This window comes from Pinus tabuliformis, chromosome 1_1 (genome assembly GCF_031772625.1).
Source record: "Pinus tabuliformis cultivar Carrire ecotype Pingquan chromosome 1_1, CPIR1, whole genome shotgun sequence".
NCBI lineage: Eukaryota > Viridiplantae > Streptophyta > Pinopsida > Pinales > Pinaceae > Pinus > Pinus tabuliformis.
Genome location: NC_142297.1, coordinates 29,983,509 through 30,055,597, shown reverse-complemented (window position 1 = coordinate 30,055,597; position 72,089 = coordinate 29,983,509). Strand labels below are relative to the sequence as shown.

Sequence of the window (72,089 nt, the reverse complement as noted above, 5' to 3'; positions counted from 1 at the left end):
GATTTTATATACAGAAGCAACTCAACACATGACTTTTCGACAATACTTCTTTTGGAACTTCCAACCATGCCACCTTATTTCAATATTTCTTCATGATGATACAAAACATACTCCTTATGGAAAAGGTGTCGTTAAAGTTTATCTTCTTGAAATTGGAGAAATATTTATTTCAAATGTATGGTATGTACCCACCTTTAAAAATAATGTGTTATCTTTAGTCTCGATCCAACAAGCTAGACATTGGGTGGTTTTGGAGGATGGCCTAGTTAAAATTAATTCAATCAAACAAAACATGAAAACAGTGATGACAGGATATGAAGATGGAAAACTATTACGAATGAAAGGAATAGTTATTCCAAGGAATTCTAACTTTGCAGGGGTAGCCAGCACAAACATTTCACCTATCAAATTATGGCATGCGAGATATGGACATCTAAACTCTGACAGTCTCTCTCAACTGCAAAAACAGGGAATGGTTAAGGGACTTCCTACCTTCAAGAAAGAAAATGCAAGATGTGAAGCTTGCATTTATGGAAAACAAAGTCAAGAAACTTTCCTGACAAGTTCATGGCGAGCAAACATGCGTTTACAATTAGTAAAAAGTGAGATTTGTGGACCCTTGCAAGCTTCTCTAGGAGGTTGCAAATATTTATTAATCTTTATTGATGATTTCAGTAGAATGACATGGGTTTGCTTCTTGAAGCATAAGTGAGAGGCATTTTAAAAGTTTAAAATTTCTCGTCAACTTGTTGAAAATGAAGTCGAAGAAAAGATTGGTACTCTTAGACCTGACAATGGAGGAGAATTCACTTCAAATGAATTTAAAAGTTATTGTAGAGACAATGGGATCAAAAAAAATCTTACAAATGTCTACACTCCACAACAAAATGGAGTAGTAGAAAGAATGAATCGCACTTTGTTAGGAATGGCGAGATCTATGTTAACTTTTAAAAAGTTAAGTCCTATTTATTGGGCAGAAACAATCCATACAGCTATTTACTTAAGGAACATGTCTCCCACTGCTTCTTTGGATGGAATCACACCTTATGAAGCATGGTTTGGTTTCACACCTAAAGTTAAACACCTTAGAGTTTTTGGTTCTGTGTGTTATGCCTTAGTTCCAAAAGAAAAATGAACTAAGCTTGACTCACGAAGTTTGAAATGCACAATGATTGGATATTCGGATGAGAAGAAAGGGTACAGGCTTCTGTCAAATGGGAAATTTATTGTCAGCAGAGATGTAATTTTTTATGAAACTGAGAGTAAGAGTGCTGAAGAAATAGAACATCTTCTTCAAAATATTGAAACCAAAGGAGATAAAAGGAAAGGAAACATTCAAAGTCAACCAAATTCAAAAAATCGTTATGAACTTGATTTTCCTTCCTCTGAAGATGATTCATCTAGTCCATCTACTTCACCAACATAGTATGGGTCTTCTGGCAGTTCATCAAAATCTCCTAGTAGCAGTATTTCATCTGTTTACATTAATCCTCTTTATAATGATGGTGACTTTTCAGAATCTCAAACAAGTGAACATCAATTGCCAAAATGGGTCATTCAACTTTTGAAAGATTTAAGGCTCGATGAGAAAAATAAAAATAGGAACAAGGGGGTCCACCAGGAATGAAGGAAATTTTGCCTTGATCATGAATGATTTTACTAAACCCTCCACGTACAAAGAGGCAGTAAAATATAAATAATGGCAACAAGCTATGATTGAAGAATATAAGGCAATTCAAGACAACAACACTTGGAAACTTGTTGATTGTCCTCAAAATGTTAAACCCATCAGATGCAAATGGGTTTAGAGAATTAAGTACAACCAAAATGGATAAATCGACAAGTATAAAGTTAGACTTGTGGCTAAGGGTTTTGCGCAGCAGGAAGGCATTGATTATGAGGAGACATTTTCTCCTATAGCAAAATGGAACACCATCCGCTTAACACTTGCATTAGCAGCACAAAAAGGATGGAAAGTGCATCAGATGGATCTAAAGAGTGTTTTCCTCAATGAAGATTTACAAGAAGATGTATATGTGACACAACCTCCAGGTTTTGAAATTGAAGGGAAAGAACATAAAGTCTGTAAACTGATTAAGGCTTTATATGGGTTAAAACAAGCTCCACGAGCTTGGTATGCCAAAATGGATGAATACCTTCGAAAAGTTGGCTTTCAACGAAGTGAATCTAATGATACTTTGTATGTACGTCAACAGGGTCAAAATCTGGTGATTCTTGTTATGTATGTAGATGATTTGATCATTACTGGAAACAATGATGATCATATTGTACAGGTGAAAAAGGAGTTACATGCAGGTTTTAAGATGACAGACTTGGGACTACTTCACTACTATCTTGGAGTTGAAGTATTCCAACGTCCACATCATATTTTCATTTCTCAGAGTAAGTATGCAACAAAAGTTCTTCAGTGCTTTGGAATGCAGGATTGCAAGCCCGTTCTTACCCCCATGGAACAAAACTTGAAACTTTCAAAATTTGAAGGGGGGGAAGGTGGACAACACTACTTATAGACAGTTGATTGGCAACCTGATTTATTTGACAACGACTCGACCAGATCTATCTTATGCAGTTAGTATTCTTTCACACTTTATGTAGGAACCATGAGATAGTCACTGGAATGCAACCAAAAGGGTTCTACGATATATCCGAGGAACAAAAGATTTTGGTCTTCTTTACAAAAAGACTAAAAACTTTGTACTTGGCGGATTTTCAGATGTCGAATTTATTGGTAGTATTGATGATCAAGCATCAACCTCCAATTATTTAATGAACATGGGGTTAGCTGCAATATCTTGGAGTTGCAAGAAACAAGCTACAGTGGCCACTTCTTCAGCCGGAGTAGAATACATATCAGCATGGGAAGCAGCATGTGAAATTGTTTGGTTGCATAGAGTTTTACAGGATTTAGGGATTCCTCAAGTAGAAGCTACATCATTATTCATCAACAAGCAGCCAGCCATAAAGCTTGCCAAGAATCTAGTTTTTCATTCCAAAACAAAACATGTGGACACCAAGTATCATCACATTAGATCGCTCATTGCCAAGGATGTCATCAAGCTAGTTTATTGTCCTTTAGAAGATCAGGTCTCCGATATTTTCACAAAACCACTTGGAAGGATCAAACTCACTAACTTCAAAGATGAAATTGGTATCTGTTGTAAGGTATATTTGGATAATAGGGGGTAATGTTAGATGATCGAACATACAAAATACATAGTTCACAAAGTTAGGATAGAATATTTAATTAAATATTGGAGACACTTAGAAATAGAATATTGTTGTAAAAGATATGACATCTAGAATAATGTCGTATCTTAGGCTCTAACTTAGGAGAGAGTTAGTAGATTGATTAGAATTGCATTTATTGTAAATGGACACTTGTTAATTTAATAAGTAGTCCATAACTAGAATAGGTTAGGAAATTAAGCTTATATATAGTTCATTCTCCTAAATGCAAGAGTGTTGGAGTGTGTGTGTAAACTCTTGCAAAAATATTATGTAATTTCTTTTTTGATTAATAAAATTGTGAGTCTAAGGAAACTTCTGCCATTATCCCCTTCCCTTTTTAACCAATTTCTCCTCTCCCTGCAAAAGAATATTCTTGAGGGATGGATCATTGACTTTCCGGTTGAACCATCGCTTTCCTTCAATTTGAAGTGTTGTCACTCGGGCGACTACTTCCTCTGTAACTTCCAGCTTCAAACCTCTAACATATGTAAGATTTCTTTCTAGATTCCGAGCAAATTCCAGCACAATTCTTTCCTCTAACCCTTTTAGTCGCTCGAAAAATTCGAAACGCCTAGCTTCTCTAAAAAATTGACAAGCCTCAAGGAAATTCTCTAAAACCTCCGTGGAGTTAAAGTCATGCCTAACCACTACTCCACCCATCATGCACTATTACAACTGATCTTTTCCACACTTCTTGTCTTCTCACTGTCGTAATCCTTGAGAAATTCATGCAATGCAGGTGCGGAACCTCATTGGGGTGGATTGATATCAGGGAAGTAGACAGGGGTGTCATGAACAAGGGTTTCAAATCAGGAGATCTTGCAATGTGAGTTATTGATTCATTATTTAACCCAAAGGTATGGAGATCTGGCTCAGGTACAATTCGCACTTAATGGAGTGATTTCTCATAAAAAAGGTAATAATAATTGCGAGGTTTGTCACTTCAAACCAGATTAAATTACAGATCACCAAATGATTCACATTAAATTACATATCATCAAATGATTCACAGCCTCAGGACATAAATGCAAAGTTCGTCCCTTGCTACCAAGATATAATGACATATTAGTCACCATAATTGCTAAGAAAAGAAAAAGAAATATTCTTTTTTAATGACTTACTCGTGGGTGATGTAATCGGACTAACGATGACCACTAATGATGAGGATGTTTATGCAACAAGTTGTAACTGATTCCTATTGCAATTGTCTCTGACTCGATTGGTTGTAACATATGTAACAACAAATAGATCTTCTTTTAATTACTAAATATCCACAGAATAACTTTTTATTACAATAAAATATGCCTTGGAGAGTACTATGCTCTCAAAGGGATTATTAAAAATAAAACAATAAAATGAATAGAACTGGTGTTGTAACAACAAAATATATGTGTGTAAAAACATGGTGCTACAAGACTTATTTAAAAAGAAAAGTATGTACCAACTGCCACAAAGTGGTTTTCAACTGCTAAAATTATCTACATGTGCCTCACAGGAGGTTTTTGCAGGCATATTTTTTTGTTATTATTATTATTATATTATTTATTTATTTATTGTACGATGTATCAGATGTGAACAAAAGTTGGTTTTTAGTCCCTACACTTATTGAATTTTAAAAATTTGACAGCACAAGAGAATTTTCCCATACTTCCAAAACTTGGAGATCAGATCTTGTGACAATGTTAACAAACGAATCCTTCGAGGTAGGTTTATGATACAACAAAGACGATGCCCATTGGAAAAAAATGGCACCTTGCCATTGTGTATGGTAACTAATTTTACATTCATATTGTCAAATATTGTATCTACCTCGTACGGACCTAGCCACCTACTACAGAGATTTCCTTTGAAATATTTGAATCGTGAATCGTACAATAAAGCCCAACCACCTTTTTGAAACACCTTCTTTTTATGAATTTGTCATGCCACTTAGCCCTCTATTGTTGGATGATATATGTTTGCTGAATGGCAGCCAACCTCTTCTCATCAAGTTCATTTAGCTGATTTAACCAATGTTTCTGAGCTGTAGTTAAATCTAGGTTCACTTGCAATGTTGTTCTGAGTGTTTTTACTTCGAACTCAATGGGAAATAATGGGTTTTTACCATATACCAATTCATATGGTGAAAATCCAGTAGTATTTCTCCATGTAGTCCTATATGCCCATAGTGCTTCTAGAAGTTTGTCAGCCCATTTTCTTCGGTGGTTGGCTTCAATTTTGGTGAGAATTACTTCAATAACTTTATTTGTGCTTTCCACTTGACCATTTTCCTGTGGATGATATGGAAAAGTAATCCTGTGATAGATCTTGTATTTCTCAACTAACTTTAGGACCAAGTGGGATGTGAATTGTGCTCCACTATTTGTCACTATTTCCTGAGGCACCCCAAAGTGAACAAAAATGTCTTCAAACAAAAAGTTTGAAACAACCTGCTTGGTTGCCCTAGTTAATGCCTTTGCTTCAACCCAGTTTGTGACATAGTCTGTGCAGACTAGAATGTAGGAATTTTGCTGACAACTGACACATCCTTTTACAAATTTCTTCGCATCCTGAAATATAGTAGGTCAATAATATCTAGTTCAAAGCCTTTTATACCCTATCATTTTGTCAACAAAGTGTCCTCCACAAGGTTCCTCATGGTAGGCATTGAGGATATCAAATATCTCATCTTCTCTCACACATCGCCTGATCTATTGATGTGGCCCTGTGTAGTAAAGGTATCCCTCTACCCAGGAATACTTTCCACTATGCTAAGCAATCCTCTTCCTTTCCCTTGAGGACAGATATTGTGGAAATCTCCCTATAGCAACATTATTATCTATGTCTGCATATCATGGGGAGTAGGTTGAAATAGAAAAAGGATACTCATTTAGAAAATAATCCTCAACGAGTATGCAATCATCATCAACAGTCAACCTAGAATGAAAATCAACCACTACATTATCCTTCCCAAGTTTATCTAAAATTGTTACATCAAACTCCTGTAACATGAACAACCAATGTGTAACAAGCCGAGAGTGAGGAGTAGCTTGGAATAATCTGATTCAAGCTCAAATTCATCCCGTAAGGGGTTTTCCAAACCTTCACTTGGTTTTGCTAGGGGGTAAAGGCTGAGCTTCTTCATGGTATGTCCATCTGAAATTGTCATATGCCTAGGCCTGCATCCTATAAATTCATCTGCAGTAGCCAACCAAGGCCTTCCTAGAACCAATGGATGCCCCCCCAGGTTTGATTTGGTTTGTAAAATAAGAAAGTTTGTTGGATATCTCTAGGAATCCACCATGATCAATATGCCTTCTAACATTTCTTCAAGTTTAACATGTGACACATTTGCCAATTCTAGCATTGTAGGTGTTTGTCTTAGTCTATGTAATCCTAAAGTAGTGAAGACCTCCTTGGTCATTACATTGATTTCTACCCCTAAATAAATTATTGTATTGAGAATGGGCTTGTCATCAATGTAAATAGTGACTGTAGGATTCCCTCGATCATTATATTTAGTCAAAAGTGGTTGACCAATCATCAATTTTTATAGTTTCCCATCACATGGATGGTATCAGGGTCTTTGGGCTTCCTTCTAGGTTTCTTAACATATAGGTCTCTGACTGTCTTCATATAGATAGGGACATCTTTAATGGCTTGCATTAAAGGAATCCATATGTGCAAGTTTTTTAACTCCTTGAGAAAACCATATTCAGGTTGTGAAATCATCCTAGTTTCAGCTAGTGTTTGTGGATATGGAGGATCCTTAGTTACCACAACAGCTGGATTGGTTGTTATAGGTGTATCAACTTTATTCGAATTGGTTTTTATAGGTGTAACAACCTCTTCAAGGTCCATAGTATCTTCTCTGGGTGATTCGAATTCCTCTTCAGTAATAACAGGGGAGGTTTTTGGATTTACTACTTTCCTTGACAGAAGATGAATTTCATTACATTCAACAGGAGTAATGTAGTAAGTATAGAAAGAAGTGGAGGACTCTATGTTTTGGGCTGCTTTATTATTTGGGTTAGGGTTAGACTGTACAAGTAATTGTGGTTGTATGGGAGGAGTAGCAGTAGGTGTTGAGAGAGGTGGTAGTTGCAATTGTTGTTGCATCAATAGTGCAGGAGGGGCTGGACCTAAGGAATTTCCTCTCCAATTTTGAGGCCAAGAATATGGATGAGATGGAGGGTATTGCAAAGGTGGAGAGGGAGACCATTGGTTCCATAGTGAAGGAAATTGTTGAGCATTATATACAATATTCCATGGATTAAAATAAAAATCTTGAGACATACCTGATGGTCATGGCTGCCAAGGCTTCCTAGACCCAATAAAGTATGAGGATTGAACTTCCTCACTTGATTCCTTGAGCACTAATTTCAGTCTAAGAAGCTCTGGACAGTAGCCTATAGAATTCTCCAGAACATAAATACTACACAAGATGATGTTGTTGACTCTACATTCCTTCAATGAATGTTTCTCTTTACATTTCAGGCAGAACATAGCCAAAGCTTTATCGGCTTCATCCTATGCCTTTTTCACTTTTTTTGTTGTTAGTTCGAAATATAAGGTACTGAGGAGATCAATCTTAAGATTTTCCAACGGGTTTTTGATCTTAGCTCTGGTCACACCTCCATTTGCATATTTTTTGTATTTTAACGAAGGCATCCTATGCCATACTTCTCCCTCGTGACGATCCTCTCGAGCATCTTAAGCTGATAGGTCCCTATAATACTAGTGATTACCCCATTACTATTGTAGCTGTATCCCTTATTAACATTGTTGTGCCCCTATTGCCCCCATATTTTTATTATTGTGCCCCATAGAATCCCTCTATTGTTATTTTTGTGGTTTTATATTATTATTGTTAGGTCGGCTCGGTTATATTGTGACTCCTTAGACTCCTATATATAGAAAGGAGGTTTTGTCATTTGAATCATCTAAGAATTGTTCATTTATGTAATGTAAAGGAGGTTTCCCCCTCGAAGAGGCTGAATTCTAAGGCATGGATTTATCTTTTCTTGAGCTGGTTTCATAACATTTGGTATCAGAGTTTTGGATTCTAGGGTTTCGCTGCTCCCAACAGGTCATCGTGGCATTTTTGCTATAACCTTTTTTCTATGACGTTTCAGAAGCTAAAACAAAAACCCATTTGAGAAGACATCGCGCTGAATCGCGAATCCGAATTTCAGAACTTTTCGCACTATATTTGCGGAGATATGATCTGAGGAAGCTGGTCTTCTTGCAAACTCCTGAATTACATTCCAAACAGGTGACCTGGGGAAAATCGTCATAACTTTATTTCTGAGCATCGGATTGAAATTTCGTAAGAAGGTACAAAAAGAGGACGGACTGTAGTTTAGTGTATATATTTTTTCAAATCCAAAGGTTGAAACAGTGACTCGTGGCACGTTGTACAAGTTTTCTCTACTGAACTAGTCTATAAGCAGGTCACTGTGGGAGATTTTGCATAACTCTTCCTTGGAGAATCCAATTTGGATCAGACTGGTGACATTGGAAAGAGGACGCGGAAGGCTACTACAGATCGCAATTTCAGAACTGGATGATCTGAAATTCAAAGGGCATAGTAAAGCATTATTATCGGTAACTGATGCCCCGAGGAAAGAAAATGCAAACACCTAGTAAGGAACCTGAAAGCTCTAGCATGACTCATGAAGAAGAGGAAGAAATGCTACATGATATATCAAAATTACAAGAACAAGTGCAACAAATGTCACGCTCACAAAAGCTAACAAAAGCTAAGATAAATGGTGTGGAATCTAAGATAAATGGTGTGGAATCTAAGATAAAGGGCATGGAAGCTAAGATGGATGATTCGAAGACAGATTTAAAGACAGACATGGCAGATTTGAAGACAGATTTGACAAATTTTCTACAAGAAATACTTACTAATGGTGAAAATGTTGTAAAGGAAACTCATGATGCGAACAAAAGAAATGTTAATCATGATTCCATAGACTCTAATGTTGGATCGAAGACCCACCATATTCCAAAAATCGATATGAGGAAGTTTGATGGCAAGGATCCCGCAACATGGATATTACAGATGGAGCAATTTTTCGATCTCAATAATGTGCAAAACACACAAAAGGTACGTATTGCAACTTTATATTTGGAACCAAATCAATTTGTATGGTATCAATGGCTTTGCTCTCATAAACAAATTATCACTTGGGAAATTTTTCCGGAAGAATTGACAGCACATTATGAGGATACAAAAAGCAACACTTTTTTTAGCCAATTGATAAGTCTCAAACAAAAGGGTTTAATAATGGAGCACATTGAGGAGTTCCAAAAATTGAACATAAGGGTAAAAAATATTCCAAACGAGCATAGGATTGATGTGTTCATAGGGACTTTAAAGGAAAATATCCAACATGATGTTCGCCTTTGGGAACCTGATTCCTTAGGAGGGCATTCAGGATTTTTAAAAACTTACCACAGGGTTAAGAAGGATTTTTTTTGGGATGGCCTTAAATCAGATATTCAAAAGTTTGTGGCAGAATGTTTGGTTTGCCAACAAAATAAAGTTGAAACAATTAAGACCCCGGGTCTATTACAACCTTTATCCATTCCAAGCCAACGTTGGGAGGAGGTTTCAATGGATTTTATCACAGGTTTACCCAAGTATGAGGGAAAGAGTGTCATCATGGTGGTAGTTGACAGACTTACCAAGTATGCACACTTTTGTTCATTATCACATCCATTGAAAGCCAGTATAGTTTCTACTGCATTTATGGAAACAATTCAAAAGCTACATGGAAACCCAAAGATTATTGTAAGTGACAGAGATCCCATTTTCACTGGAAATTTTTGGACAGAATTACTTTCTTATCTTGGTACTCAGTTAGCTCATAGCTCATCTTATCATCCTCAATCTGATGGGCAAACTAAGATAGTAAACAAATGTTTGGAAGGATATCTTTGTTGCTTTGTATCTGATAAACAGACACAATGGGTCAAATGGTTGCCTCTGGCTGAATGGTGGTATAACACTTCCTTCCATACAGCAACAAAAATGACCCCATTTATGGCATTTTATGGATATCAGCCACCATCCATCACATCATATTTAAGAGAAAATTCTAAGGTTCAACCAGTGGAACATCACATTGAACATCAACAACAGGTCCTCCAACTCTTAAAGGATAACCTCGTGTTGGCACAAAACAGAATGAAACAACAGGCAGATCAACATCGCAGCGAAAGAAGTTTTGATGTAGGCGATTGGGTATTCCTACGGCTACAACCATATAAACAAATCTCCCTCAAGCAAGCTAAGAAGGATAATAAATTATCACCAAAGTATTATGGTCCGTACAAGGTGTTGCAAAAGATTGGTACTATGGCATACAAATTGGCACTTCCTGCAGCGTCTCGAGTGCACCCAGTTTTCCATGTTTCATGTTTAAAGAAGGTTATAGGCGACAAGCTCCCAGTTCAAACAATATTTCCAGAACTTGACGAGGAAGGAAAAATTATATTGGAACCGGAAGCAGTCATAGAAACAAGAACTCGACAGCTACGGAATCGATCAATTTCGGAGTATCTCATCAAGTGGAAGAACTTATCTGTTGAAGATTCCAAATGGGAGGATGAGAATTTTATACAGAAGCATCCAGATCTACTCAAGCGTTGAGGACAACACTTTTTTTTAAGGAGAGGGGCATGATAGGTCCCTATAATACTAGTGATTACCCCATTACTATTGTAGTTGTATCCCTTATTAACATTGTTGTGCCCCTATTGCCCCCATATTTTTATTACTGTGCCCCATAGAATCCCTCTATTGTTATTTTTGTGGCTTTATATTATTATTGTTAGGTTGGCTGGGTTATATTGTGACTCCTTAGACTCCTATATATAGAAAGGAGGCTTTGTCATTTGAATCATCCAAGAATTTTTCATTTATGTAATGTAAAGGAGGTTGCCCCCTCGAAGAGGCTGAATTCTAAGGCGTGGATTTATCTTTTCTATCTTTTCTTGAGCTAGTTTCATAACATAAGTGGAGTTTTATTATCTCTTCAAATGATTCCTAAGATATATCTCATTTTCCCAATAGGTTTAACATATCGAGGCAATCATCTATCGTTCCCTGTATGAATATAATTTTCAAGTTTTTTGGATCTAGATCACTATGTTAGATCTCGATAAATTATAGTGGAATCGTTCCACATAATATTCCAATTTTTCTTCTTCCTTTTGTGTCATTCTAAATATTTCTTCCCACAAGTCTCTGGTCTAACAATAACCCTAATATTTTGATAGAAATGTGGTTTTAATATCTCCCCATGTCTGAATAGTCACAGAACCTAGTCCCACGAACCATATTAATGATGCTCCTTTCAGATTAGCAGGGAACAACTTCAACGTTTGAGCATCAAAATATAATGATAGCTCCTTCACAAAACATCAAATTCAAACAAAAAAAGTATCCTTGAAAATATGGAAGGGCTGATAGAGGGATGTTTTTAATGGGATCTTCGCCCCTTATATCACTTGTTGGAAATTCAAAAGTGGTAATAGTGGCATTTGTCATGTCATTGTTATTATTGTCTCCCATTGTGGATTCTCTTGATTCTTGTTTTGGTGAGTCTCTTCCCAAAGATTGTTCGGGTGAATGTTCTATGGATGAAGATTCTTGTGATGATTGTTCATGTTGCTTTGGGGCTGGTTGTTTTACTGCACTGCCTGAATTTGGGTATTGACAAGTAAAAGAATGTTCTTCTGATTCTCACTCTTGGTGCTTCCCACTCATTTCCCCTTGGGCTTCTAATCCAAAATCCTGGCCACTAGTCTCTCCCTACTGTTCTTGAATTAAATCTACAATTTTGGGAGCATGTAGGCTAGTTTGAGGAAGGTGGGGTCCTAAGACAGGGGAACCATATTCTTCTGATCTTGATATGGGAGTAACAGCTTTCTATAGGCCTATTTTTCTTGTGTCCTTCTACAAAGTTGACTGCTCTCTCTCTACTTTTGAGATTAATTCCTGAATAAATGTTTTCTTCCCTAAATCTATATTTTTTCTTGTTCCTTTTATGACCTGTTTTACATGTAGATTTATTAGAGTTTCTATTTTTCGTGTCTTCTTATTCATACACCCTACACATGGACCCTATTTTTAATTATTTCACACTCTAAGTGTCTCAATTACTACAGTGGTGAGCTCGCTGAGTTATGTTAGAGTGATGTGCAGGTTCTTACCTCTCGTCTTACTGCCTAGTGTCTGTAAAACTGAGGACACTTCTAAAAGGAAATTTCAAAAAAAATTACAAACCCTAAGTGTTCTAATGATCACAGTGGTGAGCCCACTTAGGTAAGTTAGAACGATGCGTAGGTTCTTACCTCTCATCTTATCACCCAGCACCTGTGCACTTAGAAACACTATCCTAAGAAGAAACACACAGGTTGACTGTATCGTCAACTACCTTCCTTGGCAACGATGCTAAAATGTTTGGTCTATTTTATCATGCTAAAAAAACATTTGAACCACAAACATTAATTTTCGACTAGGGTAGGTCTTTTATTTCAAAGGAGTTAGCATTGTCTATGTGGATACATGTTCAACCAGGTAAAAAAAATATGTTGTTGAACACATATGCAGAATTCTGAAAACACTCTTGCAAAAATGAAATTCACACTTGCAGAAATCGAAAAACACAATGCGTAATTGAAATTCATTTAGCAAGGAAGAAGTTCACACTTCATAAGTTCCAGAAAATAAATAGGCGCACCATATGTTTATTGATTGACTCGCGGCAATAACATAAAACAACATACCATAAATCCAAACACATAAATGCGTTTGTTCCCCAATATATGCAACGACAATATAAAATTCACATAAACATCTAAGAAAATATATATACTACTAATATTGTGATCCTTGCTAAAGAGGAGGGCTCTTCCCCCTTAGTAGGGTGTAGGAATGGAATTGGACTACTTATCAACACAATAATACTAAAACCAGCACCAAGTACTTATTGTATTAAAATGGTTGAAGGTTACAAGATCAAAATATCAGTGTTGTTTCAAAAATTGTTGTCCCCTTCTCATAGGGCTAGATCTCCTTATAAATTCTTATAGAGCTCCAAAATTAAGGAATAAATCAATCATGAGAATCTCACGATTATCATGCTTACCATTTTAACAGAAATGAAATAAAATAGAAATTGTTACAGCCAGTTTCCAATTAAGGATCCATTATAGTTACACCACCTTTAATATCTATAACTTCTCAAATCTTCTCAACGTTGCACATAAATTTATAGCTCACAATCTTTGCAAATATCTCGAGAATAACTACCTCGGTATTTGACAGTTTGCAGCAGCATCACGGTGTAGAAGCCATATTTGAGGTGTAACAACATCAATTGTCTGACCAAAATTCTTGATAATTACAGCATCACCTAAAAGAAAAACATCCAAAAAACATCTTCTACAATTTCCCTAGTTAGTCATTTCAAAAAGACATTGTTTCTTTTGATGCTGAACAAAAATGGCATAATAATATGTCATAGAAAAATATTTATTTTCGACCAGGGAGAGTGTCATTGTGTCAAGGACTGATGGATTCAGTGGAGCGAAATAGCCAAAAGTATGGAAAAAGGTGCCTAAAATACCCTTAAATACTACACCCAACACAAATATTTCAAATCATGCCCGGTGGCAGCTCTATGTGAGTGAAGTAGCTTAATCATGAATTTATTTAGGTTCTATGCACATCACATATATACAGATGGTTGTTCAAAAATAGAATCAATAATACTTCAATCAATTGCCGGGCGCCATGCCGAGTTCAAAACATCTTTGAACTTCAAATCATAGTATCAAGGATTTACAAAAACATTTTCCAATAGCTTTTCAATATGAAATTTCTTTCCAATCTCCAGAAATCAATTCATCATGCCATGATACATCATTTTGGTCTTTAGAAACCATCTCCCTCTGATTTAGATCATCAGAGGCTCATCACCTATCACAAGTAGATCATCAAGATATAAAATCATAACCATAATCAATATCAAAGCCATATCTTGTAACTCATCATCATGACTTCATCAAAAAACTATCAAATATAGACATATCTAGATTGAAATGCTCTAAGCATAATGCCTTGCTAAGCCATCATAGTCATCCTTACATAAATCATTTTTGTATCATCGTATCTGCAAAATTATCTCATCAGAGTTTAGAATCCAGATCACGACCATTATCAAAGTCATCATTATCATAGTATCAATACTTTCAACCAGGGGATGGGTAGAGCTCACATCAAGACTGAATTCGATTATTATCATGTCAAAAAGTTGTAATCAACGATGCTATTTAAGTCTGAGGCTTCATCAAGTCATTCTCATAATCATAACATAATCCATTCTCATAATCACAACTATCATTATTTCAACCATTGTGCTAAGAACAAGGAGGCCAATTTCTGAATACCCACATGAGCCATAGTGTCCACATATAATTGACATTAGGGTAAATCAGCAATCAGCAAATTGAATTCTTAGACATCAAGTCAAGTCAAAATTTTCTATCGTAGTGAGATCTATATTCAAAGTATATCTCAATCATCAAATTTAATTTCAAGCATCATGACAAAACATTGTTCATCTGTATCAATCAGTCAAATCGTTCCAATACATCATAGAACAAACATATTGACATATCTGTATGTATGTTCCGGTCACCTGCAAACACAATTTCAATTTGCATGTTCATGTTATGGAAAATATTCAATCTTTTTTTGCTAGCAGATCTTGTTGTTATTTGCAATACATCTATCGTATTGACATCTTCCTGACGACCATCTAATTTCATGCACAATACTTCATTATGATTAGAAATTCAACTCAACAATTTTAGAAATCAGTTAACAGTGGCAAAATATTTCAGGGACATCATGATTAAAAGTTCAGATAGTTTCAGAAAGATTTAGATGATGGTTAACTATAGTCAAACCTCTGGCCACTCCCTTCAGGTTAGCATGAGAGTGACTTTAGCTACTTGGATGATGTATAGGCCTTAACATGCGTGCGTCCAGGGATGAGATCTCCTAAACCTATGACTGCATCCAGCGAAGAAACCCTAATTTATATATGGGCTTCAGATCTAAGACTTTGTTGCAGATCAATATTGTCATATGCACATAAATCATACTTCAGCAGCATAGAATACAAATAGTAATAAGGGTAAGAATATTGAGAAGAGATTCTCCCTCTGACTTGGGATTTGCATCACTCATCTTCGTTCATGTAAGCAACCTGTCTCTACTTGATTCTATTGGGATCACCATTGCCATTACACCAAAACCCATAGGTGTTAGTAAACGGACGCATCGCCAGAGTTAACGGATCCTCGAGAGGCGGTTATTCCATGTCACGAAACACACGGAGAGCGCTGGATTATCCAATGCCCAACAATCTCCCCCCAGTGCGAGCCAGGTGTGATTCAAACTCGAGACCTTTGGCTTTGATACCACTTGTTGGGATCATGATTGTCGTTACACCAAAACCCGTAGGTGTTAGTAAACGGACGCATCACCAGAGTTAACGCATCCTCGAGAGGCGATTTTTCCATGTCACGAAACACACGGAGAGTGCTAGATTATCCAACGCCCAACAGATTCATGAAACAGTAGATATGTTAGATCATAAACATATGCCTATCAACATCATGATATCAATATTTCATCAAAGGTTTAGAATCAAAGCAACATATAGATCTCAAATATTATGAACACAATAGCACTTTCTATCAAGTCACTCTATTAAGTTAGGACATTTGGTTTAACCATATGTTATCAAGACAAGACCACAGGTAATAAGAGATATAGAATATCAATCTTACTACTTATACCTCTCACATCAAGTTTACCATGCACTTCATGACCAACAAGATCAAATTAGTTCATTCAATAAAGATTTATCAAAACAAAAAGAGTGTCAATCACTCTTTCCACATGCTTTCATCATGTTTATTACAAGCATGACTAGCAGACTCATGTATATGAGTCAATGAACTATCCTTCTATATGAAATCCATCATGACAAGCATCAAGAGTATCATTTTCTAGAGCCAAGGTTCTATCCTTCTTTATAAGATCAAGATATCCAACAGATAGATCATAGTTGTTATCCAAACATCAAGTGTACCAATGTATCAACATTAGATAGCCTCATATAATTCAAATCAAAATGTTCAACACCAAGTGCATTATTTCATCACAGGAAACATAGATCCAAGTCAGTTTCATGTGTGTGTATGAGACATTAAAGAAAGAGACATTCTCATCATACCTTAGGACTTACCGATCCAGTAGCTGAAACATACTATGCATACCTTGTGGTATTACCTGTGCACCTTTTCATTAGACATAGACCACTTGAAGCACTTTGTCATATTTTCATCAAGTACCTCTTTATCTCTTTCTAGATCTGCATCTCAAAATGATCCTCAAGAAGGATCTACTCTTCTTGATCTACTCAACACATCTCGTTAATGAGGTTAGAAACATCCATATACTCAAATACATATACAAGAATTACAAGCAATAAACATAATCATCATATCTATAAGTTTAACAAGTAGGAAGCATCATAAGTCAAGAAATATTTATCTTTAATGAGAGGTGATCCTCTCCCTCTTGAACCAATCTTCAAGAGCCATCAATGTCCATGGTCCATATAACAATGTCGCTTTCAAGTATCCAACCAAGTCTGCTAGGGATTATCCCTCTAGGGGTTCATCGAATCTCGCACAAGTGCTTGACATAGACCATGCTAGAGTTTCATACATCAAATCTCAAGTCTTTGCCATGAAACATGGTTTCTCTCCACCCTAACCTCATATAATCCATCAAACCCTAATCATCAAGATGCCTAGCGTTTTCTTCAAACCCTAGAATTATTTTAGGTCTCCACTGTCCTATTCATACTTCCATCAAAGGTGTCCTTATTAGGGTGATCTCCATTACTTCTCTTCAACCCAGCTATGATACCATGTTAATTTTGCATAGGGAAACATTGTTCTTTGCTTTGATAATTGCATTTCATCATTAATACATTAAGTTTGCCCCATATCATCATTACATTATTCAAATCTACTCCATTATACATTAGCATATGCAATTACATAAAAATAAACAGCATCACCATCATCATCAATGTAGCAAAACATAAAAGGAAAAGTAGAAGAAGGAATGCACACATATGGAGACACCAGGATTGGTCTGAGACCAGGGAAAAACCCACTATGGGGAAAACCCTTACAAATCTTCTTCTTCTTAGTTTGTCATCAAATAATGCAACAAAAGAGAGTACAATGATCCATAAATTTATCTATGAAGCAAAAAAATAGCGATATCTATGAAACAGATATAATCATGCTAGGAATCAAAACCCTCATACTGATGGTTGTAATGTGATGTCACAAACTGATGTCAATTGTTGTATATTGTTGTCACTGTTTCGAACACTCCTGAGCACTGTTGTCATTGTCGGTGAGCCCAATACAATTTGTATAACAGAAGAGAGAAAACCAAATCTACCAGATCCCTGAAGTCAACTGAAGCCAAGATGTCAAACCCTAGATCTGAACTTTGGTTGCTTTCATCAGAATTGTTTGTGTGCAACCGAAACTCCTTGGTCGCTCTTTCGGATACTGTGTGAGGGCGAGTGTGACTTCTCAGTCACTCTCTAGAATACTTTGTGTGTGTGACTAGGGTGAAACACACCTAAAACCCTTGGTCGCTCCCGTGAAGTTACTATGCATGTGTTCGGGACAACTTGGTCGCTCTCAGGACCACTATGGGCGAGCGACCGAGGACTGATACCTCTAGATCTTCCTCTGAAGTGATAGTCGCTCCCATAAGCCTTTGTGCTAGCATCCAAGGGTCTCTAGTCACTCTCATAGGCTTATGTGCCAGCGTCTAGGGACCAGAATGCCCTATTCTATGCCAGTGTCAGATATCCATAAAACCCTAACCCAGATCGAACCTTTCGCCTGTGATTTCGGACCATTGTGTGAACTTCTTCGATCGAACGTGTGCGAACCAAGACAGAAGAGAAGAGAAGATGCGTCCAAATGATCTTGACGTCCCTTCTATCTATACAATTTCTTGAGGGTTCACTCAGGGTTAAGATTGACCCAAGCATTTACTCATGTGGTTAGGGCTGACCCATTCCATAATACATGTATGAATAAAATAATTCATAACTCAACTTCCGCTTGACCAAATTGGGTGATCTTTAGGTCGATTTTGGTCTTCTCCAAAAGAGGAATCTAATGCAATCATTATCTCATTCATTTGAGTTGTCCAAGGTGGAATTTTACTGCAGTTGAAAAAATTAACACGAGTCATGCACAGGAAGGAACTCGAATTTGACTTCTTGAATTAAGGTACAAATCAAGGAATCAATTTCTCATTATTATTTTTAACATGCACTTTGTGCTCTTGGAGGGTGCATTGCGCACTTTCAAAAAAGGAAGGATTTTTGCTTGAGGCTTGAGAGTGTGCTTTTGTGCTCCCAACCTTGACAGATTTATTTTACAATCAATATTTGTCTATGTCCAAAACATAAAACAAGGAACGAACAAGATGAGGTCATGCATAAAACCATTTGTGACACATGTCAACTCATCGAGAAAACTTAGACAAGCTTGAACAAGGATAAGTATGCATCAAAAAGCCACCTCACTTCCATTCCCCAAGTACAATAGATGAAGTGTGTGTGCGTGCGACCAAAAGTATCGTTTGATAACAACAAAGATGTACGACCATGAAATGCACTAACGATGTTCTAATCAATGTGATGACACTTGAAAAAGCTCAAGAACACTTGAATCATATAAAATGACATGAAATAACATTTGACAACCAAGGCGACACTAGATACGATGGTAAAGTAATATCCCAAGTTTGAATGTAGTGAAATTTTTGGAGGGTGTTGTAGCAGTGACAAGAAGATCCAACTTTATCAGGTTGTCAAAGCCAACGAGCTCTTGCACCAAGGTAAGTGGTTCATCAAGGACTAAGTCTAGCAAAAGTTTCCCCATCTCATTAAGGCACTCAATGCAATGGGGACCATTGCTTACTAAGTGGGGAGGACTGATCCAGGTGGATATTAGTGGCCACCTACCTATTCCACTTGGACTCCGAACATTGTATCTTTTTAGTTTCCTTAATTCTAGCACAACTTTCTATTTTTGGTAGTTTTTCGAGTCCTACACTTCTGAAGTTGTTTTAAGGTCCTAAAATACTTTTTTTTGGGAAAACAAAGAGAACACAAAAGTGCTAAAAACTAATTCATAGTTTCTTTTTTTGCCTCCTCATGGAGGTCTTCAGAACGAGGTATTATGATAGTCAAATAGAATTTGTATGCCAAAGTTACGACCCCGATAAGTTGGCAGTCCAACTTACCCCAACAAGGCCCAAAATCGTTGGTGCTTCATCTCCTAGGGTTAGGGTTTCACACTTCTTCTTTATGATAAAAAGGCCTCAGAACCTCAGTGTAACACAGTTTAGAAGGCATGTAGACGTCACATCTCTTCTCATAAATATGCTACTATCACCCAAGCTAGTTTGTTCCATTCTACATGTAAACAATTTTCAGTATTTGTTATTAATTAATTGAAGTTTTGTTCTTTCGTTGTATCTTTGTGTTTTGTTTAAATTTGTATTTCATTTCGTTCCTTCATAAATCGAGATCGTTGTGACTATCACCCTTGTGTTATGAGATATGTTAATACAATATGAGAAATATTCACAGTTCATGCTTCAAGAATGACATGCCAACACTACCAACTCTCTTTTGCATCAAGAAAATTAATTGGGAAGGTAAGAAGAGGTTCAAAGTAGCATTTGGTAGCAATGGTCATAGTGGATAGTTCCACTATGTTTTTGTAGCAAGTATAATGACACTGTAGAATTTATTGGTCTTGTATCACAAGAAAACATGTGCTAGAAATAAGTGTTTCTTGCATCAACCACTAGTTATATTTGTAATTCAGAAATTGTTTTATGAAGAATTGATGGGTCCAATTTTCCATCTTCTCCACATTCTCTCCACCCTTTGGGGTGAATTGAGTTTGTGTGGTAAAATTGGGGGCCTGGGTTTGACAATAATGTCTCTCTCGTACATATTCAGAGTGTGTGGGAGCCAACTAACATTCGAGTGTATGAGCAACAAATTATCTTTAGAATGGCTAGTCAAGCTGAGGCAATTCAATGACATATTAAACAATAGCTACATCAAAAACAAATTGAGATTTTTGATCTTCAACTAAGACATAATCAACTAGCCTCTAGTCTTATGACAACTATGGGCATGCTCATTGCCCACAAAACCATCATCTAAAGGACTAAGGATGAATTAGCAAGCTTTTTCCAGCAATAATTATGTTAATCTTTGTTTCATTGAAATTCCAAATCTCAATGTAGTAAATCTTATTTGGTAAAGGGACATTGTTTGTGATGATTGCATCCTCTTACTCTTGTGAGTTAGTATGCACATATAATATTGTAAAATTTTAGGTGTTAGTATGCACATATAATATTGCAAAATTTTATGTGTTAGTATGCACATATAATATTGTAAAATTTTAGATGTTTTCTAGTAAGAGATTTACTTCTACTTATTATAAGACATAAGAATTGATTGTAATAGCCTATCATTTTTATCTTTACCCAATTTTAATGTAAAGTTTCAACCCAAATATAAATTTTATATAAATACAAATCCTCGTTTGTAATTAAAATTTAATAAAATCATAATTATAATAAAATACACCATCGTATATCACAATTATAATAAAATTTATTTAAATTTCAATTTAAACATAAAGAAATGAAAATTAAAATATAAATTTTTTTATTAAAAAAAATTACTTGTTAATATATAAAAAACAATATTAAAACTACTTGTTAAAATTCAATTTTCAAAATTAAAATTCAATATTAATACAAACTTAAGATTATTAAAATCTTGAAAATTGGAACGCAAATTTTTAACAACTTGACTCAAACTTATTAAACTACGCATTTTGTGATCAAACAGATGTCTATGACGGAGATATTTTTTTGTCATTGGACAGATGTCGAGTATAGAGAGATGAGCAAACTTATTACCCTAAACTTTTTGTAGTTGGTCAAATGTCTAAGATAGTGCCACGAACATGTAGAAATGGAAAGTAACCTGTCACAAGCACCGTTCATTAATAAGTGGACATGTTAATCTTTTGAAACCAAATTTATTGGTTTTGTATGTATCAGAAAATATATAATAATAATAATGAATATATAACATTAATGTATTTATATAAATGAAATGATAACTGAATTTTGATTACCATCTATTTACGATAAACATTAAAAAGAACTTATCTTATATTAATTCTTATGTTATTAAAATTAATAAAAAATATTAATTAATAATAATAATAATATAAAATAAAATTATAATTTTTATAATTTCAATATATATTTTAAATTTTGATAATATAAATTAAATATATATATAGTTTGAAAAACATGTAAATATTTTTTTAATGACAGAAATTTATTTTTTTATAATAAGACAATGCTAGGCCTATGTATCAATAAAGAATAAGACATCGAGAGTATAAAACAATGTTGTTTAAGTAAGATGATAATGTTAGATGACAAATTTTACATGTTAGTATGACATTTTTTTTTCTTTGAATTAGTTAATTTAAATTAAATTAAAATAAATCTCGATTTTTTATATGTGATTGCTATTAAGATATTTTTGTAAAATATTATGTTTTGAGTGGGTCTAATGGTTAAGAACATGTTTTTCTTATTAAAAAGTAAGAGGTTCAAAATGAGAGGAGATAGAATATGCATACCTTGGTACGCTGTGACCTTAAAATTATATAATAATAAAATAATATGTATCTCTACTATAAAATTAATAAACATGCCTATAGACATTATTAATGTAAAAATAAAATGAATTAACAAGAAAATAAATGTGTTAAATAAAATAATGCATTACATGGCTGAGCAGTTTAGGCATCCATCAATGAATGACCCAACCTACCCTAATGAGCAGAGATTTATAACTAGCATTTGCACCATTTGCACCACATGTTACAAAGGAAACGCAAAGGCATAAGGAATGATAGCATATAAGAAAGAAGTAAATTTTATGCAATTTTTTTTTTACTGGAGATTCCAACCAGAGTATGATCAAAGTGAAGGTAATGTTCAAAGAGAGATTTATGAAAATGCTCTTTATTAATATTATGGAACCTTTATAAGTAAATGATTAAAATAAAACATTTTATAACAAAGTAATCTAATATCACCTTAATTCACAATGTTTCACCTCCAACATGGGGAGCTAAAGGTTTTGATCATTTTATTCCAGGAGGAATAGCTTCTCATCATATAGCGGGGAGCTGAAGGTTTTGATCTTTTTGTTCCAAGAGGAATAGCTTCTCATCATATAGCAGCGGGTTTTTGGGTATATTAGCAGGTATATTCCATCTTAGTGCAACGGATATTTTGGGTATATTAGCAGGTCTATTCCATCTTAGTGCAACGGATATTTTGGGTATATTAGCAGGTCTATTCCATCTTAATGCAGCAGAAAAGCAAGCAACAATAAATCCAGAAGCAGAGATGGAGGCAGTGGTTTCACCCGCAACAAAACAAAAAGCAGCACAAGCAAAACTTGCAGTCCCACCCGTTCATCTTAGTGCAGCAGAAAAGCAAGCAGCAATAAAGCCAGAAGCAGAGATGGAGGCAGTGGTTTCACCAGCAACAAAACAAGAAGCAGCACAGGCAAAGGTTGCAGTCCCACCCGTTGGAGTCAGCTTCACCCGAAGAGGCGAGAACGGAGGTAAAGGTGGTAATGGATAATGCAAAAATGAATTAAGAAAATGAGAAGATAATTATCTTAAATTTTAAGTGTGAAAAAAAATCTGTCAATTCAATGTTCAAATGAGTGGATAATTCAGTCTTCAAATCAATGGATACTTTATTTAAATAGTAGATACTTTATTTAAATATAAGAAGATGATTTCCTATATGTTGCTATAATAATATGCTATAGCAATACATTTAACTCCGGATCAGAGTGGATACTTTATTTAAATATAAGTAGATTATTTACTATATATTGCTATAATAATTAGGCCGATAGGCCTTCCTTTGAAAGGGACTTTCGTCGTCCTTTTGATTCTCACGCTGACACCTGGCGGACTGGGCAATTTGCTTAGTATTTGTTCAGGCTTGATTGTCATGCTGACACCTGGTCGATCGCCTCTTCTCGCTCCATCGTTTCAATTCCCTCTGCAACGGCTTCGTTCGCATAAGCAGCATGAATTCCCGTAATTTTTCCGATGTTTTCGTTGTGGCTAAGGGGAGTGGGCGGCGGTGGACAGTGGAAAGGGATATGGCACAGCTGGAACAATGCAATACCCCTGAAAGCGATCGGCATACCGTTATTAAATTGGAGGGTAAACACCCTTTTCTTTGGCACGACCATTGGCCTGTTCTTGATTATGCCAGAGTCTTTGAATGCCTCGTTCTTGTTGATAATTTGTCCGCCGAAGTCTCCAGAGTTGTATCCAAGCTAAAGAGCTTAAGCTCTCGAACTGGAATTGATCAGAATAAAATCAGAATGAGCCCATTCATATTTCAACCCAAATATGTGGCGGTTCATATGAGAATTGAGAAAGACTGGATGATCCATTGCAAGAAGCTTGAGATGAGGTCCAGAGCTAGAAATGGCAAGGACTTGAAAATTTGCAGTAGTAAGGAGGAAATAATGAAGAGGGTTGCTCACATTCCTGGACTGGAGAAGCCCTCTGTTGTTTATCTGGCTGTTGCCGACGATCTTTTAGAGGACAGGGTGCTGTTAGAGGGATGGAGTGACTTCTTAGCCCCTTACGAAAAGAAGAAACTGGGTGTGCTGGATATCTACTCAAAGTATCCCTATCTCATTCAATCTGCAATTGATTATGAAGTATGCCTGCAGGCTGATACATTTGAGGGGAATAGCTTTTCTACATTTTCGAGTCTCATAGTGTTGCAGAGGACCATGAGAATGGATAGGGCGCAGGATTGTGAAGGTTCAACTGTGGCTTCTTATGCTTACAACATTGAAGGCCCAGCAGGAGGACCTAAAAGATGGGCAACCAACATGTCGGATTTGAGCCTTGCTGCTATTAGCTATGGATCTAATGAGGTCTCTTGCCAGTGAAAGACTAGAACCAGATTGTTCAATTTTAAGTAGATTCAGGCTTGAATCTCAACAAGGTGATTTTCTGTAACATTATTTTGTAAGTTGTATGCTACAAAGAAATTGCCTGGTCAATACCTCTTGCAGAAGCTACATTTTATGTGCATTTTGTATGATTCTTCCTCACGCTCATGCTCTTCAAATATGATCTAATAGCTTTTTAACGGAGAATGGGAGATTAATGGTGCCTCAATACCAATTGGTGTTGTTCAAAACAAATTGTTATATACTATTGTTAAATTGGGTCTATATTTATTTCAGAATTAATGAAGTTTGTTCTTGGTGGTTTATGTACATTGCAAACACAGCCGGTATTTAGCCATCTCCATTCCCTCTTAGGGTTTTATTGCACATCTCACGCTCTGTATCTCTGTTTTCTCGAATAGATGAATATATAATAAAGAAATAAGAGAATCACAAGTCTGATTGTTGACATTTTTTATTATTACCAAATCTTACATTAGTATTTTGCGTTAAACATAGATGTTTGTGTGAGGTCCTGGGCCTCAAATATACTTGACGAAGATGACACAGGCTGGGTTTTTTTGTTTCCTCTACAGTGCAAGATATTCAAGAGGGCAGTCTTTAATCAAATGGCTTGTCATTTGCTACAATTGCAAACGCAGTTGGTATTTAGCCATAGGAATTCTCACTGAGGGTGTTGTTGCACATGTCATGTGATGTACATCTTTGTGTTTTGAACTTGTTATCAGCCATTAACAATTATATTCACAAATTGATGAATGTAAAGAAATACAAGAAACACGACTCTGGTTGTTGACTTTTCTTTCTTTATACACCAACCCATAGATTTGTATTGAATATAAATGTCTGTCTAAATGGATGCTTTCATGGGTTGCATATAGGTACAAGATGGCAGAGGATTGCGCATATGATGACGATGATAATCAGTGAGCTACGAAAAGCGACTGAGGAGGAGCTCAATCTGCACAATTCCTTGGCTGAGGTACAATTACATACTATGTTTTGCTAAGTTGTGCTTTTCTCTAAGATCAAATCATTATGTGTAGTTTCTGTTACATAAGCTTCCATATATCTAGTGCGATGCCTTGTATCTGAAGTTAAATGTGACTTTATGAGTTAATTGGTATTTGGATTATGTGCTAGCTCAATGTGGTTTCCAGCAGGCAAAACGTTTTTAAACTAATTCCCCTCTCTTTAGGGTCGGTAGTCAGCCAGAAAAAATAATCTGAATTGTATTCCATGCTTAAGACTACTTTAAGAACAGAGATTTGTGTTTTATTTTCGTGTCAACCCTTTCTTTAATATATATCTATATGTGCCCTCTTCCACGAAGCAATGTTTTAACTTTCGCCCAATTATTAGTAATGAAATTAGTTTTGTGAGTTTAAAAAAAAATATGTTCTGGACTTGCATGTTTTGTAATGTTATGTTGTTTAATTTGAAAGATGGAATTTTCTCTGAAGCTTAGAGTCTTCATGCTTTGGCTTGATAAACGTGACAAAAATTGTTCGCAAAATCTTTTTAGATTATTGTCTGAAACTTACACTCTTCATGTTTTGGCACGATGAAAGTGACAAGAAGTTTGTCTAGATTGCAGCATGCAAAAGCACATCTGAATGAAAGGGTTCTGCTAGAAGGAAAAAACAAAATTTCATTGATAGTTTAAGAAAAACCTGATTCCCTTAAGTGTAGTTGGCAACCTTTATTGGATGTTGAGAGTTTTCCCACAGAAACTGGGATCACAGGGAAATTGGGAAAGAGACCACAACTTCTTCAGCAATCTCCCATCCACCAACCCTCTAATAAATCCAGTGCTCTCATATATATGTGTGTGTGTTGTGCCCAAAACTTGTCTAACCTCCCTGAAATGTTACCATGATCATCTCTAAACACCCCCTGCCCCGCAAGGCCTATATTTCCTTTGGATCTCCTATCAAAACAGAATTTACTCAATGCAGAGGGACTCCAAGTCTGGATGCAGCGTGCCATTAATGCGAAAACTACTTTCCTGAATAGTAGAAGATTTTACAAGTTATCTCTGCTTACCTGTTAGGTATTCTATTCCAAAACTTGTCTAACCTCCCTGGAATGTTACCATGCTCATCTCTAAACACCCCCTGCCCCGCAAGGCCTATATTGCCCTTGGATCTCCTATCAAAACAGAATTTACTCAATGCAGAGCGACTCCAAGTCTGGATGCAGCCTGCCATTTATGCAAAAACTACTTTCCTGAATTGTAGAAGATTTTATAAGTAATTTTGAGATGATAATATATTAAGTTTGACTGAAGAAATGAAATAATTGACCTCGTTGACAATGTATAGTGTTTTACAAAGTGGGCATGTCAATTGCGAGGACTTTTGCTCGCTGTACTGTTAATAGTTATAAAATCATTCATAATGGTTTCTTTGACTGGAATTGTTGTGTAAAATTCTTCTCTGTTGTGGAATCAGGGATGGGTGCTACTTTGAATGCAGGCAAACCCAAGAAGGGTTCGATAGTAGCAGTATTTGGCCTGGGGGCTGTTGGGCTTGCTGTAAGTACTAATAACAAGTGCCCTCTTTATGTTCCACTGTATGCATATTAGTATATGTTGTAGTTTTAAAGTCCTCAAACCTTTTTCTAGGGACTATTCTGTTCACTTCCCCTACCTGCATTTTCATTGGGACCAATATGATGAGGGTAGAGTTTAATTATATGTTAGCCTTCTGACCCGAGTTTAACTACGCAGGCTTGTGAAGGTGCAAGAATTGCAGGAGCTGCTCGAATAATTGGAATCGATTTCAATAATGAGAGATATGAACGAGGTAATTGTATATTTCCCACTTCCATTATTGGAAAATCTGTGTACATATGTTGATATGTTGACTTGTAGAATTGCCTTTTTAACCCTTTCTTGTAATCTTTCCTTTCTCAGCAAAACAATTTGGAGTAACGGAATTTATAAACCCTAAAGAGTACGAAAAACCTATTCAGCAGGTACGTTGAGCTGCCCAAAATGATCATCAAACTCTCTCCCAGATCAGAGTATTGGTTGCTTTTGACTAGTGTGGTACTTTAGTACTTAGGTGGGGGAGATTTTAAGTTTTCGCATGGAGTGCACTCATTCACCATCCATTCAAAGCAGTGTAGACTCTTAATTTCCAAACACTTATAAAAAATGTTTACAGGTAATTGCGGAAAAAACTGATGGAGGGGTGGACTGCAGCGTCGAATGCACAGGGAGTATTGAGGCCATGGTTCAAGCTTTGGAATGCTGCCATGATGTACTAGCTCTTGGTTTCCTTTGGTTTAAGATACATCAATCATTTCAATTCTAAGCTGTAGCTTTAAAGTTTAAACTGATTGCTTCGATTTAATTAAGAAAATGCAGGCAATGCATATGTTTGATATCAGAGTTCTGTTTTTGCAGGGTTGGGGTGTAGCCGTTTTAACAGGGGTCCCTCGTTCAGACGCAGTCTTTAAAACGAATCTTGTAAACTTTCTGAGCGAGAAAACGTTGAAAGGAACCTTCTTTGGAAATTATAAGCCTCGTACTGATTTGCCAGGCCTTGTAGAGATGTATTTGAATGGGGTAAGACTTCATAACATAGTTGTAACAGCTTATTCAAACCATAATTGTAGATAATACTGTGTGGTCATATTTCCCAGTTGTTTTTTTTTTGTCCGTACCATGATGGGAGCAATCTATGCTTATCATATCTAATTAGAGTTATACTTACGGTTTTAATCTTTCCTTCCTTGATTGTTAAATTTGCAGGAGCTTGAACTGGATAAATTTGTTACAGACAAGGTTTCTTTTGCTGACATCAACAAGGCATTTGATCACATGCTTAAAGGAGAGGGTCTGAGAACTGTAATTAAAGTCATCCAGGATTAGTGACAAATATGAACACAGTTGGAATATCTCCAATGTTATGAAGGCATGCTGAACTATTTCAAACTGTTATGTGATTAATGTCGTGGCTTTTATGTGTAACTATGGTATGCAATTAAAGTCCTGGAAAGCATGTAAACAATTATAATAATTTTAGGGTAAGTATGATGTTTAAGTTTTGACACTGCTTCCAAAACAGCCATCTAAAAGGTCATTACTATAATAGCTTGATTAGAAATAGATTGAATGAGAAGGTCCAGATGGGGTATTCAATCATCTCCATCCATCTGTTCTGCATCCTCAGTGCTTACTTGAACAACATATCAGCCTTCATATTTATCCCTTGCAGACATGCTGAAAAGATAATGACATGGAATTTTTCCTTGCTTCTCTGATTCCGTCCAATGATGGGCCAGCTGCAAATTTTCCTGATTGAAATTTCCATTTGACCTCTCTGCAATGTGTTTGGAATCTCTTATCACCTGTAGACAATTTAAACCTTTCTCTATTGCTATTTTCAGAATCTACCAAAAAGCATAAAGTTCTGTCTGTTGTTTAATCCATCTCCTACAGCTCTGCTTTGAAACTGATCTCGTAATTGTCTCTTAAAGTAATGCCTCATGATCCACAATAGCTGGGATTACCTTGACAAGCCTCGTTGAAATAACTCCACACTATTGTTATATATATATCTGGGGATCTTAGTATTATTTGTTTCTTTTCCTTTAAAGGTGGCTGTGTCCCTTAATATGCATATCTATTCTTGTGTCAAACTTGATTAGTAATAACATCTTTGTTTTGAATTCTTTTCATTTCTTGCTAGCCAAATAGCTTAAGTCACTGTACAAGGACAGTCTGATGCCCACATGTAGTTAATACAGAATGTATTTTGAAAACTAGGATTTAGCTTTGTAGTGCTTGAATCATCATTTCATGTTGATTTTCATTTGTTAGTAGCTAGATCATTTCTCTTACAATATGATTGTAATATCTTTTGTTTCTCTTACAATATGATTGTAATATTTTTTGTTTCTCTTCTGTGGGAAATTTTGTACAGGAGTTCAAACAATGTATATAAATAGAAAGATGCAAAAAATGACAGTCAAATTTTGTACTCAGAATTATGACAAGAAAGCCCCTGCTGGGTTTGTGAGGAAAGAGAGCTTCAACACCAGTTCTGTCTCCAACCGCCAAGATGATCAGTACGCTACTAACATGTTTAGTGAAGAATTTCTGCTATTCTCTTGTAATCTATAGGCCCCCAAAGCTCCTCATAGATGAGAATATTTGTAGGATGTTAATATTGTTGTAAGTTTGTAGTAGTTGTGGAATGACTTACTTTTGTGCTGCTTCCCATCTTCAACAACAAGAGTTTCTGTGGTGAATAAGCAGAATCCATGTCCTGCCTTGTGAAGCAGCTCTCCACTGTGATAGCGTTCTTTGTAATGTCTTTGATAAATCCTTTAGACTTCTATTTCATTCTGTAATATGATGGGATTCACTCTACAAGATTAGGGGATTCACTCTACAGAGTCCATGTCATACCTTCTGAATCAGCTCTCCACTTATGTTAATTTTCTCTGTAATGACCCTAATAAATCCTATATAATGAGATTTCATTTTGTAATATGATGGGATTTCACTCTACAAGATTGGTTTCAGTTTTACTTGTAATAGGATGGGATTTCATTCTGTAATATCATGGGATTTCCCTCTGCAATATTTGCTACTAAATTTTACAATTCCAAATTAATAATCCTATCGGCCTCTCTTTGTACCTTTTGGGACAATTGCTAGTATGCTATAACAATGAATTTAATTAACTCCGGATCAGATATTCTAGTTCACTATTAGTAAATAAACTAATAGAACAGTATTGAAGCGCATGCTAATAACTTAGACTTCAAAGTTTAATAACTTAGACTTCCAAGAAAACTTTGAAAAATCAAAGGATCCAAATAATAAACAAATAATAGACAAAACTCATTACAAGTACTTTCATACCTACATTGCTTATTTGTTGATAAAAAGAAAGCTTACATAAAAGCAAAGTGATTTAGAGCTTACTAGGTTCTACTCCAGTTTTACTACTAGGTTCTACTCCAGTTTTACTACCACGAAACTTCAATTACATGTTGTTTCTATACATTTCATTTCTTCCCCAGGTTATCATCAAACTAAAATTACATGTTGTTTCTAAACATCTGTTCCCCACATTGACACCAAACTTTTCTAAATTTCCCACATTGCTATACATGAATTACATTCATTGGGCTTCAAAACATATATTACCCCCAAGACAACAAATATAAACTTATAAACTTCATTTCTATGTTGTTTCTAAACATTAATTCCCCACATTGCTATACATGTATTACATTCACTTGGCTTCAAAACATATATTACTCCAAGACAACAAATATATTTAAATAGCTATACATGCATTACATTCACTTGGCTTCAAAACATATATTACTCCAAGACAACAAATATATTTAAATATATGGAGGAGAGCAATGCTTTATCAAAGCAAACACAATCTTTTCCAACACGTCTACAAGAAAATAAACATAATTTTTTAACTAGTTATTTCAGATCATAGCATGCCACCAACATACATTCAAATAAAAACAAAACTGCTGAGAGTGTACAACACGTCTACAAGAAAATAAACATAATTTTTTAACTAGTTATTTCAGATCATAGCATGCCACCAACTTACATTCAAATAAAAACAAAACTGCTGAGAGTGTACATTGGTTGGAAAACTCCACTGATAACATATATGTAACGACTTACATTCAAATAAAAACAAAACTGCTGAGAGTGTACATTGGTTGGAAAACTCCACTGATAACATATATGTAACGAATTTCTTTTTCCTGCAACAGAATTTTAGAAAATTGAACTCTAATAATGTGTAACTTCACATTCATCAAAAGTCTGCAACAACCCACTGGACATTTAAAATAGTGAGTAGACTGCTATCAAGTGGACTCCAGTAGTATTGCTTCACAGTCCAGTTAAATTGTTAATGCATGTAGAATCCCAAACTAACTGCCATTTATTTGGTCGATTAAAAGCCAGTTCCGGTCGAACCATAGTATGGGTAGCCTGGACCAGGACCTGCTCCACCACCTGTTGTGTGCAATCCTGATGGAACCAATCGTGGATCTTGGAGGGATGTTGCATATTTTGCATACTGGTTTGAGCTGTATGGTGTTGTGGAGCTTAGAACACCATATTGAGAAGCAGATGAAATTCCTCCATATGTAGGTTGTGTTGCATATGGAGGCTGAGATGCATATGCTGAGAAACCAATTGGTGGTGGTGCAGAGGTTGGTACCTGTGGACCTGGCCTATGATATGAGTTCAGGCTTGAATAGTCTGTTCCATAAGCTGTCTGCATTTGTGGAGATATTGCAGGTTGTGATGATAGCTTCTCCTTCTGACCATCAGTTGCAAGTTTCATAGTAACAGTCCTTCCCTGCATGCCAAGCACAGAACATAGGTGTCAAGATCAACAACTGCCCTTCAACTAATATGACCAACATTATCCAGTACTAGCTATTACTTACATCAATGGTTTTGTTTGGTTCCTTAAGAGCCTGCTTTGTAGCCCCCACAGTCTTAAAAGTCACAAATGAAAATCCCCTGTTGGTGACAAACACATGGCATTAACCAAGAAAAATACAGGAAAACGAGCTAGGCCTTGGAAAAACATGCATAAATCTCTAACAGCAGAAGCATGTTAAACTGCCCGTCATAAAGCAAACTGATTTATATTAGATTTGTAATCTCTAACAACAGAAGCATGTTAAACTGCCCATCATAAAGCAAACCGATTTATATTAGATTTGTAACCTGGATTTGTTAGTATTCTTATCATATGCAACTGAACCTTATTCTATCTCTCCATATTTGGAAGAAACTTCTAGAAGCTTATCCTTGGCCGTGTCATATGAAAGACCACCAATGTAAAGTTTTCTTTGAGCCTGATCTGCACTGACCAGGACCTGTGCTCGCCACTGCCAGATTGGTTACAGTAATTCTCCCCTGTACAATAAACAACAATGGATATAAAAATTACCAAAAATAGGTGTTAAATAATGAGTCAGAGTTGTTTAAAGATCGATATTCCACCATATTTAACAATGGAGTACAATAGAATTTGAGAAGTCTCAAGACTCCGACAAAACTGCAATATATAAATGGAATACCACTTTTAGCAACAATAGTTGGATTGCTTTCATTTTTCTTCAAACAAGTTTTGGGGTTTTGTGGTAAGTTAAATTTTGTTGTCTCCCCAACATCAGTTAAATATTTTTCAAAATAACAGTGATATTACCTGATACATATTCAATTAAAACTATAAAGATATTATTAGTGGAACAATAAATACAATTTAGAATTGTAAGGAGGTATCAATGTCCCAGGGGAAGATGCCTGCAAATGAAACAATGATTGCTCTATTTGAAATAAATCATAAACATCAAGGTACTGAAGGGCGACATTCAGATTTAAATATATGCATGTCTATAATGTTGGTGAAAACAATGGTCAAGATGCCTGGAAAGTCTTCATGGGATATAATATTGATAAAGCAGAAGCAAATGGGAAAATAAACATGCTTAATGCTTTAATGACAGTATCCCTCAAAATCAATAAGATATCGGTGGACAAATACAAAGCATCAAAAAAACAAAATTTACAAGATTGACAAAGGAAATACATACATCAATAGTCTTGCTAGGCTCCTTCAATGCCCTTTGGGCAGAATCCATATGCTTAAATGTGACAAAGCCAAATCCTCGTGACTTTCCTGATGTCTTATCCATAATAAGAACGCTTTCTTCAATCTCCCCATATTGTTCAAATGCTTGAGAGGAAATATACATGCATTACATTCACTTGTCTTCAAAACATATATTACCCCCAAGACAAAAAATATATTTAAATATATGGAGGAGAGAAATGCTTTATCAAAGCAAATAGCAAGTCTTCTAGAATCAATGCAGTCAGGCTCTTGGCTAATGCTCTACGGGTCCGGGCGTAGCAGGACACTCATGACTTTAAAGAAAGTGAGAGAGCAGCTATCAAGGGAGGTTTTTGTTTGGGCAAGAGAGGAGTATGGATGGGTTTGGCTTGGGCCTCGCCATTGATAGTATCTTGTAGACCCTTTTTTAGTTACTGGTTCTGTAACAAAGAAGATCTAGCTCTTATGATTTAAGAGCAAGAAACAGGGTAAGACCCTGGAGACAGAGTAAGACACTAGAGACAGGTTGTGACGCTGTATTAAGCAACCTAGAAACATATGTGTGGTATATGTGAACTAAGCTAGATACAGAGTTGATTATTGTCTTCTTGCAGGGGAAAAAATATCTTACAGCTTTATAACTATCTTCTTGGAAGGGATAATATATCTACAACTAGAAACGGATTTGAAACAGTCTTCTTGAAGGGGAAAAAATCTCCAATACAGCTGTTTGTTAGATGTGTATTAGACAACTTAGACACAGAGTAAGACCCTAGAAACCGTCGTTTGGTATATGTTTATTAAGCCTTGAAACATATTCTTTAAGAGCTAGAAACAACATAAAGTGCTATAGGTGGACTAGCCTAAAAATATGAAAGCAAGAAATAGTGGCTTGGGGCATCTGGCTGGCTAGGAATGCAGATCTCTTCGAGGAGAGATATATCCCCCACTTTTCAATGTGCATCTCAAGTAAGAACAGTCTTTGGAAGCAGCCATTCCAAAGATGCAGATTCAGAGACAGCTAATTCATGAATCAATTGACAAATCAGGAGCATTGGGGTACTTTGACGGTGCCAGTCAAGGCACTCCAACTATGTGTGGGGCAAGAGGCATCATCTTCCTTAGCGTAGTACACCTAATAAAATTAAAGGCTGGGTTGGGAGGAGGCTCACACAATTATGCACAACTATTGGCATTGAAGTTACTAATGAAATTAGCTGCAAAGGTGTGACAAGGTCCCACGTGTTTGGAGACTCCTTGGTAGTTCTTAATTGGATGAATGGGAAATTCAAGATGGGCAATCTGGTGTTGAGCCCTATCTTTGAACAGATGAAAATAATAAGGCAGTGTTTAATACCATTTCCTTCCTCCATGTCTATAGGGAGCGCTTAACACAGAGGTAAACACACTTTCCAAAGAAGGCATTTAGTTAGTTGTTAACAATTGGGTGATTTCAGAAGGTAAGGATGGATCAGTATTTAATGAAAGCACACTGGTTGTGCATGAATCCTGAGTCTGGCTTCTCAGCATTTAGTTTCACTTTGACACGCTGATAGGAGATCTAATTGAGCTTCTATTCGCATAGCATCTCTCTGATCCGATCGCTTGCACTCGCGCACTAGTCAAATCGTCTAGCTATTGGGTGAAATAGCATTAAACCCTGTACTTCTGGCCTAGCTTGGCCCATTTCCTTTAAAGAGCTTAGAGCTGCTACGCGACCTTGTGCGTGAGTGTGATTAATAGGGGAGTGGGCTGTGGGCGGTAGGTGGCCCTCTGCAGTGAGTCTCTCAAAAGGATAAGATGCTACAATACTACATTTTAGGACACAACCCCACCGGTGATGTAGGTAAGAGCTTAATTGGGGAGTAATAGTTACGAACAAAACCTTACCACTGCGACTCGAACCATGGGTGGATTTTGGGCTGGGAGACTAAGCTGCATCTTGAGTGTGATTAAATGAGTGGACAGGCTTATGAGGGTCGGGGTGGAACATTCCCTGAGGACGAATTGACTAAGTCTGAATAGCTAAGACAGGCAACCTCGCACCGAACACCGTTGAGAAACACTCCGATGCAAGGCGAGGAACTGTGCATTCCTGCAGCATAGTCGGAGTGGAACCGGGAGTGACTGAATCGAAAAGCTCGAATTATCAAACAGAATTGGAGGATTTATCTAGTTATTTAATCACGGTAGCATGACATTTTCTCTCGATGCTCTAATCAATCAGTGAAATTTTCAAATTCTCAGTGATCTAGCTATCTTCAGCGATCAATTCACTAGCAGAACCTCAGCGAATTCATACGCTCTCACCAAGTGCAAAGGGAGCGTCGTATATAGAGAGATCTGTACATTTAGTCTCAGATCCTAAGCGAGGTGGAAGCAACAAAGACAGGGACAGAGACTACAGGCAAGGACAGGCTAGGAAAACCACAGAGCAATTAGGGCCAGTAGAGACAAGGAACAGCAGCAGAGATAGTAGCTAGTAGGACAGGCAGAAAACATACAGAGGTGGGGACAAAGACATGGAATCTCTATCTTGAAAAGGTTGGGCACTTATTAAGGGATACATTATTTCTTTCATTATATATATTATCGCGTTATCTCAACGGTATAGGGAACCAGTTGTGGATACCTGTGGCCCTGGCCTATGATATGAGTTCAGGCTTGGATAGTCTTTTCCATAAGCTGTCTGCATTTGTGGAGAGACTGCAGGTTGTGATGATAACTTCTCCTTCTGACCATCAGCTGCAACTTTCACAATAACAGTCCTTCCCTGCATGCCAAGCATAGAACATAGGTGTCAAGATCAACAACTGCCCTTCAACTAATATGACCAACATTATCCAATGCTAGCTATTGCTTACATCAATGGTTTTGTTTTTTTTGGTTCCTTAAGAGCCCGCTTTGTAGCCTCCACAGTCTTGAAAGTCACAAATGCAAATCCCCTGTTGGTGACAAATACATACAACATTAACCAAGACAAATACAGCCAAACGAGCTAGGACGAGGACGAGGACCTGCTCCACCACCTGTTCCAGTCGAACCATAGTATGGGTAGCGTGGACGAGGACCTGCTCCACCACCTGTTGTGTGCAATCCTGATGGAACCAGTCGTGGATACCTGTGGCCCTGGCCTATGATATGAGTTCAGGCTTGGATAGTCTTTTCCATAAGTTGTCTGCATTTGTGGAGATACTGCAGGAACTTTTACCAATATTCATAAACTTAGAAAATAAGGTAAAATTATAAAAACAAGATAAAATGTATGGAAGCCATGACCAAAAAGAAAACTTTTACCACTGCAGCTTCCATTTCGTGCAAGGTGCATAAAGTTTGAAATTCCTTTGTCTGCACACAATCCTGAAAAACGACGTTGAACACAAAGCCGCAGTCTATCTTGCTTTCAAATTTGTTTGGAAAATTATGAAAATTTCTCAAGATTTTGATAAGATATGGCAGATTTTTTTTTTAATTTTTCTGAAAAACGATGTTGAACACAAAGCCGCAGTCTATCTTGCTTTCCAATTTGTTTGGAAAATTATGAAAATTTCTCTTGATCAAATATGGCAGATTTTTTTTTAAATTTTGTATATCTAAATTACAAGTACTAAAACCATTTCCACTCTCAAAAACTAGATTTACTTAAACATAAAACTATTTCCACCCTCAAAAACTGGATTTATTTAAACCTTCCTATTGCAATTTTTTTTTTTAAATTTTTAGCCAGATTCCGGCCACCATTTTCAACCGCTGGGCAGACGACGCCAGAAACAAATACTGAAATTGATGCAAACTGTACCCCGGAAACAAATACTGAAATTCATGCAAACTGTACTTCTTGTGAGAACCATGGTCAGTAGGGGAAGGACAAAAGGGTTTTAAAAGAATAAAATAAAAAGTATCATCAGATTCTAGGAACGTACTCTCGGCATTCCTAGCCCCTGGAATCGAGCCCAAAGTCAAACAGCACTCAGCGGCAGACCTGTAACTTAAAGCATTCTAAGGTTTGTCAGCCAACCCCCATAAGATTTTCATCTTCACACATTTAGACGCCCGCAACACATCCAGCATCTTCAAATGCCGGACACTGAGCAGCTCTTCAGAAACGTCTAATTCTGTCCAGCAGCGGCGGCCCCTTGTAAGCTCTTCAGCTTCTTGCAGCTAAATGTCTGCAACTTCATCAAGGACTTCAAATGCTCAAGCCTGGAAGCTCTTTTAACTCATAGCATTCAGAAACGTCTAGTTTTCTGAGCTTGGTCAGTTGATCAAAACCCAGTATACTCTTCAGCTTTGCACATCCAGATGCCTGCAACACCTCCAAGGACTTCAGATGTCCAACGCCCAGCAGCTCTTTTAACTCACAGCAGTTGGAAACGTCTAGTTCTGGGAGCTGTGTCAGCTGTTTCAAACCGTTATGCTTTTCAGCTTCATACATCCAGATACCTGCATCACCTCCAAGGACTTCAAATATCCAACGCCTAGCAGCTCTTCTAACCCATTGCACAGATGAACGCGTATTTCTCGCAGCTGCATCACCTGCGCCAAATCCGCTATGCTCATCAGCTTCAATTTAGGACAGTTGTACAATTTCAGTTTTATGAATGCATTTGGCAATGTCCGAACCTCAATCAGATCTTCAAATACCTCTGATATTGATGTGTCGTATCTTTGATAAATCCCCAAAGGAGTCGGGAAGCCTCTCCAAGACATGGTTGTAAGACATTTGGATGTGTTCCAGCCTCGATAAATTCCCGAAGGAATCTGGCAGAGATCTCAATTTTCCAATGCTCAGAACCAAGTGTTTCAAGGAACGCAGATCACAGAATTCCTTCGGAATTTCGACAGTAGGCTCTGCCCTTATATCCACCACCATCAGTTCCAGGCTATGTTACCAGAAACGGGAAACGAAACGAGAAACGAGAACGAGACGAGAAACAGTGTTCAGAGGTTTCGCATTCAAGAAACGAGGAGAGAGAAAATATAAAGAAAATATAAAACAAAACATTCATTTACATTGCTGAAAATGTAATCATCCCATTTATGATTTACCCATGATTTACCCATAATGGATTAGTGTGTATGGCCAGACCCCGGGCCGAATATATGACCCTGCTCCAATGCTAGGGAGATACAACAGTGGACTCTTATGACCTGCTACATTGCAGTGAGATATAACAGTGGATTATAGCCTGCTCCAAATTAGTAACTTCTAACCTTGTGGGATTGATGTTGGGCGTAGAGTTTGGCTTGATTATGCTATTTGAGTTATAAAAACTATAGCTTCATCAGAAAAATGGGAGATAATGGAAAATACATTAATGTAATAGGAAATGCCACAAATCTAAATGCCACAAATCTCGATTATAAATAAACTATGGTCCAAATTGGCAATTGAACCGACATGTGCAATGAAACTATGTGCTTTCAATCAAACTATAGGTTCCCTGTGTGATCCAAATCGTCGACATTCTTCAATGTGCATTGTTGAAGATACACACCCCAAACCTTCTACAGAGCGCTTTTGTTTCTTTTTTGTTCCGTGGTATCCTATTTATAATAGCAAATAAACATTTTAATTCTTGACAAAATTATATTTACCTGCACATCCTCTTGCCACAATATTTCCAATATAAAAGCATGCACATTAACACCCTCAACTTCTCCATTGGAATCTAAGGAGGGAGGGAATAGCAGAGACAGACGCGCCAGCGAAACCATAATAGATTTGGTGAGTCTACCCCTCCAAAGGGCATATCAAGTGATCTTCTTTCATGTCAACATCAAGAAGTTGCAAGTTCTTCATTTTGTAGCACTTAAGTCTTTCATAAGTTTTCTCTGCAACGAAGGTATAGAGATTGTTGCCGCTGTGTTGCAGGTCTCTAAGTTTAGTGCGCGTTGAATAGTTTGTGTTGAGGAAGAGAATTGTTGGTCGTTTCTGTTCAAGTCATTTTGAATAGTTTGTGTTGACAAAGAGCATTGTGCGTCCTTTCTGTTCAAGTCATTCTGTGCTGAGGAAGAGCATCATATCATGTTGAAGTGATTGGCCAGCGACGAATGACCACTTCAGGATGACTACCGTCTTCACGATTATCGGCACCTGCCTGACTGGTTCGTGGACGATTTTTAATACTTCCAGATTTCTGAATAAGTTTAGTGTATTGATGTTTAAAAATTATGCCATGAATATTGCAATTTTATTTGTAAATTAAGATAAAATTATCAAATATCCACAGAGCATTGTAAATTAAGATAAAATTATCAAATATCAACAGAGCATTGTAAAGGGTAATAAGACCTTTTAAGTAAATTTTTAAAGGTTTGAAATTAATTGAAAATATTTTTTTTAAAATTAAACCTTATAAACTGAATTGATCATGATCAATATTAAACTATTGATGTTCAACTATCAATGTTAAACTAACACTGATCCACATACAAATCAGGGACTTCCAATAACAAACACTACGAAGTTCTAACCAAAAAAACATCAAATAAAAACTATTCAAGTAAACTACACCATATAAAAACTAATCAAGATTTTTGCTTCGATAGGATTAATGGCAGAAGTTGCTTCGATAGGATTAATGGCAGAAGGATATCGATAATGGCAGAAGGATATAGAAGGATATCGATAGGATTAATGGCAGAAGTGTCCTCAGACACGTAATTTTATTAATAAAAAAAACAATTACATAATTGATTTTGCAAGAGTTTACACCCGAACAATCAAACACTTTTGCAATGAGCTATTTATAAGCTCCATGTCCTAACTACTTCTAATTATGGATTAATTATTAAATAACAAGTGTCCATTTACAATAAATGCTATTCAAACCAACTGGCTAACTAATCTCCTAAAATAGAGCCTAAGATACGACACATTTGGAGAGTCATATCTAATTACAACAATATGCTAATTCTAATTACAACAATATGCTAATTCTAAAAGTAAATAATTAAACATTCTAGAATAATAATTATTAATTTAATATCTTAAATTAATAATTATTTTATTCTAATTTTATAACCTATTATAAAATTGTATTTTTAGATCATCTAACAAGGATGGAACATAGTCTTGCCATCTACCTTCCAATTTCAGGTCTGACGGACTTGTGAATCGAGACAACTCCCAAAAGCTCTGACGGACCTGTGAATCGAGACAACTCCCAAAAGCTCTTCAACTTCATGCAGGGCCTTCAACACCACAAGTTACTGTAGACATTCAACATCTGGCCTCTCTTCTAACTCAGGGCATAAAGAAACATCTAGTTCTCGAAGCTGTGCCAACCCCTTTATTCTCTTCAGCTTCGTACAGCACCGTGCCTGCAACTTCATCAAGGACTTCAAACGTTCAAAGCCTGGCAACTCTTCTAACTCTAAGCAGTAAGAAACGTCTAGTTCTCGAAGCTGTGTCATCTGCTCCAAGCCCTGAATGCTCTTCAGCTTCACACATTCAGATGCCCGCAACACCACCAGTGACTCCAAACATCCAACATCTGGCATCTTCTCTAACTCATAGCAGCCAGAAACATCTAGATATTTAAGCTGTGTTACCTGTTCCAACCCCTGTATGCTCTTCAGCTTCTTACAGTTAGTTGCCAGCAACTCCTTCAAAGACTTCAAATGTTCAATGCCTAGCAGCTCTTCCAACTCAAAGCAGTTACAAACGTGTAGTTCTAGGAGCTGTGTCAGCTGCTCCAAAACTTGTATGCTTTTCAGCTTCACACATCCAGATGTCCGCAACACATTCAATGAAATCAAATGTCCAACACCTCTTAGCTCTTCTAACTCAGAGCATCCAGAAACATCCAGCTTTAGCAGTTGTGTCAGCTGCTCCAAGCCCTGTATGCTCCTCAACTTCACACATTCACATGCCCGTAACACCATCAAAGATGATAAATATCCAACACCCTGCATTTCTTCTAACTCACGGCATCCAGACACATCTAGTTCTACAAGGTGTGTTAGCCGTGGCAATCCCCCTAAGCTCTGCAAATATCCAACACCTGGCATCTCTTTTAACTCGGAGCAAAAAGAAACATCTAACTCTCGAAGTTGCGTCAACTGTGCCAAACCTTGTATGTTCTTCAGCTTTCTACAGCTACGTGCCTGCAACTTCCGCAAGGACTTCAAATGTTCAACGCTTAGCAGCTCTTTTAACTCAAAGCAATAAGAAACCTCTAGTTCTCTAAGCTGTGCCATCTGCTCCAAACCCTGTATGCTCTGGAGCTTCACACATTCAGATGCCCGCAACCACACCAACGACTGTAAATATCCAACACCTGGCATCTCTTCTAACCTGGAGCAGCCAGAAACATCTAGATCTCGAAGCTGTGTCAGCTGTGCCAACCCCTGTAAGTGCTTCAATCTCGCACAATTACATGCCCGCAACTCTTCCAATGACCTCAAATGCTCAATATCAAGTAGCTCCTCTAACTCAGAGCATTCAGAAACGTGCAGTTCTCGAAGCTGTGTCAGCTGGGTCGACCCCCTTATGCTCTTCAGCTTCTTACAGCCGCATGCCCATAACTTCTCCAACGACCTCAAATGTTCAACCCCGGGCAGATCTTCCAACTCAGAGCAATTAGAAACGTCTAGTTGTCGAAGTTTAGTCAGCTTCGCCAATACCCGTATGCTCTTCAACTTCGAACACCCAACCACCTGCAAGTTTTCCAAAGATCCCAATGTTTCTATACTTGATAGCTCCTCCACTCCGCACCTGGCAATGCTCAGCACTTGAAGTTTTGCAAGACCAGAAAGCTCTTCTATTTTCCTCAATTTAGAACAATCCCACAAGTATAGTTTTCTCAATATATAATCTCGAGATGTTACAAATTTCACGAGACTGATACCATGCTCGATGGATAGATATTGAAGGTTGGGGTAAACACCCGCAGGAACGGATACCTCTGATATTTGCATGGTGGTCAAAAAATTGACTGCGCCCATGTCCATCGGTTTCCCGAATATTCGGGGCCCTGATATTTCTGTGCTGTCCAGTTCGAAGTGTTGGAGACGAATCCGGCACTTGTCAAACGAAGAGTCCAAATTACCTGATGTTCTTTGTCCGGTTGTCTCTGTTAATATGTCACTTTTTTCTATAACACTTAGCGGCTCTGCCACTTCTTTGCGCCGTCTTACGTCGAGCGCTATTTTCCTCAATTCGGGACAACCAGTCAACTGCAGTTTTATGAGTGCATTTGGCAATGTTCCAACCTCCACCAGATCTCGGCAATCCTTGATGTCAAGATATTGAAGGTTGGGGCAAACACCGGTAGGATATAATACCTCTGATATTGATGTGTTGTGGAGTTCCAAGTGTTGGAGATGAAGCAGACAATTGTCAAAAGAAAAATCCGAATTATTCAATTCTCTTGGCCCCGTCGACTCTGCTAATGCTACACTTTTGTCTTTGATACTTGGCAGCTCCTCCACTTCTTTGCACCGGCTTACTCCCAGCGTCTTAAGTTTTGCAAAACCAGATAGCCGTTCTATTTTCCTCAATTTAGGACAATCGATCAATTGCAGTTTTATGAGTGCATTTGGCAATGTTCCAACCTCCACCAGATCTTGACAATCCTTGATGTAGAGATATTGAAGGTTGTTGCAAACACCGGTAGGAAATGATATCTCCGATATTTGTGTTTTGTGCAGTTCCAAGTGTTGGAGATGAAGCAGACAATTGTCAAAAGAAAAATCCGAATTATTCAATTCTCTTGGCCCCGTCGACTCTGCTAATGCTACACTTTTGTCTTTGATACTTGGCAGCTCCTCCACTTCTTTGCACCGGCTTACTCCCAGCGTCTTAAGTTTTGCAAAACCAGATAGCCGTTCTATTTTCCTCAATTTAGGACAATCGATCAATTGCAGTTTTATGAGTGCATTTGGCAATGTTCCAACGTCCACCAGATCTTGACAATCCTTGATGGCGAGATATTGAAGGTTGGGGCAAACACCGGTAGGATATAATACCTCTGATATTGCCGTGTTGTGGAGTTCCAAGTGTTGGAGATGAAGCAGACAATTGTCAAAAGAAAAATCCGAATTATTCAATTCTCTTGGCCCCGTCGACTCTGCTAATGCTACACTTTTGTCTTTGATACTTGGCAGCTCCTCCACTTCTTTGCACCGGCTTACTCCCAGCGTCTTAAGTTTTGCAAAACCAGATAGCCGTTCTATTTTCCTCAATTTAGGACAATCGATCAATTGCAGTTTTATGAGTGCATTTGGCAATGTTCCAACCTCCACCAGATCTTGACAATCCTTGATGTAGAGATATTGAAGGTTGTTGCAAACACCGGTAGGAAATGATATCTCCGATATTTGTGTTTTGTGCAGTTCCAAGTGTTGGAGATGAAGCAGACAATTGTCAAAAGAAAAATCCGAATTATTCAATTCTCTTGGCCCCGTCGACTCTGCTAATGCTACACTTTTGTCTTTGATACTTGGCAGCTCCTCCACTTCTTTGCACCGGCTTACTCCCAGCGTCTTAAGTTTTGCAAAACCAGATAGCCGTTCTATTTTCCTCAATTTAGGACAATCGATCAATTGCAGTTTTATGAGTGCATTTGGCAATGTTCCAACCTCCACCAGATCTTGACAATCCTTGATGGCGAGATATTGAAGGTTGGGGCAAACACCGGTAGGATATAATACCTCTGATATTGCCGTGTTGTGCAGTTCCAAGTGTTGGAGATGAAGCAGACAATTGTCAAAAGAAAAATCCGAATTATTCAATTCTCTTGGCCCCGTCGACTCTGCTAATGCTACACTTTTGTCTTTGATACTTGGCAGCTCCTCCACTTCTTTGCACCGGCTTACTCCCAGCGTCTTAAGTTTTGCAAAACCAGATAGCCGTTCTATTTTCCTCAATTTAGGACAATCGATCAATTGCAGTTTTATGAGTGCATTTGGCAATGTTCCAACCTCCACCAGATCTTGACAATCCTTGATGTCGAGATATTGAAGGCTCGATAAATCCCCTAAGGAGTCGGGAAGCCTCTCCAAGGCACGGCAGCTTTTCAGGTCGATGTGTTCTAGCTTTGATAAATTCCCGAAGGAGTCGGGAAGCCTCTCCAAGGCACCGCAGTAAGACAGGTCGATGTGTTGTAGGCTTGATAAATCCCCGAAGGAGTCGGGAAGCCTCTTCAAGGCACAGCAGTTTTTCAGGTTGATGTGTTCTAGCTTTGATAAATTCCCGAAGGAGTCGGGAAGCCTCTCCAAGGCACCGCAGTAAGACAGGTCGATGTGTTGTAGGCTTGATAAATCCCCGAAGGAGTCGGGAAGCCTCTTCAAGACATGGTTGTTAGACAGGTCGAAGTGTTCCAGCCTCGACAAATCCCCGAAACAATCTGGCAGAGATCTCAATTGTCGAATTCGCAGAAACAAGTGTTTCAAGGAACGCAGATAACAGAATTCCTTTGGAATTTCGACAGTACCGTATCCTCTTATATGTACCACCATCAGTTCCAGGTGCTTCAACTGTCCTATGGAGTTGGGAATTTTCTTGAGGCTATAAGCACTAATCCGCAACTCCCGCAACCGGGAAGGTGTCTGCAGTATATTCAGGTTTTCTAATTAGTCTAAATATAATAGATAATTGTCCTCTACAGAGCGCTTTTGTTTCGTTTTTGTTCCGTCGTGTCCTATTAATAATAGCAAATAAACATTTTAATTCTTGACAAATTGTATATTTACCTGCAAATCCTCTTGCCACAATGTTTCCAATTCATACCCCTCCACTTCTAACACCCATAACTTCTTCATTGGAATATAAGGAGGGAGGGAAGCGCAGGGACACTTGCGCCAGCGAAACCATAATAGATTTGGTGAGTCCATCCCATCCAAAAGGCATTTCAAGTGATCTTCTTCCATGTCAATATCAAGAAGTTGTAAGTTCTTCATTTTGTAGCGTGAAAAGGATGCAAGCTCATTACCCACATCTGAGTCTGAGTCTGAGTCTGCACGCTCATCATAATAATGTTCCCAATGTAACATTCTAATTCCCCGCACTTTGGTTGCTTCCTGTACATTTTTCAAAATCAATGACGAAGTAAGAAATTGTACCCGGATTTTTATTGAAAGGTCTATAGAAGATTGAAAGATTGACTACTTACAGAAGATTGTTGCAACAAATCCTCTGTATGCTTTGTCCCACGCCAAAGCCTACACGGATCATAATAATGTTCCCAATGTAACATTCTAATTCCCCGCACTTTGGTTGCTTCCTGTACATTTTTCAAAATCAATGACGAAGTAAGAAATTGTACCCGGATTTTTATTGAAAGGTCTATAGAAGATTGAAAGATTGACTACTTACAGAAGATTGTTGCAACAAATCCTCTGTATGCTTTGTCCCACGCCAAAGCCTACACGGGAATCCCGGAGTATTATTAGCAAGATATCTCCCCATATCTCTGAGGTGATCGTGCATTCTTATACGATATTCCATTGGCCTCTCATACATGTAGAATGAATTCTCGTCAATAATGTCCAATTCGACGAGGCATTTACTCAATAAATTTTCAAAGCCGCCTTTGCCATTCCAACCTGACGCCTTCCATACTCTGATGGCGGTATCCCTGCTTTCTCCAATTAAAAAGCAGGCAATATCTAAGAAAATATATTGTTCCTCTCTCGGAAGTGCATCGTAACTAATCTGAAGGCTCTTTTGTATCTCATGGGGAAGTGCTTTTCTAAGTTCCTCCAATTCATTTTTCCAGTAAGATTTATTGGTGTTTCCATAGAGAAGCCCCCCAAAGACTTTTAAGGATAAAGGCAATCCATTGCAAGCCTTTAAAAATTGATTAACGAGATCTTCAAATCCCGGCATTGGATGGGGCTGGCTAAAAGCATGCGAACAGAAGAGCTCTCTGGAGCGTTCTGTATTAAGGCCAGTCAACTTATAAATTGATGGCTCTTGTACTCCTGACCTTGTGAGGACATTCTTGTCACGGGTTGTGATTAAAATTAAGCTACTAGGGGGTAGAGGAAAGATACCTTTATCTGCAACCGGCAAAAGTGCATGTACTTGTTCATGATGATCTACATCATCTAGAACAAGCAGGACTGGAGCAGATAAGTCTGAGAAATGCTTCCTGAGAATCTCTAATCCTTCATCCTTGCTGTCTATTGGTTCCTCAGATGCACTTAAGTCTTTCAGAAGTTTTCTCTGCAACGAAGGTATAGAGATTTTAACATTTTCTCGTACATCAATTAAAAAACAGGATTTACTGTATCTTGAACTCTTTCTGTTGAAGAGTTCTTTAGCCAGCGTTGTCTTCCCCGCTCCACCCAAGCCGGTGATGCCAACAAACTGAACTCTTTCACTGTGCTGCTGCAATGATAATTTCGTTTCAAACTCTTCCACCTTCTCTTCCAAACCCGTGGGATATCTGGCAACATTCAACTTTTTTTTGCCTTTTTTCAATACAACTTCCACGAGCCGATCCAGTAGTTCCCCTTCATCGCTAGTTATTTACAAGAAAAATAAATATAACTATTAATAAGATTATCAAATAAATAAAACTATAGCTAAAGTATCATTTTCATGGTGCATTTTGTATTGAAACTAAAATAGGAAGAGGGAGAAGAGTCGAGGTCCTTACCCGTTAAACCCCTCATCCAGATCAAACCCACTTATGTCTGCAACCCGTGAAAGAGCGTTTCTCCAGTTCTCGATAGTTTTGGAGTCGTAACGCGGTTCACAATCATACTTTCTCTTCTTTTCGAGATTGCGTAGAGATGTAGCATAGACTCCTTCGCCCTGTGTCCTCCGAAGTTCAGTTGGCTTTACATGGTGAAACACTGGAATAATAGGAGCCCCCGACTCCAACATGAACAGAAGCTCGTCCAGGCACCATTGTGAATCGGCATATGTGGGTGAAAAAATTGCAATCTGGACGGACGCGGTTCTGATAGCGCCTTTTATTTGACATGGAAACTCTTCTCCTTCTTGCAGTTCCTGGTAGTCGAGAAAAACTCGCAGTCCATAGGAAATGAGCCGGCGGTACAGATGACTGGCGAAGGTCTTCTTAACGTCTGGCCCTCTGTGGCTGATGAACACGTCGTAGCAGCTATTGTTGTTGGAATGAGCAGCGGTGGAGGTGGAAGCAGCCATTGTCGAATGAAAAATAGAAACAGAGATTGGAAATTCTCGGATGATCGATGAGGTCGGATACAAACTGGTAAGGAGGGCCTGAGTTAGCAGATGAGATGGATACAAAGCGCAAAGGAGGAGCTTAGTTAAGAGTGCTTCGAAATGGCGGATAAATTCGAGGGAGGGTTGCAATGTAAAGCCTCTGTTTTTGTGGAGAAATGTATCTCAACATTCACTCGCCCTCATTTATACTCATCAGCTGAATACCAACGACCGGACTATAAAAGAAAATGTTACCGTTACCAATCCGCGTATTTCGACGCGTTTTTACTTGAGAATGCGTAGAGTTAGATTCACTATTAAACGTGTGTCTCTTTACCTTAAATGATTCTTAATTCTCACTTTAATATCCAAAAATTTAATAAATCATCGTTTATCTCATATTTTACTTTACCTTTAAAGATTTTTCATTTTTACTTTATAACATGTTATAATTTAATTTTACCAAGGGAACAACGGTAAATACCATAGTTACCAACGATTCAAACATCATTAATACATTGCGACACTTCCGACTAAATTTCTTCTCAAAATAAAAGGAGCATTGATTATTTCTAGGAAACAAATTTAAAATCATCACATGTACCGGGCTCCACACGCAGTATAGTGTAGGCTGCGCGGGGTATGCTCTGCAACTTTGACACGCATACAAAGAACAAGGAGAGAGTGGGTTAGATCAAAACTCTCCAACAAACCGCATAAGGACACACATACATATAAAAAAGTGAGATGGTCCAACCAACCACGTAGGAAAGGAGTTTGCTTTACAAGTGCCCGTAGCCCTCTCAAAATCAAAAGAATATTGACTCTTTAATGTTAGTTCTTTATATATTCCACCCGTTCACACGAATCTATTTTACCCTCCTCTACTTTATAAATCTTTTTAATATAAAAATATGATTTCCTTTATTTTAAATTCTTTTTTATATAATTTAAAATTTCCTTATCATTTTCTGCCACTATCCTTTCCATATTCAAACAATAATGATCTCTATGAATTTCAGAGGGAGAAGATCGTTTATTTGAGCAAACCAGATCCAGTGTTGGAATATGTAATTCGTATTTGTCATGGTTGTGATTCTTTCTATTTAGAGGACTCTTTTCCTATTTTGTTTCTTAGATTTGTATGTGGTTGAGATATTCTCTCAACCACATACAAATCTAAGAAACAAAATAGGAAAAGAGATTGTGTGTCTAAGATAGTTTCTCTATTTTGAGATAACATCTCACTTATTTATTTGTAACATTATTTGATTAATGAAAAATAGATTTTCCTTATGGAAATTTAACATGGTATTAGAGCTACAGGACTAGTGAGTCAAAACCAATATGCTTTGATAATTGAGTGAGTGTCTAGTTGATAGAAGAGAGGTCCCCTAGTGGCTAGTGTGAAGAAAGCCTTGTATGGTGAGGAGGCGGAGCAGTAGCATAGTTTTATTTTTATTTTTTTTAAATTCTATTCACAGTCATCATCGCTCTTCTTGAAAGAAAAAGAGCGTTGATCATCACGGATCTTAGAGGAAAAATCATGATGATTATTCATCTCCTTACAGTGATTTTCATCATCGCCCCCGAAAATTGCGGATCTCAGAGGAAAAAATGCGTCGGCTTGTGAAAAACCAAATTGCGCGAAGGTGACTGCGTGTTTTGATGTCGCACCGAGGTGAAAGCTGCTGGTAAATTCAGTTGCGAGGTAAATTGACCTGCAAGCTGACAGAGGTCGTGCCAAAGAGCCCTAGTGGGTGGTTCTGCATTTTCTGCTGTTGACAGCATAGTGGAGGCGAGAGAAGCGTCAACGCAGCAAGCCCAAGGCTGCCTCCTCCAACCCCAATGTGCTTAAAACAAAGGAGGGCGATTTTTATCCTGACTACTACATAATGTCTGAAATCTGAGGGCGAATTATACAACAGAGTGTTGTTGGTGAACCCGACGTGAAAATTTGTTTGGTTTGTTGGTGAACCCGATGTGGAAATTTAACATGGTATCAAAGCCCATTTAGGCCTGGGCCTTGGCCCCTTCCGAGCCGAGGGAAATAAAAAAAAAAAATATTTGTATTGTTTTAGTATTTTCTTTGTCCATTAGATATTTTCATGTGAGAATCGATCCCTTTGCCATAAAGGACCAACGTTCAAGTGGGAAGGTTTGTTGGTGAGGTGTTGCGATTGCAATGGCAATTAGAAATGTAAAGAGGCAGTGAGATGAATGTAAATTGAGTCGAGTGATTGAAGAGATGGAGTTTTTGATCATTGGAACTGTCATCCATCATGCAACGTCTAAGTGAAGGAAACTATCATCCATCGTGCATTGTATAAAGTGAAGGAGCATTGTTCGATTTGAGACTTTCTGACGAGCATTGAAAGAGACAGGTCCTCGTCATTGTAGCTGTCGTGTCAACCTATGTGGGGACCAGTTGACCCGTAGATTCTGGCATGGAGAACTTCCTATGTGGAAGGATATGATAAGACTTCAATCGGATCTCTACTTCATCAAGCTTGTCTTCTACATCTCTAACGAAACTGACGACGAGATGAAAGGTTGGTGAAGATCTCTGCTGATTGAGTTAACGACTTGCATGGACAGTCGACATGCCATGTGAGTCGATCGTGAAAGCGGTTATGAGGAGCTATGGAACGATGTCGTCGAATGAAAGCAGATATTAGGAACGCTGCCATGGAATGAAAGCAGAGCTGTGGAGAGTTGTTGTCATGCTCACTAGCGGTGCTCTTCTATAACTGTCCACTCCTTCCGTCCAAGGTTCTCCTCTATTTATTTTTTCTTCCCGCTTGCAAGTGAGCAACCTTTTTTCTTAAGGATCCAGATTGGATCAGACTGGATCGTCCAGAGAAGATTTGGATGGTACTAGTCGTGGAGTGGGCCATATTGAGAAGTTCTTGGGATTTTCCTCACAGAATTTGAATCCTAATTATGTTGCCTCTGATGCAGGCGATTTGAATGAGCTTAAGTATGCAGATGTTATTTTTTTTATGAATCTGGGAGTATTTTTTTATCTGTGCACTGTAATCATGGTTGGATTTTTTGTATGGCGGTAATGACAAGGCTTCCAAGGATGCCAAGATTGGCAAGAAAATGGGTGAGCCTCAGCTCGCAGTGTGGTTCATTTTCTCATCTCTGGTGAACATGATGCACAAGCTACTACCATGGAAGAGGTGGTCGCTCCACTCAGATCGGTTTAGATTGATGGATTGGTCATATTGAAAATCATAAAGCACTGCAAAGAATGTTTGACTGCTCTTGTCAGCGGGAAACTTTTGGGTTTGGATATTGGAAGCATTCTTGAGGTCACCAACTATTTCCCATTCCTGAGCCAGGGAGCATAGAGGACTGTCGTGATTTTCTCGATTTATAAAACTTGAAGATGTTCGAGCTACACAGAATCTAAATGGGCAGATGGAAATTATTGGACGAATCATAAAGGTGTCAACGATCAAGTTGAAATGCAGGAGTTTGGGGCTAATGTTGATGATTTTAATGCTTATTTTTATGTCGTGTCATGGTATTTCTGGTTGTTATTGAAGTGACAGTGGTCTAACCAACTATTTTCACAATTTTGAGTGTATGTTGCAACCGGGCATTCCAACAATAAACAAATTTGCAGGATATGATGAAGACATGACACTGAAGATGTGATCTAAGTGGATATTGGTGGCCACCCACCAATTCCACTTGGACCCCCACCATTGCTTCTTTCAGTTTTTTAGTTTCCTTAATTGTAGCACGGTATACTATTTTTAGCAATTTTTCGGGTCCTAAACTTCCGAAGCCATTTTGAGGCCCTAAACGACATTTTTTTGGAAATCTACCACTAGCAAATTTTTGCCTAAAATCGTCTTTTTCATCATAGTCCTCGGAGAGATCTTTCCAATGGGTTATCATGCATGTCAAATGGAGATAATATGACCAAGTCGCGACCCCGGGAAGTTGGCTATCCAACTCACCCCAATGGGGCCCATAAACTCTTGGTGTTACATCTCCTCGGGTTAGGGTTTTGGTTGTTTAGGGTTTGCTCTTATTGTTCAATAATAAAAGGGCCCTTGAGCCTCATTGTAAGGCAATTCAAAGGCATGTAGCTGCCACATCTTTTCTCAGAGATAAGCTACCATCGCCCTAGTTGGTTTATTTCCATTTCTGTTTGTAAGCATATTTCAATGTTTTACATTAATGAAATGAAGTATTATTTCCGTTGCATCTCTGTGTTTATGGTTATCTCTGTAATTTGTTGCGTTCCTGTTTAAATCTGAATCAGTGCTATTAGAGTGGTCTGCTTTTCTTCTCTATTTTTCTTTGCATGTCCTCAGCGAGGTTGGGATATAAGGAGTAAGGGCTTGAACTGGTCAAACCTTTGCAATACCAACCTCGCAAATCCTAATGACCTCCCATGGCAGATGAAAAGAAAGATGAGGGGGCAGGAGATCCTATCAAAATCTTGCTCGAAGAAGCCCTCGAGCGACAAAGGAATGCTATGATGGACAACTTTTCCCAGATCCTTCAGCAGCTACCCAGGGGCGACGCATCAGCTTCCAACTACTACTCTAGAAATGCCACACCGTTTAAGGTACAAGTTAATTTTGAAATCCTCATATTCAAGGGTCAGATAGACGCAGATGTCGTCGATAAATAGTCAAATCTGTTAGAGGGTTATTTTTTTGTTCATGATTTTTCCAGTTGGGAAAAGATTATTTTCGCTCTTCTCAAAGCAAGCCCCCACATCAAGGACTAGTGGGAAACCTACTCTGAGCAGAAGGATGAAAGTACAGGCTCACTATTTTCAGCCGCACCCACTTGGAATTCATTCCGGGATGCCATCAAGGAGCAGTGCTACCTTGTTGGAAGCTATGAGGATCAATACATAAAGCAAACCACGCTATGGCAGGGAAGGGACCAAGACGTGCCAGATTTTACCAATATTTTCCATACCATTCACACAAAGTTGGGTATTAAGGATTCATAGCATCATTTGGTACTCAAATACCGTGGCTGCATGCACAAGTATATCCAGGAAGAAATAGAATTCATGAACATCTCCTCGCTCGGCACAACATATAGATATGCCATTAAGGTCGAGCAAAAGTTTAAACAGAAGAAGTGAGACTTTGGATCTGCGAATCTGAAGTAAGGGAAAGATGACCCCAAATCGCAAAACAAAGGACAAAGTCAAGGCGAGGTGGCCCAAGACAACCCGCTAAAGCTACAAGAAAAGAACAACATCGTGAAGTCGAAAAAGGACACGGGAAAGTGGTGTGAGTTCCATAAGGGGTCCACTCACAACACAAGTGAGTGTCGGGCCAAGCAGTCACTGGTGCCCGAGCTAAAGGTTTCAAAATTAGATGCATGTTCTGACTCTGAGTCAAAACCTGAAAAGGGGAATGACAAAGGGAAGTTGATTATCGATGCAGATCCCAACGTCACCGTTTCCACCATGAAGATCTAGAAGGAGGAACCCGAAGATCCAAAGGAGGAGGAGCGTCTCTTCCACTCCCAGATTTGGGTAAAGGGCTCCTCACTATAGTTCATTGTCGACAGAAGGAGCCAAAAGAACCTCATTTCAGAAGAGCTCGTGAAGTGGCTGGGCTACTGACCACATCACATCCATAACCATACACCATCGGGTTTCTTCACCAAGGATGGGATCTTCCTGTGAGCCAGCAGTTTCGCCTTCCATACAACATTAATCCCTTCACGGATGAGGTATTGTATGACATTTCTCCCCTTGAAGTTTGTTATGTATTATTAGGAAAACCATACTTGTGGAAGCCACATGCTGTGTATGAATTAAGGCCTTGTGCTGTTATTGTTATTTTGGGAAATAAGTTGTATAGGATACTGGAGGTATGACCGCCTACCGCCATCTCTTTGGTTACTACAAAACAATGCAGTAAGCTCATTTCCAAAACTAAGAAATTTGTTTTCCTAATGATACGCCCTTAAGGAAAGAAGAAGACGGTGGCCACGACCTCCAGACAGGGCCCCTCCGCATGACAACTACAGATGGACAAGGTTGTGAAGGAGTATGAGGACATCTTCACCTCCCCCGCAGGGGTTCCTCTGCACTGTCAGGTCAAGCACTCCATCGATCTGACCCCAGGTGCACCGTTTCCCAATGGACCAATCTATCAGTGCTTCATTCTGGAGAACAATGAAATCAAGAGGCAGATTCAAGAGCTACTGCGAAAGGTCACATCCATTCGAGTTCATCACCCTGTGGGAGCCCAATCGTGTTGGTACAGAAGAGGGATGGGACTTGGAGACTCTGTATTGACTATCAGGAGCTAAACAAGATCACTGTTCGTAATTGGTACCCGATCCCACGGATTGATGAGCTCCTAGACCAATTGAAGGGGGGGGAATATTTCAGCAAGATCGATTTGAAGTCAGGATATCACCAGGTACCAATCGAACCCTCCGATGTGTGGAAGACTGCCTTCAAAGCCAAGGAGGGCCTTTTCAAATGGTTGGTTATGTCTTTCGGATTGACGAATGCTCCTGCAACCTTCATGAGGCTAATGGATGATATCTTATGGCCATTCACCAACTCATTTGTAGTGGTATAGTTGGATGACATCTTGATCTTCAACCAAAGTTGGGAAGAGCACCTCCACCACATCCGACAGGTTCACCAAACACTGCAGCAACACAATTTATGTGCCAATTTGGAGAAATGCACTTTTTGTATGACCCAGGTTCAGTATTTGGGATACATTGTTGATGAACAGGGGGTGCATGTGGATCCAGCCAAGATCCAAGTCATTTGGGATTGGCCATCTCCAACCACTTTGACAGAGCTTTGCAGCTTTCTGGGTCTTGCCAACTTCTACCACAGGTTCGTGTTGGGACTTTCTCATATCACTTGGTCCTTGTGTCAAGTCACCAAGGGAGGAGCAAAAGAAAAATTCTTTTGGTCTGAATCTCAACAGAAGGCATTCAAAGAGTTCAAAGATCGCCTTTGCTCAGCACCAATTCTCGCATTACCAGACATGCAACAACCATTTGAGGTCGAGACAGATGCCTCTAACTATGCTATTGGGGCAGTGCTTACTCAACACGGGCATCTAGTGGCATATCACAGTGAGACACTTTCAGACACAGTCCAAAAGCATCCCACTTATGACAAAGAGATGTATTCCATTGTGCAGGCATGCCAACAATGGAAGTATTACATTTTGGGGAAGGAAACGGTCATCCACACAGACCACCGACCCCTACAGTTCATACAGACCCAAGGGAAATTGCAAAATGATCGCCATCAGAAGTGGTCCACATACCTGCAAAAGTTCCATTTGAATATCAAGTATAATAAGGGCAGCACCAATAATGTTGCAGATTGCCTCAGTAAACCACCGATCATGGCGTTAACCACCATGCTCAACTCTTGTGGGCACGAGACTTCTGATTGCCCACTTCTCTACAAAAGCAACCTAGAACTCACCCATACATACCAGACACTCTTGGAGGGTCAGCATGTTCTAGATTTTCACCTCCAGGATGCCCTGTTATGCCACCTGGGTCACCTTTGTGTTCCTTCAAACGAGCATGCCAAGATGATTTGGGAAGCACACTATAGTCAGGTTGTTGGGCATTTCGGGGTTGAGAAAGTGGTGTGCTACAGAAGTATTTCTATTGGCCGAATCTTCGACAGGATGTCGGGAAGTACATCAGATCGTGCACTGCCTGAGCCATTGCCAAACCGACCATCAAGAAGCAAGGCCTCTATACCTCACTGCCTACCCCTAGTCAACCCTGGGAATCCATCTCCATGGATTACATGTCAGGCCTTCCTTCCACTAAGCATGGAAACAACTGTGTTTTTGTGGTCATCGACAAGTTCTCAAAGATGGCCATTATGGCGGCCTGCAAGAAGAATATCACAGTAGAAGCCACTGCTAAACTCTTCTTTGAATAAGTGTGGGTACACTTTGGGATCCCACAGTCTATCATCTCAGATTGGGACAACAGGTTCCTCAGTACATTTTGGTCCAGTCTCTGGTTGATGCTGGACACCAAACTCACTAAGTCCACAGCCTTCCATCCTCAAACTGATGGCCAGACAGAGGTTGTCAACAGGATGATCGTAAACATTCTCCACATGTACAACTTAAAGTATCCACACACATGGGACGAGAGCCTCCCCTATGTTCAACACAGCTACAACCGGGCTCTCCACAGCTCGACTGGCCACAGCCCTTTTCAGGTGGGTTTGGGATTCCAGCCACTATGTCCCATTGATGTGGCCATGCCATTTGCAGCTACTCATGCAGATTCAACTCATGTCCAGTCCGAAACAGATAAGGAAAATAACTTCATTGAGCACATCCAACATATTCGCTAGCAAGGCCATGACACTATGGAGAAATCGAATGCCAAGTAGAAGCATTTACATGATCAACATCAGGTTCCACACAAGTTTTAGGTGGGCGACAAAGTTTGGTTGCATTTGCAAAAGGAACGCTTTACCGGAGCCTATCGGAAACTTAGCCCACTCCGATATGGTCGTTACACCATTACTAAGGTTGTGGGAGACAATGCATTTGAGCTCAGCATTCCCCCGTTCCTTGGCTTGCACCCAGTGTTCAATGTGGACTGCCTTTGGCCATACTTTCCACCATTACTAGACACATCCGACATTGCAGAACATCTCACACCCACAGAGTTAAATCCAGATTGCATGGAACAAGTTACAATCGATCGAATCATGGACACACATATCAAGCACACTCGCCAGCAGAATATCCAACTGTATCGAGTTGTCAAAGCAGGCCAACTCCTTCACTAGGGCAAGTGGCTCACCAGAGACCAAGTTCAGCAGAAGTTTCCTCATCTCATGGAGGAACTCAGCGCAATGGGGACCATTACTTCCTAAGGGGGGAGGAATGATCTAGGTGGATATTGGTGGCCACCCGCCAATTCCACTTGGACCCCCACCATTGCTTCTTTCAGTTTTTGAGTTTCCTTAATTGTAGCACAGTTTACTATTTTTAGCAGTTTTTCGGGTCCTAAACTTTCGAAGCCATTTTGAGGCTCTAAACGATGTTTTTTTTGGAAATCTACCACTTGCGATTTATTAACCAAAATCATCTTTTTCGTCGTAGTCCTCAGAGAGATCTTTCCAATGGGTTATCATGTGCATCAAACAGAGATAATATGACCAAATCGTGACCCCGGGAAGTTGGCTGTCCAACTCACCCCAATGGTGTTACATCTCCTCGAGTTAGGGTTTTGGTTGTTTAGGGTTTGCTCTTATTGTTCAATAATAAAAAGGCCCTTGAGCCTCATTGTAAGGCGGTGTAAAGGCATGTAGCCGCCACATCTCTTCTCAGAGATAAGCTACCATCACCCTAGCTGGTTTATTTCCATTTCTGTTTGTAAGCATATTTCAGTATTTTATATTAATGAAATGAAGTATTATTTCCGTTGCATCTCTGTGTTTATGGTTATCTCTATAATTTGTTGTGTTCTTGTTTAAATTCGGACCAAAATGGAATCAAAGGAGCTACATCACAAATTAAAGGATGATGGAAAACTGAGTTGAAAGTTTGTGTGAGTGTGGAATAGACTCTTGAACATGATGTATTATGTGTCACATACAGTTATTAGTAAGAAAGTCTAGGATTTTGTTTGGTGGTCTTTGTAAAGTATGTACTCGGTAACTCCAAAAGTTGGAGTTGTGTGTAAGCCTTGTAAAGCATGTGTACCCCCATAAACTTCGTGGTAATCCTAAAACCACTTTGTACTTGTAGTGTTAGTTTTTGGTAAGGTAGAAACCACATGTGAGAGTGAAGTGGACATGGATTCATGTTGGCATGGTTTAAGGTCAGCCGAGAAAACCCTGGGCCTGGTTGAGTCGGGCCTTTGGTGAGTCTTAGTGGCTGGAGTGCCCTAGTGGCAAGTTTGTGTTCCAGAGTGGCTAGAGTGCCTTGGTGGCTGTGTTGAGCCTTTGTGGCTGAGTTGAGCCTTGGTGGCGGTGTTGAGCCTTGGTGGCTGAGTTGAGCTATGATGGCTGAGAGCTCTTGGTGGCATGGTTGAGGGTGATCTGATAAAACCAAGAGAATGGTTACAGGTAATCTAATAAAACCCATGATGACAATATTGGAGGGGGATTTGCAGGTATAGGTAAATTTATGCAGTTATAATGGTTTATAGAACCATGTATGTGAAGGACATCCTACAAGACTAGCGGTTGCAGTGGTTGGAACCCATGCATTATGATGGATGGTTGCTCCCTTATATGGACATCAACATATTCTTTTGCTATGTTTGACCACAACTAGACTTTGCAGATGGATATCAAGACAAGTACTCATTAAGGGGGTGTGTTGGAATATGTAATTCGTACTTGTCTCAGTTGTGATTCTTTCTATGTAGAGGAGTCTGTTCCTATTTTGTTTCCTAGATTTGTGTATGGTTGAGATATTTTCTCAACCAACATATTGTGTGTCCAAGATAGTTTCCCTATCTTGAGACAATACCTCACTTACTTATTTGTAACATTATTTGATTAATGAAAAATAGATTTTCCTTATGGAAATTTAACATCCAAGAATTGTTCAAACATAAAGGAATGAAAAGATGAAGATGCTTTACTCACCACGTACGTAAAAAATGTAAAGAAGTAGGGGAATTTGTATTGCAAGTGCTAGTCGCCCTCATTTCTTGTATCTGACCACTTCTCTCACATGCAATGCCATATTTCTTCTCGAAATCAAAAAAATATTGACTATTTCAATTTCGCTAATAGATCAGATCCTTTTATTTTCTGTGTATTATTTCTAAGTCAAATTCACTGTATATTTCGTTATATATGTTGGGTTGTGTTATATGCTTTCCACGACTAGCCCACATAGTTAACCGAGGGGGTTAGAGGGGGGGGCAAAGCCCCCTGTTCGTTGCACCGATTGCGTAACAGGGGGCTCACAGGGGGTTTGAGGGGTGCAGGTAACCCCACTCTATGTGGTTCGAGGCAGCGCCCCAGAAAATTTTGGTTTTGGACCCTATGTTAGGTTGGGCAAACCCACCTATAGTTTTGTGCATGATTTTCACACATGGTTTTGGACGCGATGGTTTTTGGTCCATGGTATTGGATGCTTCAGCATGTATAAATATGTATTGTAACATTGAAAGGAACATAATGAAAAATCAAGCTGGTAGTCCCGGTTTTGGGATCCAGGGAAAATCTCTGTGTATATGTGTTTTATGTGTTATGCTCTCGCATTGTTTATTTTCTATGTTTTAGAATTCATATGCAGGTAATTTTTGTACAGGTTAAAATCTACATTTGGTACCAGAGTAGTTTTGGCTTCAAGGAGACGCCTTTGTTGCTAAGGGGTTTCGCTCGGGCCTATGGTAGACCCTGTTCAGTGGGAGATCTGCGAGATCAATTCTGGTGGTAAAAGAAGATGGTGAGCAGTGGAAAGATAGAGATCGGAAAATTTAATGGTCAGAGTTTTGAGTTGTGGAAACTCAATATGGAGGATCTGTTGGTGGATAAAGATCAGTGGATCGTGGTAGATCCGGGTACTAAACCAACCGGAGTGTCCGATGAAGAATGGAAGAAGTTGGATCAGAAGGCAAAGAGCACAATACAATTGTGTGTCTCAGATTCAGTATTGCTGAATGTATCAAAAAAAAAAAAATTCTGGCGGCCCTCCGCCCCGTGGAATCGCCGGCCCGCCCTCCGGCTGCCCGTGGTGGCGCTGCCATGGGCGGAGGGGCCTTCACGCAGGCCCTCCGCCCACGGCAGTGCCACCATGGGCGGAGGGGCCTTCACGCAGGCCCTCCGCCCACGGCAGTGCCACCATGGGCGGAAAAATATTGTTTTCAAACAAAAAATTATAATTTTTTTTTAGTTAAAAAAAAATGTAAATTTTATTTTATTTTTTTAATAAAAAAAATTGTTTAAAAAAAAGAAATGTATTTTTTTTTTTAATATATAAAATGTAGGTTTAATTTTTATTTTTATTATTATTATTAATTTTTTTTTTTTTTTTTTTTAAATATTAAATGTAGGTTTAATAATTTGTATTTTTAAAGAAAAAAATAAAAATTGTTTGAAAAAAAATTTATAATTTTTTTTTTTAATAATAAAAGAGATTGTTTAATTTTTTTTTTTAATTTTAATTTTTTTTAAATAAAATATGTATATTCAATAATATATATATATATTTTAAATAAAAAATACGCATTCTTTTGGTTTTTTTTTTATAATTTGAATTTATTTTTGTTTTTTTTAATATTAATTTTTCTAGTATTTTAATTTTTTCGTTATTTTTTTTTTTTAACAAGTTATTTATTTATTTATTCCTAGTTTTTGCTAATATTTTTTTAAAATTTCTCTATTTTTACTTATATATATATATATATATATATATATATATATCTTTCCAAATTCTTTTATGGCTTGTGAGAAAAAAAAAATGTAACATTTTTTTTTTTTTGTCTTTTATATATATTTTTATATTTGTTTTTTAAGTAATCAACATTTTAATCTTAATTTTAGTAGTTTTTAATTTTTTTTTGGTTAATTTTCTAATTTTTTTAGATCTAGTTTGTTTTTAATTTTTTTCTTTTTTCTTTTTCCTTTTTTTTTTTCTTCCTTTTTTTTTTTTTTACCTACTTAATTTTTTGTTTTTTTTTAAATGTTTTTTTCTTTTCCATATATATATATATTTTTTGCCCCCTTTTTTTTTCGTGGTTTACAAGATAACTCTTTTTCTTTTTTTCCCCATTTTTTTAAAATAATTTTTTTACTATTTAATTGTTTATAATTTTATTTTATTTTTTAGTTTTTTAATTCTTATCATTTATTTTGTTTTTTTGTTTTTTACATTTTTATGATTATGATTATTATTATTATTATATATATTTTTATGTTTTGCTTTTAGTATATATTTTAATCTATGTTTTGTTTTTTTGTTTCTTTTACTTTTTTTTTTGTGTTTTTTCATTGTTTTAATTTATTTTTTTTTAATTTTATGTTTTCATTATTTTTTAAAATTTAATGTTTTTCGGGGCCATGATAAAATATTTTATGCCATTATTTCGAAATGTTGAAATTTTACTTTTGAAAAAAAAAAGTGTTCTCCTAGAATTAATCCTTTTCGTTTTGAGGGTGTTTTTTGGATCATTTTTGCACAAAAAATTGGTTTTCACCGCCATTTTTAAAACATGTTGAAAATTTACCCAAGAAAAGAAAATGTGTTATTCCAGCATCAACACTTTTCATTTTTAGCACTGTTTTTAATGTTTTTTCGGGGTTTTTTGGCCAGAGTTCCCGTTTAAAAGTTTACATTGTTATGTGAAGACAACATTTCTTCACGAGGATTTGGGAGAGGAAATCTACATGAAGCAACCTAAAGGCTTTGCAGTGAAGGGTAAGAAAGAACTGGTATGCAAGTTAAAGAAGTCTCTGTATGGGTTAAAACAGTCACCAAGGATGTGGTATCAGAAATTTGATACGTTATATGGGGACTTGGCTTCACCAGAAGCAAGGCAGATCATTGTGTGTATTTTAAATCAATTGGTGACTGTGTTATTTATTTGGTCTTGTATGTGGATGATATGTTGCTGGTTGGAAATGACAAAGAAATTATCTAAGAATTGAAGACCCAATTGTCCTCCAAATTCGACATGAAAGATCTTGGTGCTGCAAACTATATTTTGGGCATGGAAATTAAAAAAGATTGGGCAAAGAGGAAACTTTGGTTAAACAAGAGGAAGTATGTCGAGACAATATTGCAGAGATTTAATATGTAGGATAGTAAACCGGTGAAGGTTCTTATTCCTGTAGGTGTAAATTTATTTGTTGAACAATGTCCCAAGAGACAAGAAGAGGAGGAGGACATGTCCCGTGTTCCATATGCAAAGTGCAATCAATAGGCTGATGTATGCAATGATCTGTACTAGACTAGACATTGCACATGCAGTGGGAGTATTGAGCAAGTTTATGTCAAAACCAAGAAAGGAGCATTGGACAGCAGTGAAGCGGGTTTTCAGGTATTTGCGTGGCACTAGTGATTATGGTTTGTGCTATCAAGAAAAACTAGGATTGGATGGAGTGTTGGATATTCGTGGCTTTGTTGATGCAGACTAGGCTGGAGATCTGGATCAGAGAAGATCTACAAGTGGGTATGTGTTTAACCTATTTGGAGGTGCAGTCAATTGGATGAGTAAGAAACAATTTGTAGTGGCACTATCAACTACAGAGGCAGAATACATGGCAGCCACTCATGCAAGCAAGGAAGCATTTTGGTTGGAGAGATTGTGTTCAAGTATGGGGTTAGTACAGGGAGCTATAATGATAAACTGTGACAGCCAAAGTGCAATTTTCTTGGCAAAGAACCTTTCATATCATTCAAAGACAAAGCACATTGATGTTCAGTATCACTTTGTGAGGGATATGATAGAAGAAAAAAAGGCGTTGCTGGTAAAGGTGGACACTTTGAAGAATACTGCAGATGCATTGACAAAATCTGTGAGCTCTGAGAAGTTCTCTTGGTGTAGAGAAACAATTGGTGTTGCAGGGCTGGATAAATGACTAAGCTCTCTTGTGGCCCTCTGTGGAAAAAAAGCAACAAGTGGGAGAATGTTGGGTTGTGTTATATTCTTTCTACGACTAGCCCATGTAGTTAACAGGGGGGGTTAGAGGGGGGGCGGAGCTCCTTGTTCGTTGTGCTAATTGTGTAGCGGGGGGGTCACAGGGGGTTTGAGGGGTGCAAGTAACCCCACTCTATGGGGTCTGGGGCAACGCCCTGGAAAATTTTGGTTTTGGACCCTATGTTAGGTTGGACGGACCCACCTATGGTTTTGTGCATGATTTTCGCACATGGTTTTGGACGCGATGGTTTTCGGTCCATGGTATTGGATGCTTCGGCATGTATAAATATGTATTGTAACATTGAAAGGAACATAATGAAAAATCAAGCTGGTAGTCCCAGTTTTGGGATCCAAGGGAAAATCTCTGTGTATATGTGTTTTATGTGTTATGCTCTCGCATTGTTTATTTTTTATGTTTTAAAATTTGTATGCAGGTAATTTCTGTATGGGGTTAAAACCTACTATATATATATATATATCTATTAGTAGATTAAATTTATTTATATATTCAGAAAAAAAAAATAATAAAAAATTATAGTCTTATTTCAAATTATATCAAATTATTATAAAAAAATTGAAATATATATTAGTTAGAATAGACCTAACTGCCCTTCATATTGAGGAAACGGAAAAGTAGAATCAAGTATATCGAATCTAATGGAGAGATTATTTAGATCTTCGATAAAATAAATGATGCAATTTTTAATCACTTTGAGGCCTTATATAAAGAAGATGGAGGCCCTCTTGCAGATTTAGTGAAATAATTTTTAGGCCATATTCCCCATCGAGTTCTAGAAGCGAACAAATCTTTTGCTCCTTATCATGAAAGAATAAATTTGAAAGGTGCTTTGGTCCTTCAATTTAGATAAAGCTCCTGGTCCTATGGATTCATGGGACACTTTTATCATAAATTTTGGAACACAATTAAATATGATCTTATCATAATGGAAGACTTCATCCAAAAATCTGACCGAATGGGAGGATCTCTCAATTTTTCCTTCCTTGGTCTGGTTTCTAAAGATGTAAGACCCTCTTCTTTTTCTCTCTTGAAACCTAATTCTCTTTGTAATTTCACATATAATATTATTACAAAGATTATTTCTCAGAGACTTGTTCTTCTTCTTCCCATTATGGTCTTTGAAAATCAAGGAGGGTTCATTAATAAGAGGCATTTAATGGACAATTTTTTTTTAATACAAGAAACCATACACTCCAACAAGTCCAGAGGACATAAAGGGATGGCCATAAAGTTAGATAGAGCCAAAATCTTTGATTGTGTGTGTCATTCTTTCCTCTTTGCTATTTTTTTAAAATTGGGATTCTCTTCTATTTTTATATTTTGGATTAGTGCTTGCATTTCTAGGCCTTAGATAAAAAATCGACTATAATCTCTTACTGGGTCGCAATTGGACATATACCATGATGACCATCGTATCTACTGTCTTTCACATCATCCTATTTCCATTGGATGGAAAGGTAGTTATAGTAGATCAACTGTCTTTTTGCACCCCTGATTATTCCCCATTACCAAGCAGCTTTGTACCCCTAGTAGGTGGTGTACCTGACTCTTACATCAGTCTCGGTACCGGTCTATTGAAGGCTTCTTCCCTCATGGGTTGTTTCCCTCTTCAGCCACCCAAGGTTTCACAGACGGTCAACATGCTTTCATCTATTCCTCATGAACAGACCAATCCATGGATCCTACCAGCTCCTTCAGACCTTGACACATACGGAGAACAAATGTCATTGTCACTAGCTGAATTGGCCTACCAAGCCATTCAATCTGCATCCGCATCTCCGGTCACGTTGGTTACGGCCAATGGTACCACTGCCCCTCCCATAAATGCTCCTTCTTTCGATCTACTCGATCAATTCCTACCTACGGACGAAGCTATTCGAGAAATCACGAGTTTAGGAGAGCGACCTTGGGAGGATTCTCACCATCATGTTTTGATATCTGATTTAGACATGATGCCTCTTCAAATATTGTCCCCTGACATACCAGAAATCGTTTCCTCACCCTATACGACCATCCAAACTTTGGAGGCAGAAGGAAACATGGGAAATATTTCAAAGACATTGCTCATCGATATTTTTGTCAAGAGAGGCAACCTGGAAAACATCCAGATTGAAGCCGATTGCAATTCTAAGGAAATTGCAAGCTTCACCTGCCTATTTAAGGAATTCCGGATGTATTCTGGATGTATTCGCCCGGTCTTATGAGGAAATGCCCGGCATAGATCCATCTATTGTCGAGCATGAGATCAAGCTTTACGACAATGCAAAACCTGTCCATCAAAGACTTCGATCGGTCCATCCCCGCAAAATGGTAGCCATAAAAAACGAAGTAGAAAAGTTGTTACATGCTGGTTTCGTCTATCCTATTCCTTTAACAGAATGGGTTTCCAATCTGGTTCAAGTCGATAAAAAACAAGGAACCATCTGCGTATGTGTCAACTATCGAGACTTGAATGCCTGTCTTAAGGATAATTATCCGACACTGTTCATCAACCAAATCGTTAACGACTACGCTAGTTGTGAATTATTTTCATTCATTGATGGATTCTCAAGTTACAACCAGATTGCTATAAAACCCAAAGACCAGCATAAAACTGCCTTCTTCTGCCCATGGGGCGTCTTTGCCTATCGAAAACTCCCATTCGGTTTAAAGAATGCTAGAGCAACTTTTCAAAGAGCCATGGACTACGCATTTCACGATATCAGGCATATCGTTCAAGCTTACTTAGATGACCTTCCAGCCCATTCCAGAGCAATACCTAAACCATTTAAGAGCGATCTTTCTAAGGTGTTGGTTTTACAACATCTGCCTGAATCCACATAAATTCATTTTCTTCATCGAGTGTGGATGCTTACTTGGATTCATTGTCTCCAAGTACGAGATTAGGGTTGATCCCGATAAGGTAAAGGAAATTACTCAATTTCCGGAACCACAATCCGTTCTACAGCTCCAATGTTTGTAAGGGAAAGAAAACTTTTTACGACGATTCATCGTAAATTCTGCCGAATTGACAAAAGGCTTCATGCACCTACTTAATAAAGGAGTGTCGTATCTGTGGGATGATCAAGCTCAACGATCATTTGATGCCTTGAAAAAGGTGCTTATATCAGCCTCACTCCTTAGCGCTCCCGACTATAGCTGCGACTTTCTTCTATTCCTGGAAACCTCGCCGTCCTATCTTGGAATGGCCTTGGTTCAAACGCATAATGACCGGAGTGAACATGTGATCTTTTATCTATCCAAAGGCCTAGTTGGGCCCGAACTCAGATATTCGCATGTGGAAAAGCTATTATTGGTAGTCGTCTTTGCTGTCAACCGATTCCAATACTACATACTGCTGCGACAGACTACTGTCATCAACTTGGAGAATCCCATGAGACATATTTTGTCTTGTTAAGTAATTGGAGGAAAATATTCAAAATGGATCGTGATCCTCCAACAATTTGATCTGGTTTTCACAGCTACCAAGGCGAAGAACTCCTTAGTCTTCGCTGAACTTTTTTCAGAACTTCCCATTGTCGATCCAAACGAGATAGCCCACGATCCTCTCTCGGATGAGGCTATCTATCTTATCGACACCATTGACCCTTGGTATGGGGACATTCTTGTCTACCTCCAAGCCCAACGGTTCTGCCTCGAATTATCGACAGGCGATGATTGTCGCATTCGTCACCAAGTGTGACATTATCTAGTGATTAACGATACGTTATATCATCGCGGTGTAGATACAGTTCTTCGGCGTTGCCTCACTTATGAAGAGGCGGAATACGTTTTAAATGATTGCCATGCTAGGGAATTTGGTGGTCATCTTTTTGGCATATCTACTGCATAGAAAATCTTGTGCACAGACTATTACTAGCTGACCTTGTTCAAATATTGTGTCAAGGCCATCCGACAATGCCATCCTTGTCAAATGTTCACAAAGAAAAAACGCGCTCCTTCGGCGCTACTGCACTCGGTGATCTCCGTTGGCCCATTTGCTAAATGGGGGATAGACTTTGTCACCTGTAATCCCATTTCTTCTGCTGGACACACCTATATCATAGTAGTTGTGGACTATTTTACGAAATGGGCCGAATCCCTTCCTACCTACAGAGTCGATGGAGAAACCGTGGCGCTATTCTTGTTTAATCAGGTTATCTGTCATTTTGGTGTACCCTACACAATCGTTACAGACCATGGATCTCACTTCCAGAACCATATGATGTCAGATTTAACGTTTCTTCTTGGTTCTCGTCAGGATCAATCATCCTCCTACTATCCCCAAGCTAATGGTCAAGTGGAAGCCATCAATGGCATCTTAAAAACCATGATCCGTAGGTTGGTAGGAAACCATAAAACCAATTGGCACCGAATGTTATATTTGGCACTATGGGTGTACCGAACTTTAGTAAAAACTACCACGGGATTTACACCTTTTCAACTGGTTTACGGCCTGGAAGCAGTTCTACCCATCGAGTGTCAGATCCCTTCCTTGCAAATAACCGTTGAACTCTTTCCCAGCACTACTGCCGAAGAAGAACACTTACTATACCTTAATCAACTAGATGAAACCCATCGAGATGTCGAATTGGCACTCGAGGCTCACAAGCGCCAGGTAAAATCCTAATACGGCAAAAATATTAAGCTTCGTTCTTACCAGGAGGGAGACCTTGTTTTGCTCTATGATAAAAAACATGACCTCTTGGGGGCAGAAACACTTCAACCCTTATGGCTAGGTCCCTATGTTGTCAAGAAAGTCCTCTCAAAAGGGGCATATGAACTGCAAGATTGGGAAGGAGTCCCACTCGTGGAGCCCAGAAATGGGCTCTATCTAAAAAAGTATTATGCCTAGTATTACACTAGGCATGTGCTTTGTAATTTTATGTATTCATAAGTTTTGCTTCCCTTTTTGGTGTGATTGGATTGTTTTGATATTTATTGGAGTACTTGTCTCATACATTCTTCTTGCAATGTAGATGTCTTCATTACCCTTAGCATATGTAGGATACGCAGATGGTGCTAGTCGTCACACACGACACATTGCATCAGCTGCTTGGGTCATCTACACACCTGAGTCAGAACTATTTTGCTCCGGGGGAGTCTTTCTTGGTACCGCCACCAACAATATTGCCAAGTACATGTCTGTAATTTCACTTCTCACGGAAGCGTCATCAAGGGACATCTCCAATCTGGTGGTCAGGTTAGACTCCTAGCTAGTCGTTATGCAATTGACAAATTATTATCACATTCGTAATCCAACCTTGTTACGTCATTATCTAAGGGTACAACTCCTGGAACGTCAATTTGAAATAATCACATATGAACACATTCCTTGAGAATTTAATGTGGTTGCTGATTCATTAGCTAACTATGTATTAGATTGGCATCTGTCTCATTCTTTATAGAAGCATGCATGAAAAGTAAAAATTTACTGAGTTAAAAATTTTACAAAAACATTTAAAAAACATTTACACCATCAAAATACCAATATATATATATATATATATATATATATATATATATATATATATATATCAAAATCCAGTCTTTTACATCGAAATATTCCAAAACTTGGATGTTTTAAGTACAAAATGGCTAAAAATCCCAACTACAAACACTCATTGGCTACGCCAAAACACCTGCTAAAAAGAGCCTATTGCTCCTGAAATGCTAAAACTGCTCTAGCTATCCTCCGAAGAGGAACCAGAAACCGCTCAGGTACATCGACTGTGTGCCGCTGCATATGAGCGGGAATCTCCCTCATAGGAAGGGGGGGGACACCCATGGTCAAGCCCTCCAGGTTCCTCAGAACCTTGTGAATACTGTCAACATTGCCCCCTCCAGCAGGTAGTTGGCCTCCTCGTCGCATATGGTGGGGTTTGCCTACAGGTCGTAATGGCGCCACATCTGTGTTAAGCATAAAAATTCATGTCAGTACTTATTTCACCTATAAAAACATTACATAAACATTCAAAAGCTAAAAAATACTTGAAGTACTGTCAAAAATCATTCTCACCTTGAGGACCCCAGTTGGTCCCGGGTGGTAGCATCAAGTCTGAGTCGCCGATAAAGTCCATGCCCTCATAAGCATAGTCATCAATCATCACAATTTGGCCACGAAGTGACTGGAAGAAATATTCCTTGAAGAACTGCCAGATCGGTCCTCCTCTTGTGTGAGGATCGAGTGATGACCAGCGGCCCTACCTCGGCTCCCTCAGATCAAGGGGACCTAAGCTCATCCTTAGGCATATAACAAGTACCCTCTCAAGAAAGAATGAAACTATGATAATACCATACCCAAAACTATGTTGAGTATGAGTTTTGCATTCCATTAACTCTTCCTTCAACTGGAAAAGCACTGCTTCACACCAGTTGAACATCTGTGGCTAGACACAGTCAACTGCAAGCAACAATTCGGCCTTTGTTGTAACGTGGGAACTCTTCGACCCCGCCAACCGCATAATCAACCATAAAATTTCCCTCATAGACCTGGACCTTATCCTCTCTATGGGGACTCTGTTATTTACTAGTCCACTCTCAGGGATGCAGTAGGATTGCACTAGCTCTAAAGTAGATCGTGGATCTGGCCTACCACCAGTGAGGTTTGCCTATACCCCACGGCATGACAAGCTAGTCAAAAAATATATGTCATCATGGTCAACGACCAGCTCCTGATCTCCAATCCTGAACACTTGCTCGTGTTTATCCCAGCACCAGATAATCCATCTCAATAAATCCGCTTGCCCTTTCATCAACTCCAACTTTGCATACTTCAATAAACCGCAGCGGTGCAATACAAGTGTGCATGCTAGATCGTTTTGCATCAACAATTCCTGGCTATCATGGGCCCGTTCTCTCCATAGGCTAGTCATTATGGCCTAAAACTTGCACAAAATAACCCTAAAAACAGTCAAAATGGGGCAAAATAGCTTCAAAATCCTTGCATGAGGTTTTTAGCTACGCCCTTCAGCTCTAACGCTCCTCCAGTGGTACACAGGGAGGATTAACACCCTCTAGTAGCTCATACAAAGCGTTTAACGCTACCTACAAGCCATCTAGAGGGCGTTAGTGCGGAAACAGGGCTTTAGGCCACCTCAGATCTGCAAAATTCCACACCTAAAACTGTCAAGAAAGGTTAAGAAATGCATAGAGCAAGGTTTTAGCCTCTACTTGGGACTGACGACACGTCTAATGGTCGCCCGGATCTCCTGAAATGGTTTGCGGAAAATCTGCTCCTCTTCAGCTCCAAAATGCTCTCACAAATCTCAAATAATGAAAATGTTGAATGTGAAAGCTCAAAACACTTCCTTATATTTATTTTTGAGACATGATTTTTGAAATCATTAAAGAGGAAGTAGTCCATTCCCCATGATTTTTTATCATGCATAAACGCATATGGATAGGAATTGTTGCTTTTTATACTTTTTCTGCTTTTGATGAAAGTACCTTCAGGAATGAAAAGCAGTAAAAGCTGCATGCAATTCTCAAAGAGCACTTTTCTTTTATGGGATATTTTCTTTCTCTCAAAAACTAAAAAATCCCCGAGTTTGTCATCGTTGGGCTTGTTAAACACATATGACGATGGTCTGAGCAACTCTTTTTCACACTTTTTCTAGCTCATTAAACTAAAAAAGACCATTAGAGCACTCATTTAAGCACTTTTTTCTCGCTCATTAAACTGAAAAAACCCCGATTTTTTCTTTAGACTTGTTAAATATTTATAAAGATAACCCAAGCATTCTTTTAGGTACTTTTATCGCTCGTTAAACTGAAAAATCCCGAGTTTTTGTCATCGGGCTCGTTAAAAATCTATAGCAACAACAATAGCACTTGCTTTTTTGGGACCATTTCTCACTCTTAAATCGAAAAATCCCCGAGTTTTTCCCCTTCTTTGGGCTCGTTAAATCTACAAAGAATGAATGAGCAGTTCTTTTACCTCTTTTTTCTTGCTTAATAAGTTGAAAAAGATACCTTGAGTTTTCTTCATTTGACTCGTTAAAATTTGATGAAGGTATTGAGTTTGTCGTCGTGTGACTCATTAAAAATTCACGACAAAAAACAAGTTTAGTCCGTCACCTCGTACTCGTAACAAAATGAGGTCGACATCTATTGAACATAGGTTTCTCTTTATCGGGATTCAATAGATTAACTCACGGAAAAGTAACTGATCTGGGTATATTGTTAACCTTTTATCGTACTCGGTTAACAACTATGACAAAGGGACCACCATGGAGTCATTCTTTACGATCTTTTTAGACTCTCTAAATATGAAAAGACCACCGAGTTGTCTAGTCTGGACTCATTAAATTACATAGACAAGATATGGAGTCTCTCTTTTTTCTATCCTTTTTGGACTCTCAAAACATGAAAAGATCGATGAGTTTGCCTGTCTGGACTCATTAAACTAATCAAATAGGGCATAGAGTCGCTCTTTTCATGGTCTTTTTCAGACTCTTAAAACATGAAAATATCGAAGAGTTTACCCATCTGGACTCACTAAACTAATCAGACGGGGAAAGTAGACAATACAATTGCATTTAGTATTAGAAAGTGTGGTTTGGCAGTAGTCGTTCCCTTGAACATGGCACTCCCTCAGATAAACCTTCCTTATAACGGCCTCTCAATATGAATCCTACCATCCTATGAGTTTAGCCTAAATACCCCGATGTTCTTGCATCTCTGTATCCTAACACTCTTTGGTGTTCATGAGTCTAGTGCTGCATGGTTAAAACCGTTGTCATGCCTTCTATTGTTTAAGGGTTAACATTTTGTTTCCTCCATCAACCCATCAAGCATATCCTTTCATCATGCCCTCTGTTGTTTAGACCCAATGCTCAAAGATTCCTCAAAAAACAAATCATTCTTGTCCCGTTTCGTGTTGATTGATGTAGGACACATTATTGCCTACCTTTCGACAGGTATCTTCCTATCAACTTCAACACTCTATCTGGGAAAACCACCCAGAAACACATTTAGTGCCTTGGTACTTGCAGACATTAGTGGTAGGTTTCCTTGTGTTTGATCAGGGGTTCTCATTATTGGCTCCTGGTTAAGCAATTCTACGGGTGTTCGACGACAAAAACATCTTTCACACTCGTTAGATTGTACTGTGCATCTTGGGGACCATCACCATTATTGGTGGCCTTCCGCATCACTCAACCTTGTTTCCTCTCCTAAGTTGCGTATATTTTTTTTTGGAGACAACTCATCAGAATGATTCTATTATGACACCAGGTCCGCATTGTGCTTATTGGTGGCCAACATCGTCATATCTCTTTTATGAGAAAATCACTCTGACATAGCTACTGAGCACGGGAATGCCTGACTCAGGACATGATTTTAGTAGTTTTATATATATGCGTTCTATCAAGTTTCCCGTACCACCCGAAGATCCAATCCTCTATCTCTTTTTATCAAAGAAGGAAAATTACTGTTAAGTAAAGTATTTCAGCCATCATCGCAGCCTCTGATATCATACTTTAGGGGGCATATGTATATAGCAAATTGACCTCCTCATCAACTCAGAGGAGAAAGACATGATGGTTGAAGCAAAGACCAAGATCACATGCCTTGTCTCCACACTAACGCTGGCTATGCACTGACAACCTACTTTATAAAGCTTCTCTACAAGCCTAAGGGTGTGTTAGTGACCCAACTAACTCAAGTTGCTAGTTCAAGAACAACGTTAGTGGATCCTAGTGAAGTTCTAAGGGTCAAAGGAACGAATTGACTCATAAATATCTAGATATTTGTTCCTAAAATCACTCAAGAAAAGCAAGGAAACATCCAGATTTGACCTATTTGGAGGATTTCTAATCCTAATGAAGGAGGCAAATGGGAAAGAGCTGAAAAGCATGGAAACTTCATTGCTTTTACCCTAGGGAACTCAAGGAGGAACTTGGCAACCCTAACTCAATTGCTACATAAGCAAAGCTAGGGCTATGGTGATAGAGGTTAGAGCATTTGAAAGGATAGCATACTTGATTGTTGAGCATTGTCTCAAATCATAAGAAGTTGGTAAGAAGGGAGAGAGAGAGAGAAGCTGGAGGGGTAAGGGAAGGTACAACAGATGGTTGTATTCACTCTTCCAACATTAATATAGAACTGCAGTTGTATTGTCTACTCCATGGTGTCGATACTATCATTCATTCATTTGTTTGTCCAATACCTTTTAGCAT

At 38.3% G+C, this 72,089-nt stretch overlaps 2 protein-coding genes and 2 pseudogenes across 3 annotated transcripts; 2 read left to right on the top strand and 2 right to left on the bottom strand.

Moving 5' to 3' along the window:
- The first annotated feature begins 23,521 nt into the window (after nt 1-23,521).
- LOC149211448 (O-fucosyltransferase 23 pseudogene) lies at nt 23,522-24,599 on the top strand (annotated as a pseudogene).
- A 2,254-nt stretch (nt 24,600-26,853) lies between these two features.
- LOC149211447 (alcohol dehydrogenase class-P-like) lies at nt 26,854-28,491 on the top strand. The gene is made up of 6 exons (XM_089388393.1): nt 26,854-27,048; nt 27,244-27,319; nt 27,430-27,491; nt 27,683-27,778; nt 27,925-28,086; nt 28,273-28,491. The coding sequence occupies exons 1-6, from the start codon at nt 26,854-26,856 to the stop codon at nt 28,390-28,392; spliced, it is 711 nt and encodes a 236-aa protein (XP_089244519.1). The 3' UTR covers nt 28,393-28,491.
- A 2,674-nt stretch (nt 28,492-31,165) lies between these two features.
- On the bottom strand, nt 31,166-33,287 carry LOC149211446 (UBP1-associated protein 2C-like; annotated as a pseudogene). Its single transcript, XR_016249999.1, has 4 exons — nt 33,126-33,287; nt 32,254-32,445; nt 31,968-32,043; nt 31,166-31,876 (listed from the first exon to the last, which is right to left on the bottom strand). The product of XR_016249999.1 is annotated as a UBP1-associated protein 2C-like (transcript).
- Nucleotides 33,288-35,809: 2,522 nt separating this feature from the next.
- Nucleotides 35,810-47,484, bottom strand: LOC149211445 (uncharacterized). The gene is made up of 7 exons (XM_089391499.1): nt 46,756-47,484; nt 45,468-46,617; nt 45,265-45,375; nt 44,846-45,172; nt 40,235-44,701; nt 36,010-36,349; nt 35,810-35,918 (listed from the first exon to the last, which is right to left on the bottom strand). Exons 1-5 carry the CDS (start codon nt 47,265-47,267, stop codon nt 40,358-40,360), a joined length of 6,444 nt encoding a protein of 2,147 aa, XP_089247625.1. The 5' UTR covers nt 47,268-47,484; the 3' UTR covers nt 35,810-35,918; nt 36,010-36,349; nt 40,235-40,357.
- Between the last annotated feature and the right edge of the window lie 24,605 nt (nt 47,485-72,089).

Coding starts and splice junctions, on each gene's coding strand:
- LOC149211445 (XM_089391499.1), bottom strand. CDS start 47,267: ATGGCTGCTTCCACCTCCACCGCTGCTCATTCCAACAACAATAGCTGC. Junction 45,376..45,467: donor ATTTGTTGCAACAATCTTCT/GTAAGTAGTCAA, acceptor AAAAATGTACAG/GAAGCAACCAAAGTGCGGGG. Junction 44,702..44,845: donor TGTGGCAAGAGGATTTGCAG/GTAAATATACAA, acceptor AATATACTGCAG/ACACCTTCCCGGTTGCGGGA.
- LOC149211447 (XM_089388393.1), top strand. CDS start 26,854: ATGTCAATTGCGAGGACTTTTGCTCGCTGTACTGTTAATAGTTATAAA. Junction 27,049..27,243: donor TGGGGGCTGTTGGGCTTGCT/GTAAGTACTAAT, acceptor TTAACTACGCAG/GCTTGTGAAGGTGCAAGAAT. Junction 28,087..28,272: donor TAGAGATGTATTTGAATGGG/GTAAGACTTCAT, acceptor TTAAATTTGCAG/GAGCTTGAACTGGATAAATT.